General features: G+C 35.7%; 4 protein-coding genes and 1 long non-coding RNA gene across 7 annotated transcripts in view; 4 read left to right on the plus strand and 1 right to left on the minus strand.

Moving 5' to 3' along the window:
* Positions 1-25,698: 25,698 nt before the first annotated feature.
* On the plus strand, positions 25,699-27,358 carry LOC141695114 (uncharacterized). Of its 2 annotated transcripts, XM_074499372.1 has the most exons (4): positions 25,738-25,792; positions 26,132-26,233; positions 26,343-26,618; positions 27,065-27,358. In XM_074499372.1, the coding sequence occupies exons 3-4, from the start codon at positions 26,375-26,377 to the stop codon at positions 27,100-27,102; spliced, it is 282 nt and encodes a 93-aa protein (XP_074355473.1). In that variant the 5' UTR covers positions 25,738-25,792; positions 26,132-26,233; positions 26,343-26,374; the 3' UTR covers positions 27,103-27,358. The 2 variants fall into 2 exon arrangements, with proteins under 2 accessions (XP_074355472.1, XP_074355473.1); XM_074499371.1 differs by lacking the exon at positions 26,132-26,233 and having other exon boundaries at positions 25,699-25,792.
* Positions 27,359-27,814: 456 nt separating this feature from the next.
* Positions 27,815-30,945, minus strand: LOC141696767 (phosphoglycerate mutase-like protein AT74H). The gene is made up of 2 exons (XM_074500894.1): positions 30,484-30,945; positions 27,815-28,971 (listed from the first exon to the last, which is right to left on the minus strand). Exons 1-2 carry the CDS (start codon positions 30,932-30,934, stop codon positions 28,022-28,024), a joined length of 1,401 nt encoding a protein of 466 aa, XP_074356995.1. The 5' UTR covers positions 30,935-30,945; the 3' UTR covers positions 27,815-28,021.
* Positions 28,186-33,203, plus strand: LOC141696768 (uncharacterized). Its single transcript, XR_012564486.1, has 3 exons — positions 28,186-28,278; positions 32,545-32,625; positions 32,886-33,203. It is a non-coding gene; the product is annotated as an uncharacterized LOC141696768 (long non-coding RNA).
* A 5,498-nt stretch (positions 33,204-38,701) lies between these two features.
* Positions 38,702-49,863, plus strand: LOC141696766 (piezo-type mechanosensitive ion channel homolog). 2 transcript variants are annotated; one of them, XR_012564485.1, is made up of 11 exons: positions 38,702-39,011; positions 39,225-39,398; positions 39,559-39,792; positions 40,235-41,788; positions 42,025-44,483; positions 45,446-45,841; positions 46,411-46,569; positions 46,937-47,440; positions 47,573-47,714; positions 47,835-47,979; positions 49,358-49,863. XR_012564485.1 is itself a non-coding variant. In XM_074500892.1 (5 exons), exons 1-5 carry the CDS (start codon positions 38,855-38,857, stop codon positions 43,677-43,679), a joined length of 3,774 nt encoding a protein of 1,257 aa, XP_074356993.1. In that variant the 5' UTR covers positions 38,702-38,854; the 3' UTR covers positions 43,680-44,571. The 2 variants fall into 2 exon arrangements, 1 of the variants encoding a protein (XP_074356993.1); XM_074500892.1 differs by lacking the exons at positions 45,446-45,841; positions 46,411-46,569; positions 46,937-47,440; ... (1 more) ...; positions 47,835-47,979; positions 49,358-49,863 and having other exon boundaries at positions 42,025-44,571.
* Positions 49,864-71,789: 21,926 nt separating this feature from the next.
* Positions 71,790-72,089, plus strand: part of LOC141697890 (uncharacterized) — a 1,648-nt gene continuing 1,348 nt past the window's right edge. The window contains exon 1 of the mRNA XM_074502450.1: positions 71,790-72,089. This exon is cut by the window's right edge and continues 859 nt beyond it. Coding sequence (XP_074358551.1) covers positions 72,052-72,089 — 38 coding nt within the window. The 5' untranslated portion in view covers positions 71,790-72,051.

Consider the following 72,089-nt stretch of genomic DNA (forward strand, 5'->3'; position numbering starts at 1 on the left):
GGAGATCGATATTGTCTTCCCTCAAGGATCTCATAAGGCGACATCTCGATAATGACAAATGATCTATTGTCGTAAGAAAAATCAATCCGTGTTAAGTGATCATTCCAATTTCTTTCAAGTCTATTGCACAGACTCTCATTATAGCTTTTAGCATTAGAGCTTTTACTTCTCAATACCCATTCTGTAATAACCCCAATTTTTGAGAAATTTTGAAACCCTTATGAATAGTGTTTTTGCTGAATGAGAAAACTTTTCATGCCACACTATGTAGGGGTTCTGATATGGATATTCTGAGATTTTATTAGTACTTTATATGGGATATAAGTGTATGTAAAGATCGTCAGAATCCAATTCCGAACACTTTGATTTTTCCCGGAAATCCACTAGATACGGAAAGAATTGAGAAAAAGGTAACAGGATAAAAAGGATTTAAATTAAAGGATTATAAGAGAGGATCATAAAAAGGAATATAATGTATTGAGAAAGGTTAAGGGAACCTAAGTAATAAGATCCCGGGTATGATCCTTCAAACGATAAATGAAAACGAAAGTTAAGCGAACCGTATAACAGATCAGCGGTCATTAGGCAAACAATTAGGAAGTTAAGCAAAGGGATTAGAGGAAGTGATGTCACCCAACCAATGAGAAGAGGACAAGGAAGGGAGGATGACATAGCAATGTGATGTAAGCATGACATAGGGAAGGAGGAGGTGTGGTTGGTTTATAACCACACAAATATAAGGTTATTAAGGTAATTAACCAAAAACAAAACAAAAAAACAACCAAGCTAAGCCAAACAAATCAAAAAACACAAAATCATTTCATTCTCATCATCTTGCTCTCGGCTTTTCATCTTTTTCAAGGGCAAGAATTTCAAAAATCAAGTTCCAAGCATTGTTAAATCACAAGGTAATTATCTAAGCTTCCTTGTACATAGATATGGATATGCTATAAGTTTAAGCTCCTAATTCCTTCACAATCTCTTCCAATAAATCAAGAAAGAAGATGGTGAATAGTAACCTTCAAGAAATAACTTTAGTTTTCTTGAATTTTTATGAAAGATTAAGGTTATACAAGCAAGGATCAAGGTTCTTTTAGGCATTCAAAGCTCTTGGGTTGTGTTAGGAAGCTTCAAGGAGGTATAAACAACTTTCACCTTTAACTTATAGTTTGAACTTTGAGTTTTGATGAGTTTATGGATGGATTAATGTATATATAGAAATATCCATGTATGTATAGCAAGATCCATGTATGTTAGATAGTTTGGTTGGATTTGTGGTGATTTTGGATATGAATCTTGGTTAATGGTTAATGAATCTTAAGTTATGCTTAGTAGATCATGTTTGTGGTTGAATAAGTTGGAAAACCTTGAGATTATGGACTGACTTTGCCTTGATATAAGTTGTGTTTGAGGTATTGATGATGGTTGGGTGGTTTGTAGTGAATTGGTAAAGAATTGGAGTGGTATAAATATTGGTAATCGCGTAAACATAGCCGTCGTAACGTCCGATTTTCTTTAGACTGTTTTGTGCATAACATGAGGACCCGAGGACCCCCTGCTAGATTGTTACCACTGCCATGTTTAGGTAGCTCATGTTACGAGCTTCGTTTTGATATGTAGTTCGTTCGATTCCGATGCACGGTTTAGGAGAAACGACCGTTTCAAGTAACGGCGTTTCGCGAACGAAACTTTTTCCCTCGCCTTACTTTGAAACATAGGTTAAAGACCAAAAAGGGTTAATTAATGTATGAAACATTTATGGTAAGTGTGTTAGGCAGTTGGTAAGACACTCGCGAAGGAATCGCTTTAAAACTCGTAAAGGTTAAATTATTAAAAATGGTGGAGCCGCGGGTACCAGAGTGACTTAAGCAAATCAGTGAGCGCAAAACAAGCGTTAGAGTCTAAGTTAGTTAAAGTATAGATTTACAAGTGATTTTGGTTTAATTCCAACTTACTTGTTGTTTATAGGTTATCAGACTCGTCCCGAGCCTTTCTCACCCCCAAGTCGCTCAGGCAAGTTTTCTACCCGTTATACTGTTGTTGTGATGAATATATGTATATGCATTATCTTGCGATAGATGCATGTTGGTTAATTAGCAAATGTTGCGATATATTGAAGCATGCTGATATGGTATATATATGCATGCCTGTTTCGTATTCTTGATTTATATATCTGTTGGTTCAAATGCTTATTCGTTGCATAATACCTATGCTAGAGATAAGCGGTATTTGCGTATACCCTTAGTATAGGGACCCAAAGGTGGAAATATTTTCTAAAACCGGGAGTCGAGGATCCCGAGTAGATTTTGTATATGTGGATATATATATATATATATACTTATATATATATATATGGTCATAGTTTTCAAAACTATTAATCGAATAAGGGTTATTCGATTACTTTAACTTTATTTTATTATTGAATATTATTTCGAATATTATTCGAGGACTTATGACTCCTTTTATTTTATTATTTGAATATTATTTGAATATTCATTCGAGGACTTATGACTCAGTTTATATTATTTAATGAATATTATTTGAATATTCATTTGAGGATCTATGACTCCGATTATTTGCTGAGATATATTCTGTATTTTATTAAAGAATAATGTTTCGATAATCAAACTTATTTTCGATTATTCAAATGAAGATAATACTTTCATATAAGTATATCTTTGGTTATTTAATACTCGTTTCAAGTATAAATTTTAATACTTCTACTTCAATTATTTTTATAAAGATTATTCTTTATGGGAATATTATTTAATTAATAATATTCAGTCATTTTCTAAATATTCTGGGGACTGATTTACTTCATTAAATCAGCTTTACTCCAAACACTCTATAAAGTGTTTTCGAGTCTTCAAAATGATTTTTAAAAGTTAGAGCGGATCCCAAAACTCATTTTTATATTTAAGATCTTCCTTTTTAAGGGGATTTAAATACTCGCTTAAAACCTGAGGGATCCGGCTCTGTGGTGTATTTTATATTCGCAACAAGGTTGCAGTTTTGGTAAATGAATTGATTACTTACCCAACGTTCGGGAAGTAAGTCCATCTATTGAGTCGGCATAAGCAACATGGGCTCAGTGGGCGTCCATGATAGTGTAAGTGGCTCAGTGGGAGTCCATCAAATGCATAAGTGGCTGAGTGGCAGTCTAGCATAGGTCCTAATGCGGCCAGGGTGATGACCAGTGGGGAATTCGTCCATCTACTAGTAGAAAAGGTTACTAATGGGTATCTTTGCCTGATCAGCAAGATATCTGGTTTATGCCAAAATTCTTTTCCTTTCCAAAATTCATTGGATGTTTCAAACTCTGTTCATACTTTACATAACAGAGGTTCCAGGAAATGTTTAAGAGATATATATATGTGGATATATATATATCGGGACTAAATAAAGTATCTCGTAACTTTATTCCATTCAATAATATTTCAAAGATTGAATCTATTCAAATCTTGTCTTGTAATCTCATCTATGTGATGAACTTTTGAAACTGATTATAACTTGAATGGTGGTAGTTCAAGTAGTATTGGGAAAGATATAAGTATATTGGGGTATTTGGTAACCTCATCTTTTAAACTTATATCTAATTAATAATTGTCTTATGAATGACAAAGATTTTCAGAAAAACGTTGAGACAAGGTTAGATATATGAGATCACCTTGCAACGATATTTTTTTATACGGTTATACACTGGGACTTTGTGTATATTATGCATGGAAGAGGACTTCCAATATTTTGAAAAGTATATATGTATATATACTGAATATTTTGTGACTTCATCGCATTAAGATATCAAACTTGGTTCATTTCTTTTGACCAAGACTTTCATGAGTATTATGAGTAGGCTCATATACTATTAATCATTATACATATTATTTTGGTGGGCTTGCTGCTCACCCTTGCTTTCTTCTTTCATCACACAACAACAGATAGAAAAGATGAACAGAACCAAGCTCCCGATTCGAGAGCGATTAGGAGACGTTGCGCAGTTTTCTAGAAGCATTGATGCCGCCGTAGCTGAGGTAGGAACTACCAATAGGCTAGGCTTTCAACTTTTGATGTACCAGATTTATTTATATTTATGAATTGTAATAATGGCAAAGAAATGTAAATTTATTCAGAAAACCTTTTAAGGTGTATTGGCAGATAATTGTGGAATAAAATGACTTGTGGTTATTTTTGGATGTTCATCTCTGAGACTATAACGTGTGGTGTGTGTGTTTATTGTGGGGTCACAGTACAGAGTAGTTGAGTAATTATTAAGATTGGGTGTTATTAAGGGAAATGGAACTCGTGACGACCCGGATCCCCGACCCCGGATCTGGGGGTGTTACAGAAATGGTATCAGAGCTAAGCGTTATAAACCTCAGAGATGATGGGACGTTAAGATAATAAGTTCACTAAGATAATAAGAACTCTTGCCAAGTTCATAGTCGGGCTACCTAACGTAGTACTGACAGTTAAAACCCTTATGGGAACCCTTATAAATATCATGATAGGAGCGTAGTTCGTTATCGTATATGGTAGCGGGACTCCGAACCCTGAGGTTGAGGAGAAACAACGCGATGATGTTTTATTACTCATTGGAGATCAGATTGTGGATCCGATAGAGTGTCCTAATGTAGGACCGGATGATGTTAATATTGAGGATTTAGCGGTTGAGGATGTTGTCCTAGAAGGGATAGTTGTTGAGGAGGATCCCATGGAGGATCCTGACAAGAATGAATAAAGGACCACTGATGAATTGATGACCATGGTTAGGTCGACTACCAGAGGTAGGATTGGTCGATCACTACCGGAGGTTCGTTCAAGTTTGTAAAGATAGTTGCCCCCTTTAACGCGGCTTACTCGTAAGACTGAGAAGTTTGAATGGACAGAGAAATGCGAGAACAGCTTTTAAGAACTGAAGCAAAGGTTGGTGACGGCCCCTATGTTGGCATTGCCGGATGGAAAAAGAGATTTTGTGAAGTATAGTGACGCTTCGCATAAGGAATTAGGGTGCTTCTTAGCACAGCAAGATAATCGCGTATGCGTCAAGACAATTAAGGTAATATGAAATTCGATATCCCCGCCCATGAGCTTAGGCTCGTGGCAATAGTTTTACCCTAAAGATTGGAGGCACTACTTGTATGGAGAGAAGTGCGAGAATTACCTAAGCCATAAGTGCTCTAGTACATTTTCACGTAGAAAGAGCTCAACATATGCCAGAGGAGGCAGTTAGAGCTAATCAAGAATAATGATTGGGAGATTCTTTATCATTCGGGGAAAGCCAATATGGTGGCTGATGCCCTTAGTAAAAAGGAGAGACTCAAGATGATAATGTCTTTTGGAGAGTTTATAAGAGATTTTGAGAAAATGGAAATAGAAGTGAAGGTAACCGGAGCCGGTACCAAAAAGCTGTTTGAGATTGCAATACAGCCCGAATTATTGGAAAAGATCATATTGTGCCAGAAAAAGTTATGAATGAAGGCAGAGAGCCAACAATTAGATAAAAGATTAATACTGAGAAAGACGATAAGGGAATAATGAGGTATTCCTATAGAATTTGGGTTCCGAAAGTTCAAGAGCTTAAGGATGAGAACTTAGATGAGAGCCATAGTTTGAGGAATAAGATTTAGAGCAAACCCTGAACGTGATAGTCAGGGAGGTCGCCATCAAGATAGAAGGAACCCATGACATAATGGAGTGGAAAATGAGGATTTTAAATTAAAAGATTACCCCAATTATGGGGAGTAGGATGAAACATTTCATACTAAGGAAACAGAAAGTCGAGTAAGGAAAGGAGACCCGAGACGGTACTCCTATACGGCAATTCATGGACCTATCTAAAAAGAACTTAGACTATTATCCCCAACCACCACCCTGAGGAGACAGTGCGGTGAGAAATTCTTTCAGGACCTTTAAGTCGCTAAGCTCTCAGAGTTCCATGGAACAAGCTGACCCAGCCGAGGCAAGAGCCTGGCTAAAGGAAATATAGGAATCATTTGAGATTCTAAATGATTGACGAATCTCAAAAGGACTGTTTTTGTCACTTACCCTCCTAGGAGAGAGGCCACCCGCCGGTGAAAGGCCAAGGAAGGCACGGAGCAAGAGATTATAATAAACTGATTAAAGTTCAGTCAATTGTTTTTAGAAAATACTTCCCAAAGTTATGAAGATAGTGTAAAAGCTTTAGAGCCAGAACAAAGGCAGACGAGTATGATGAATTATGAATCTAAGTTGTAAAAGTTGTCAAGATTCGTTCTGAGGACACGAATCCAGAATGACGGGATGTTTGAAATCAATACTTATGTTGTGTTGGTTCATGAAATAAGGATAAGAGAAAGGAAAATAAAAAGAAACTGAAGTGGAAAGGAATATAAAGGCAATAGAGTTTGAGGAATGATAAGGGAGTTGGGTATGAGGAAACCCTAAAGACTCATAGCAATAGAAATAGAAAAGTATGTAATCGTCAGGATGATGATGATCCACCATGAGTTAAAATTGATGGTTGAAGGCATAAGAGATACATATATTTTATCCCCTGTAAGTTGGGAAGATTCGAGGAAACCTTGAGATAATTCGAAGGATAAATAACGAGACGCGGATAGACTGAGGACACAAGAAAGTAAGAAATTAAGAAAATTGGATGAAGGAAGTGACCTTCAAGAATGTGAAGTGTAAGACTGGTGGCTTGTTACCCAGAAAGGGAGACGCCAGGTATGGGAGGTATCCCAACATTGAGGTGACTGTTGAGATAAACAACAAAAGTAAATAAGGAATTATTAAGAAGAAGTTCACGTTGAACACGACCAATATCTTCCAGAACATCCTTGTTATCGTTACCAAATTAGGCAAGACAAGCGGATAACCGTTTTTATCTTTTGGAGGCCATATGGATTGACCTCAATTTGAATAAGGATGCTATTATGAAGTTAGGTATAGACTATCGAAGTGGGGAATGATGAATAAGATAATCTATCTAGGATATATGACTTGATTTATCCATGGAAGGATGCAGGTACCTTTTAAAGGTGGAATTAAGGATAGAACATTGGTAACTTAAAATGAATCCTAGGGGACTGCATAAAGGTTGGCATGTCACCCTTAATAGGGACAGTATGAGTTTTGACAGTATGATTGGGAAAGGGTTAAGGTAACAACAACCTTTAAGGATCAGTGGAGAAATTTTTCAGAAGTATATAGACAATGGTTCTACTATTAGTAAATGGTATTGTGATATGCCCTGTATCTAGGGAATACAGGAGGAACGATTGAAGGATAACCTTAGAGGTTTTATAAGGAAAAAGGTAATATTCAAAATTTTCAAGAATAGAAATGTGGATAAAGGAAATATGACGTAATTATAATGATGCCAAGTGGGGCACGTGTTGAACCACGAGAAAGTATGAATCGAACCAGTAAAGGTCGAAATTGTTCAGGGCAATTAGGGCCCAGGATAAAAGATGTTCTAAGTATGATTAAGAGTCAGTCATGACAGTGATTAACCTCTAAAGACTGAGGCAATAACTTATGGAAAAATGGTGATATTTTTTTTACTACTCATCAGATTTTAAGGAATACATCTTCACAAAAGCAGTGATTGAAATAAGGTAGAAAATTTATTTGGAGGTGGTTAAAATGACATTGACTATAAGGAAATTTTACTATCAGGAAAGGCCAAAGAGGTGGCCGACACTTTAAAGGTAAGTGGATAATTATAGGCGCGTGTGCCAAAAGAATACAGTGATGATGGTTAAAAATGTGAAGGTTGAATTATGGTTGGAGAGATTGACATTCCTTCTGATGACTGTGCAAATACCCAACCCTAATAGTAGTTGGTAAAGGTTTAATTCGTGTAATCGCCATGAGCAGGCTATCTATCTTAGAAGGTCCTATCTTGAGATAAGCCAGGACCATGTTTCAAAAAGGACTAGACGAACCTTTGAGTAAGTCTTCTATTTAAGGCATATGATTTATAATGGTATTAACCTGCTATCGTTGCTTTGAGCGAAACTCTTCTGCAAATTTTATCTGCTTCATGTCATGTATGTATGTCAGAATCAGGAGTGTACTCCATGAATCATGAATGGTGATTATGTTACCTCCTTAGAAGGATTAGATACGAGATGTATGGACTCCGTATGGGTAGCTATTAAGACTTCATGGAAAATGAATGACTACCGTAGGTCAGTGGTGGACCATAGTAAGGCAGCAATGATTCTGCGAGTAATGAGCTGATTACAACCGTGAGAGTTGTATTGGAATGGGTGTTGAGATTGAGTACCACTAATCGGGTCGTGGTAGTGTATAAGTTATCATTGATAGACTAATTAAGTAGAGTATCTACCTAGTGAATAATCATTCTTTCTTATCAATAGAGAGTCGTATTATTATACGAGGAAGGTTGCGGTGCAAGCATAGAATTCTAGTAACGATGATGTATAGAATGAGAACCCAGATTCGATTTTCGATGTCGAGGGAGTTTCAAAGGTGATTGTGTATAAGCTCGAGGAAGAGCATGGGTCCATAGAATGATGGACGGAATAGCAAAAAATATTTAAGCATGCAAAATGCGATGCGATAATACTTGATGTTGATATAAATACATATGTTTTGTTCTCCTATGACAAACCTCTATAGTTCAGAGGTAGGTTCTAAGCCAGATATTTTGTGGCAGTATATTTTTTTTTTCATATATACAATTCTCTTCAATTCGTTCTTTTCTCTTCTTTTCATTTCATGTAAGCTGAGAAGAACAACCCTTCCAGAAGGGGAGGTATTGCCGAATGACTATCTATCTTTGTGATAGAAGCCTAGTAGGATACCACATGTTGTTTAATTGCTTGTCAAGTACTAAAGGCTGGCCACCTTCTGTACTAACTATGCGATATAACAAGTGTTCATGATCATAGTGATCTCTCAACAAATTCCTTTAATTCTATATGATTGATCAAATTTTGGAAAATAGAAACAACTGAAAAAGGAGTAATAAAGTGGTGGTAGTATGCGGAATGGGAACACATTCGTGATACTAAGGTTGACGTGGTTATTAAAAGGTTATAGAACGCTAACGAGCAAAAGTATAACCAGTATAATATTAGGAACGGGAAGTAGTAGCGATTACGAACTGGATAAGAATGGGTATTGAGAAGCAGAAGCTCTAATGCTAAAAGCAATAATGAGAGTCTGTGCAATAGACTTGAAAGAATTTGGAATGATCACTTAATTCGGATTGAGTTATCTTATGACAATAGATCATATGTCATTATCGAGATGTCGCCTTATGAGATCCTTGAGGGAAGACAATGTCGATCTCCCTTATGTTAGGATGAAGTTGTAGAGCGCAAGATGCTCGGACCCGCAGTAGTCCAAAGGACCAAGGATATGATAGATCTAATCAGAGGACGGCTGGTAGTAGCCCAAGATGGACATGATAAGTATGTTGATTTGACACGAAAGGATAAAGAGTACGAAATAGGGGACCTAGTAATGTTATAGGTATCCCTTGGAAAGGATTGATGAGATTCGGAAAGAAAGGAAAGCTAAGTCTACAATTTGTTGGACCCTTGGATATATTAAGACGTTTGGGAAGTTAGCATATGAGCTAGCCCTAACCCCGAACATGTAGCAGGTCGTAACGTGTTTCACGTATTAATGTTAAGGAAGTGTAATTCAGATGCCAGACAAATAGGGGCATATGAGCGCATAGACATGCAACCAGACGTAACCTATATGGAGCAACCAGGAAGGGTTATAGAGTGAAAAGGAACGAGTGTTTAGGAGAAGGGTTATCAAACTAGTAAGAGTTTGATGGTAGAACCACAATGTGGGAAAATTGACTCGAGAGTTAGAAAGTGCAATGCTAAGAAAGTATCCCCATTTGTTTTCTATCTGATTCCGGGACGGAATCCTTTTAAGGAGGGGAGACTGTAATAACCCCAATTTTTGAGAAATTTTGAAACCCTTATGAATAGTGTTTTTGCTGAATGAGAAAACTTTTCATGCCACACTATGTAGGGGTTCTGATATGGATATTCTGAGATTTTATTAGTACTTTATATGGGATATAAGTGTATGTAAAGATCGTCAGAATTCAATTCCGAACACTTTGATTTTTCCCGGAAATCCACTAGATACGGAAAGAATTGAGAAAAAGGTAACAGGATAAAAAGGATTTAAATTAAAGGATTATAAGAGAGGATCATAAAAAGGAATATAATGTATTGAGAAAGGTTAAGGGAACCTAAGTAATAAGATCCCGGGTATGATCCTTCAAACGATAAATGAAAACGAAAGTTAAGCGAACCGTATAACAGATCAGCGGTCATTAGGCAAACAATTAGGAAGTTAAGCAAAGGGATTAGAGGAAGTGATGTCACCCAACCAATGAGAAGAGGACAAGGAAGGGAGGATGACATAGCAATGTGATGTAAGCATGACATAGGGAAGGAGGAGGTGTGGTTGGTTTATAACCACACAAATATAAGGTTATTAAGGTAATTAACCAAAAACAAAACAAAAAAACAACCAAGCTAAGCCAAACAAATCAAAAAACACAAAATCATTTCATTCTCATCATCTTGCTCTCGGCTTTTCATCTTTTTCAAGGGCAAGAATTTCAAAAATCAAGTTCCAAGCATTGTTAAATCACAAGGTAATTATCTAAGCTTCCTTGTACATAGATATGGATATGCTATAAGTTTAAGCTCCTAATTCCTTCACAATCTCTTCCAATAAATCAAGGAAGAAGATGGTGAATAGTAACCTTCAAGAAATAACTTTAGTTTTCTTGAATTTTTATGAAAGATTAAGGTTATACAAGCAAGGATAAAGGTTCTTTTAGGCATTCAAAGCTCTTGGGTTGTGTTAGGAAGCTTCAAGGAGGTATAAACAACTTTCACCTTTAACTTATAGTTTGAACTTTGAGTTTTGATGAGTTTATGGATGGATTAGTGTATATATAGAAATATCCATGTATGTATAGCAAGATCCATGTATGTTAGATAGTTTGGTTGGATTTGTGGTGATTTTGGATATGAATCTTGGTTAATGGTTAATGAATCTTAAGTTATGCTTAGTAGATCATGTTTGTGGTTGAATAAGTTGGAAAACCTTGAGATTATGGACTGAATTTGCCTTGATATAAGTTGTGTTTGAGGTATTGATGATGGTTGGGTGGTTTGTAGTGAATTGGTAAAGAATTGGAGTGGTATAAATATTGGTAATCGCGTAAACATAGCCGTCGTAACGTCCGATTTTCTTTAGACTGTTTTGTGCATAACATGAGGACCCGAGGACCCCCTGCTAGATTGTGACCACTGCCATGTTTAGGTAGCTCATGTTACGAGCTTCGTTTTGATATGTAGTTCGTTCGATTCCGATGCACGGTTTAGGAGAAACGACCGTTTCAAGTAACGGCGTTTCGCGAACGAAACTTTTTCCCTCGCCTTACTTTGAAACATAGGTTAAAGACCAAAAAGGGTTAATTAATGTATGAAACATTTATGGTAAGTGTGTTAGGCAGTTGGTAAGACACTCGCGAAGGAATCGCTTTAAAACTCGTAAAGGTTAAATTATTAAAAATGGTGGAGCCGCGGGTACCAGAGTGACTTAAGCAAATCAGTGAGCGCAAAACAAGCGTTAGAGTCTAAGTTAGTTAAAGTATAGATTTACAAGTGATTTTGGTTTAATTCCAACTTACTTGTTGTTTATAGGTTATCAGACTCGTCCTGAGCCTTTCTCACCCCCAAGTCGCTCAGGCAAGTTTTCTACCCGTTATACTGTTGTTGTGATGAATATATGTATATGCATTATCTTGCGATAGATGCATGTTGGTTAATTAGCAAATGTTGCGATATATTGAAGCATGCTGATATGGTATATATATGCATGCCTGTTTCGTATTATTGATTTATATATCTGTTGGTTCAAATGCTTATTCGTTGCATAATACCTATGCTAGAGATAAGCGGTATTTGCGTATACCCTTAGTATAGGGACCCAAAGGTGGAAATATTTTCTAAAACCGGGAGTCGAGGATCCCGAGTAGATTTTGTATATGTGGATATATATATATATATATACTTATATATATATATGGTCATAGTTTTCAAAACTATTAATCGAATAAGGGTTATTCGATTACTTTAACTTTATTTTATTATTGAATATTATTTCGAATATTATTCGAGGACTTATGACTCCTTTTATTTTATTATTTGAATATTATTTCAATATTCATTCGAGGACTTATGACTCAGTTTATATTATTTAATGAATATTATTTGAATATTCATTTGAGGATCTATGACTCCGATTATTTGCTGAGATATATTCTGTATTTTATTAAAGAATAATGTTTCGATAATCAAACTTATTTTCGATTATTCAAATGAAGATAATACTTTCATATAAGTATATCTTTGGTTATTTAATACTCGTTTCAAGTATAAATTTTAATACTTCTACTTTAATTATTTTTATAAAGATTATTCTTTATGGGAATATTATTTAATTAATAATATTCAGTCATTTTCTAAATATTCTGGGGACTGATTTACTTCATTAAATCAGCTTTACTCCAAACACTCTATAAAGTGTTTTCGAGTCTTCAAAATGATTTTTAAAAGTTAGAGCGGATCCCAAAACTCATTTTTATATTTAAGATCTTCCTTTTTAAGGGGATTTAAATACTCGCTTAAAACCTGAGGGATCCGGCCCTGTGGTGTATTTTATATTCGCAACAAGGTTGCAGTTTTGGTAAATGAATTGATTACTTACCCAACGTTCGGGAAGTAAGTCCATCTATTGAGTCGGCATAAGCAACATGGGCTCAGTGGGCGTCCATGATAGTGTAAGTGGCTCAGTGGGAGTCCATCAAATGCATAAGTGGCTGAGTGGCAGTCCAGCATAGGTCCTAATGCGGCCAGGGTGATGACCAGTGGGGAATTCGTCCATCTACTAGTAGAAAAGGTTACTAATGGGTATCTTTGCCTGATCAGCAAGATATCTGGTTTATGCCAAAATTCTTTTCCTTTCCAAAATTCATTGGATGTTTCAAACTCTGTTCATACTTTACATAACAGAGGTTCCAGGAAATGTTTAAGAGATATATATATGTGGATATATATATATATCGGGACTAAATAAAGTATCTCGTAACTTTATTCCATTCAATAATATTTCAAAGATTGAATCTATTCAAATCTTGTCTTGTAATCTCATCTATGTGATGAACTTTTGAAACTGATTATAACTTGAATGGTGGTAGTTCAAGTAGTATTGGGAAAGATATAAGTATATTGGGGTATTTGGTAACCTCATCTTTTAAACTTATATCTAATTAATAATTGTCTTATGAATGACAAAGATTTTCAGAAAAACGTTGAGACAAGGTTAGATATATGAGATCACCTTGCAACGATATTTTTTTATACGGTTATACACTGGGACTTTGTGTATATTATGCATGGAAGAGGACTTCCAATATTTTGAAAAGTATATATGTATATATACTGAATATTTTGCGACTTCATCGCATTAAGATATCAAACTTGGTTCATTTCTTTTGACCAAGACTTTCATGAGTATTATGAGTAGGCTCATATACTATTAATCATTATACATATTATTTTGGTGGGCTTGCTGCTCACCCTTGCTTTCTTCTTTCATCACACAACAACAGATAGAAAAGATGAACAGAACCAAGCTCCCGATTCGCGAGCGATTAGGAGACGTTCCGCAGTTTTCTAGAAGCATTGATGCCGCCGTAGCTGAGGTAGGAACTACCAATAGGCTAGGCTTTCAACTTTTGATGTACCAGATTTATTTATATTTATGAATTGTAATAATGGCAAAGAAATGTAAATCTATTCAGAAAACCTTTTAAGGTGTATTGGCAGATAATTATGGAATAAAATGACTTGTGGTTATTTTTGGATGTTCATCTGTGAGACTATAACGTGTGGTGTGTGTGTTTATTGTGGGGTCACAGTACAGAGTAGTTGAGTAATTATTAAGATTGGGTGTTATTAAGGGAAATGGAACTCGTGACGACCCGGATCCCCGACCCCGGATCTGGGGGTGTTACACATTCTTTTCGAGTTCATAATCGCTACTACCTTCCGTTCCTAATATTATACTGGTTATACTTTTGCTCGTTAGCATTCTATAACCTTTTAATAACCTCGTCAACCTTAGTATCACGAATGTGCTTCCATTCCGCATACCACCACAACTTTACTACTCCTTTTTCAGCTGCTTCTATCTTTGAAAGCTTAGTCCTTCATATAGAAGTAAAAGAATTTATTGAGAGATCACTATGATCATGAACACTTGTTATATCGCATAGTTAGTACAGAAGGTGGCCAGCCTTTAGTACTTGACAAGCAATTAAATAATAGATGGTATCCTACTAGGCTTCTATCACACAGATAGATAGTCATTCATTTTCCATGAAGTCTTAATAGCTAACCATACGGAGTCCATACATGTCGTATCAAATCCTTCTAAGGAGTTAACATAGCCACCAATCACAATTCATGAAGAACACTCCAAACTCTGACGTACTTTCATGACATGAAGCAGATAAAATTGCAGAAGAGTTTCAATCAAAGCAACGATAGCAGGTTAATACCATTCTTAATCATATGCCTTAAATAGAAGACTTAACTCAAAGGTTCGTCTAGTCCTTTTGGAAACATGGTCCTGGCTTATCCCAAGATAGGACCTCCTAAGATAGATAGCTCGTTCATGGCGATTACACGAATTAAACCTTTACCAACTACTATTACGGTTGGGTATTGCACAGTCATCAGAAGGAATGTCAATCTTCCAAACCATAATTCAACCTTCACATTTTTAACCATCATCACTGTATTCTTTTGGCACACGCGCCTATAATTATCCACTTACCTTTAAAGTGTCGGCCACCTCTTTGGCCTTTCCTGATAGTAAAATTTCCTTACAGTCAATGTCATTTTAACCACCTCCAAATATATTTTCTACCTTATTTCCGATCACTGCTTGAGTGAAGATGTTTTCCTTAAAATCAGATGGGAAAAAAAATATCACCATTTTTCCATAAGTTATTGCCTCAGTCTTTAGAGGCTAATCACTGTCAAGACTGACTCTCAATCATACTTAGAACATTTTTTATCTTAAGTCCTAATTGCCCTGAACAATTTCGACCATTACTGGTTCGATCCATACTTTCTCGTGGTTTAACACGTGCCCCAATTGGCATCATTATAATTACGTCATATTTCCTTTATCAACATTTTTATTCTTGAGAATTTTGAATATTACCTTTCTCCTTGTAAAACCTCTAAGGTTATCCTTCAATCGTTCCTCCTGTATTCCCTAGATACAGGGCATATCACAATACCATATACTAATACTAGAATCATTGTCTATAAAATTTTGAAAAAAATTTCTCCACTGATCCTTTAAAGGTTGTTGTTACCTTAATCCTTTCCAATTCATACTGTCAAAACTCACACTGTCCCTATTAAGGGTGAAATTCCAACCTTTATGCATTCCCCTAGGATTCATTTTAAGTTACCAATGTTCTATCCTTAATTCCACCTTTAAAAGGTACCTGCATCCTTCCATGGATAAATCAAGTCATATTTCCTTGATAGATTATCTTATTCATCATTCCCCACCTCGATAGTCTATACCTAACTTCATAATAGCATCCTTATTCAAATTGAGGTCAATCCATATGGCCTCCAAAAGATAACAATGGTCATCCGCTTTTCTTTCCTGATTTGGTAACGATAACAAGGATGTTCTGGAAGATATTGGTCGTGTTCAACGTGAACCTCTTCTTAATAATTCCTTATTTACTTTTGTTGTTTATCTCAACAGTCATCTCAATGTTGGGATATCTCTCATACCTGGCGTCTCCCTTCCTGGGTATCAAGCCACCGGTCTTACACTTCACATTCTTGAAGGTCACTTCCTTCATCCAATTTTCCTAATTTCTTACTTCCTTGTCTCCTCAGTCTATCCGCGTCTCAATATTTATCCTTCGAACTATCTCAAGGTTTCTTCGAATCCTCCCAACTTACAGGGGATAATATATATGTATCTCTTATGCCCTCAACCATCAATTTTAACTTATGGTGAATCACCCTCTTCCTGACGAATGCATACTTTTCTATTTCTATTGCTACGAGTCGTTAGGGTTTCCTCATACCCAACTCCCTTATCATACCTCAAACTCTATTGCCGTTATATTCCTTTCCACTTCAATTTCTTTTTATTTTCCTTTCTCTTATCATTATTTCATGAACCAACACAACATAAGCATTGATTTCAAACATCCCGTCATTCTGGATTCGTGCCCTTAGAACGAATCTTGACAACTTTTACAACTTAAATTCACAATTCATCATACTCGTCTGCCTTTGTTCTGGCTCTAAAGCTCTTACACTCTCTCCATAACCTTGGGAATTACTTTCCCGAAAACAATTGGCTGAACTTTAATCAGTTTATCATAACCTCTGGCTCCGTGCCTTTCTTGGTCTTTCACCAGCGGGTGGCCTCTCTCTTAGGAGGGTAAGTGACAAAAACAGTCCTTTGTGGTTCGTCAATCATTTAGAATCTCAAATGATTCCTCTATTTCCTTTAGCCAGGCTCTTGCCTCGGCTGGGTCAGCTTGTTCCATGGAACTCTGAGAGCTTAGCGACTTAAAGGTCCTGGAAGAATTTCTCACCGCACTATCTCCTCAGGGTGGTGGTTGGGGATAATAGTCTAAGTTCTTTTTAGACAGGTCCATGAATTGCCGTATAGGAGTACCGTCTCGGGTCTCCTTTCCTTACTCGACTTTCTGTTTCCTTAGTATGAAATGTTTCATCCTACTCCCCATAATTGGGGTCATCTTTTAATTTAAAATCCTCATTTTCCACTCCATTATGTCATGGGTTCCTTTTATCTTGATGGCGACCTCCCTGACTATCACGTTCAGGGTTTGCTCTAAATCTTATTCCTCAAACTATGGCTCTCATCTAAGTTCTCATCCTTACGCTCTTGAACTTTTGGAACCCAAATTCTGTAGGAATACCTCATTATTCCCTTATCATTTTTCTCGGTATTAATCTTTTATCTAATTGTTGGCTCTCTGCCTTCATTCATCACTTTTTCTGGCACAATATGTTCTTTTCCGATAATTCGGTCTGTATTGCAATCTCAAACAGCTTTTCGGTACCGGCTTCGGTTACCTTCACTACTATTTCCAAAATCTCTTATAAACTCTCCCAAAGACATTATCATCTTGAGTCTCTCCTTTTTACTAAGGGCATCAGCCACCACATTGGCTTTCCCCGAATGATAAAGAATCTCCAAATCATTATTCTTGATTAGCTCTAACTGCCTCCTCTGGCATATGTTGAGCTCTTTCTACGTGAAAATGTACTAGAGCACTTATGGCTTAGGTAATTCTCGCACTTCTCTCCATACAAGTAGTGCCTCCAATCTTTAGGGTAAAACTATTGCCACGAGCCTAAGCTCATGGGCGGGGATATCGAATTTCATATTACCTTAATTGTCTTGACGCAGACGCGATTATCTTGCTGTGCTAAGAAGCACCCTAATTCCTTATGCGAAGCGTCACTTACAAATCACAAAATCTCCTTTTCCATCCGGCAATGCCAGCATAGGGAACGTCACCAACCTTTACTTCGGTTCTTAAAAGTTGTTCTCGCATTTCTCTGTCCATTCGAACTTCTCAGTCTTACGAGTAAGCCGCGTTAAAGGAGCTACTATCTTTACAAACTTGAACGAACCTCCGGGAGTGACCGACCAATCCTACCTCTGGTAGTTTCCCTAACCATGGTTATCAATTCCTCAATGGTCCTTTATTCATTCTTGTCAGGATCCTCCTTGGGATCCTCCTCAACCACTATCCCTTTTAGGACAACCTCCTCAACCGCTACATCCTCAATATCAACATCATCCGGTCCTGCGTTAGGACGCTCTATCGGATCAATAATCTGATTTCCAATGAGTAATAAAACATCATCGCGTTGTTGCTCCTCAACCTCAGGGTTCGGAGTTCCGCTACCATATACGATAACGAACTACACTCCTATCACGATATTTATAAGGGTTCCCATAAGGGTTTTAACTGTCAGTACTACGTTAGGTAGCCCGACTATGAACTTGGCAAGAGTTCTTATTATCTTAGTGAACTTATTATCTTAACGTCCCATCATCTCTGAGGTTTATAACGCTTAGCTCTGATACCATTTCTGTAACACCCCCAAATCCAGGGTCGGGGATCCGGGTTGTCACGAGTTCCATTTCCCTTAATAACACCCAATCTTAATAATTAATCAACTACTCTGTACTGTGACCCCACAATAAACACACACACCACACGTTATAGTCTCAGAGATGAACATCCAAAAATAATCACAAGTCATTTTATTCCACAATTATCTGCCAATACACCTTAAAAGGTTTTCTGAATAAATTTACATTTTCTTTGCCATTATTACAATTCATAAGTATACATAAATCTGGTACATCAAAAGTTGAAGCCTAGTCTATTGGTAGTTCCCACCTTAACTACAGCGACTTCAATGCCTATAGGAAGCTGCAGAACGTTTCCTATCCGCTCGCGAATTGGGAGCTTGGTCCTGTTCATCTTGTCTATCTGATGTTGTGTCATGAAAGAAGAAAGCAAGGGTGAGCAGCAAGCCCACCAAAATAATATGTATAATAATTAATAGTATATGAGCCTTCTCATAGTACTCATGAAAGTCTTGGTCAAAAGAAATGAACCAAGTTTGATATCTTAATGCGATGAAGTCGCAAAATATTCAGTATATATACATATATACTTTTCAAAATCTTGGAAGTCCTCTTCCATGCATAATACACACAGAGTTCCAGTGTATAACTGTATAAAAATACCGTTGCAAGGTGATCTCATATATCTAACCTTGTCTCAACGTTTTTATGAAAATCTTTGTCATGCATAAGATAATCATTTACTAGATATAAGTTTAAAAAAAATGAAGTTACAAGATACTCCACTATACTTTATATCCAAATACTACTTGAACTACCACCGTTCAAGTTATAATCAGTTTCAAAGTTCATCACCCAGATGAGACTACAAGATAAGACTTGAATAGATTCAATCTTTGAAATATCATTATAAATAACGAAGTTACGAGATACTTCATTAAGTCCTGATATATATATCCATATATATATATATATATCTCATACATTTCCTGAAAATCTCTGTCATGTAAAGTATGAACAGAGTTATAATATCCAATGAATTTTGGAAAGGAAAAGAATTTTGGCATAAACCAGATATCTTGCTGATCAGGCAAAGATACCAATAAGTAACCTTTTCTACTAGTAGATGGATGAATCCCCCACCGGTCATCGCTGGACCGCCACCCGGCCTCTTACGCGTTGATGGACTGCCACCCAGCCACTTACACTTTGATAGACCGTACCCCGGCATGTCGCTTATGCCGACTCAATTAGATGGGCTTACTTCCCGAACATTGGGCAAGTAATCAATTCATTTATCAAAACAGCAACCTTGTTGCTAATATAAAACACACCATAGAGCCGGATCCCTCAGGTTTTGAACGAGTATTTAAATCCCCTTTAAAAGGAAGATCTTAAATATAAAAATGAGTTTTGGGATCCGCTCTAACTTTTAAAAATCATTTTGAAGACTCGAAAACACTTTAAAGAGTGTTTGGAGTAATGCTGATTTAATGAAGTAAATCAGTCCCAATATATTTAGAAAATGTCTGAATATTATTATTTAAATAATATTCCCATAAAGAATAATCTTTATAAAAATAATTGAAGTAGAAGTATTAAAACTTATACTTGAAACGAGTATTAAATAACCAAAGATACACTTATATGAAAGTATTATCTTTATTTGAATAATCGAAAATAAGTTTGATTATTGACACCTTATTCTTTAATAAAATAAAGAATATATTTCAGTAATAAGCGGAGTCATAATACCTCGAATGAATATTATAAATAATATTCATAAAATAAGGGAGTCATACATCCTCGATTGAATACCCAAGTAATATTCAATAATAATATAAAGGAGTCATAAGCCCTCGAATAATATTCGAAATAATATTCAATAATAAAATAAAGGAGTCATACATCCTCGATTGAATATCCAAGTAATATTCAATAATAATATAAAGGAGTCATAAGCCCTCGAATAATATTCGAAATAATATTCAATAATAAAATAAAGTTAAAGTTATCGAATAAACCTTATTCGATTAATAGTTTGGAAAACTATAACCATATATATATATAAATATATATATATGTATATATCCATATCCATATATACAAAATCTACTCGGGATCCTCGACTCCCGGTTTTAGAAAATATTTTCACCTTTGGGTCCCTATACTAAGGGTATATGCAAGTTACCGCTATCCTCTAGCATAGGTATTATCAACTGAACCAACAGATATATAACTCAAGAATATGAGACAGGCATGCATATATATATCATATCAGCATGCTTCAATATATCGCAACATTTGCTAATTAACCAACATGCATCTATCGCAAGATAATGCATATACATATATTCATCACAACAACAGTATAACGGGTAGAAAACTTGCCTGAGCGACTTGGGGTGATAAAAGGCTCGGGACGAGTCTGGTAACCTATAAAGAACAAGTAAGTTGGAATTAAACCAAAGTCACTTGTAAATCTATACTCTAACCAACTCAGACTCTAATGCTTGTTTTGCGCTCACTGATTCGCTTAAGTCACTCGGGTACCCTCGGTTCCACCATTTTTTATAATTTAACCTTTACGAGTTTTAAAGCGATTCCTTCGCGAGTGTCTTACCAACTGCCTAACACACTTACCATAAATGTTTCATACATTAATTAACCCTTTTTGGTCTTTAACCTATGTTTCAAAGTAAGGCAAGGGGAAAAGTTTCGTTCGCGAAACGCCGTTACTTGAAACGGTCGTTTCTCCTAAACCTTGCATCGGAATCGAACGAACTACATATCAAAACGAAGCTCGTAACATGAGCTATCTAGACATGGCAATGGTCATAATCTAGCAGGGGGTTCTCGGGTCCTAATGTTATGCACAAAAACAGTCTAAAGAAAATCGGACGTTACGACGGCTATGTTTACGCGTTTTCCCAATTTTAAACCATTCAAAACCAACCACAAATCAACCCCAAATCAATCATACAACCAATATCCCTCCAAACCACATCATAACAGCCCCAACAAATCCACATTAACCATTTATACTTATTCCCCACATGAACTAAAAGCTTTACTTAGGTTCTTTAACTAATTACCAAGATTTACAACTCCAACAATGCAACAAAACCAACTAATCTCTACAAACTCAACCAAACTTCAACCAATCAAGCATCATGCTTCACATATGCTATATCAAACACATTCAATCCTAATTACTCAAAATTAAAGCTAGGGTTTGTAGTTTATACCTTCCTTGGAGAGTGGAGAATCAAGAGAATGGCTTGGAATCACCCTTAAAGTCCTTATCCAAGCTTAATCTAAACAAAACTTCAAGAACACAAATTTTATTTCTTGAAAAACACTATTCACCATCTTCTTTCATGATTTATAGAAAATGATTGGCTTGGAATTAGAAGCTTAAACTTATAGGAAGTATGTAACTATCCATGGGGAAGCTTAGATAATTACCTTGCTAAATAGTAAGTGGTGGAGCTTGGATCTTCATTTTTTAAGAAAAGGGCCGAGAGCATGAAGAAGAAGAAGAGAGATTTTTGTGTTTTGCCTTGTTTTGCTTTTGGTTGGTTGATTTTTGTTGTTTGATTTAGTCAATTACCTTGTTGCCCTTGAATTTGTGTGGTTCTCATTCAACCACACCTCCTTCCTTCCCATGTCATGCCTACATCACTTTGTGATGTCATCACCCCTCCTTTGTCCTCTTTCTATTGGTTGGATGACATCATCCCCACTAATCCCTTTGATTAGCTTTTAATTGTTTGCCTAATGACCGCTGATCTGTTATACGGTTCGCTTAACTTTCGTTTTCGTTTATCGTTTGAGGGATCATACCCGGGATCTTATTACTTAGGTTCCCTTAACCTATCTCAATACATTATATTCCTTTTTATGATCCTCTCTTATAATCCTTTAATTTAAATCCTTTTTATCTTGTTACCTTTTTCTCAATTCTTTCCGTATCTAGTGGATTTCCGGGAAAAATCAAAGTGTTCGGAAATTGGATTCTGACGATCTTTACATACACTTATATACCACATAGAGTACTAATAATATCCCAGAAGATCAATAACAGAACCCCTACATAGTGTGGCATGAAAAGTTTTCTCATTCAGCAAAAACACTATTCATAAGGGTTTCAAAAATTTTCCAAAAATTGGGGTTATTACAGGCTTGGCATCAGGCTTCACATTAAGACAATGCTTAACTGTCTTCGAATCTATCCCTGGAATGTCTTCAGGACACCATGTGAAGACGTCATGGTATTGTCTTACTACTTCGATAACCTTCTCTTTGAGGTCTGGTTCCATATTTTTCCCTATATGAACCATCTTTTCTGAACATCCAGCGTAGAGCTCGACCTCTTCTACTTTGGCCGCAGGCATGATAATTGGAAAGATAGGTTGACCCCAAACTTCTCCAGTTCAATATTCAGCAACTGTTTGTTTCCACTTGGTTCAGCCTTCGAACGCTTTCTTTTCCCATTTAAGTCATTCTCCTCATACTCCTTGTCTTTGTCGAGGTCCTAAAGCATGATAATCCTCGCCATTTTATGGTCCCCTCTCATCTCCCCAACCCCCTTTTCCATGGGGAACTTCAACTTGAGATGGGGTATGAAATCCACGTCTTGGAAAACGGATAAGAAGGGTTGGCCAAGGAGTGCATTATACTGTCTTTCAACCCTCATAATATAGAACTTGACATGTTTTTCACCAGTATAGGGCATTTTACTGATAAGAACCGGTAAAGTGATCGTACCTTCACATGGGATATGATATCCGCCGAAGGCTTCCAGCGGTGCCTCATGGCACGGTTCCATTTGCTGTCCCGCTAGATTCATCTTAGTGTATGTCCAATGGAACAAGATATTAGTCGAACTTCCTATATCCACCATCATTTTCCACATCTTATTTTCTCCGATTATGGGATTGATTACCAACGGGTCCTCATTAGGGCACATGACATCCTCATAGTCCTCTTCGGTGAAGGAGAGGGGCATGGCCTGCATGGCAGGGCTGAACTAATACAGGTTGTAAACTTGGAGGGCATACATCTTTCTGGCGTTCATGCTATCAAGACCGAGGGCACTGCCTCCTAAAATGGTCTTCACCTCTCCCCGATATCTTTCTTCAGTCCCCCAATTTCTTGCATCGTTCTGTTCCAGCTTGTCACTCAGATCTCTTACAAACTCATTCAATTCTCCAGTCCTAATCATCTTCCTAATTAGCTTCTTCAGGTGGAAGCATTCATCAGTATTATGCCTTTATCCTGATGGTGGTCACAGTACTTGTCCGCATTCTTTCTGTGATCAGCCATTTTCATTTTGGCGGGGCGGACGAAGTCTGGCTTGCCTTTAATCTCGTGGAGAATCTTGGAGATTGGCACTTTAAGAGGTGTAAATACGGTCAAATCTATATCTCTTCGCCTCTCCAGACCCCGATCGGTCTATTTTTACCATCATTCATACGATCGTCCCTTCGGACACGGTTGGACCCTCGGGAGTACTCATAGCGACCGGACTGCCTGCTTCGGTCATCTCTTCGGGGCTCTCTATACCCTTCCAGAATTTCCATTTTCTTCCGGATGTTCTCACCCTTCACATATATGTCATTAAGGGATTCGGGGGGATAATCATAAAGAGAAGATATGAGTTTTTTTACCTTTGATTGGGTTCAGTCCAATGCTTAGATATCCCATAGCCTTCGTCTTGTTTAGATTGGTGACCATACCTGCTTCATCCTTAAACCTGGCTAGGTATTCACCCAAGGATTCATTCATCCTCTGCCTATAATGGATGAGAGTCTCTGTGTCTTTCTCTCTTCAGCACATGTGTGAATAGTGCCTTATGAATTTTCCCTTCAGCTGCTCATAGGAGTGGATCGAACGTGGTCGAAGCAATTTGTACCATATCGAAACCTCTCCTTTTAAGTACGTCTTAAACATCTTACACAACACCGTTTGGCTGTAACCCGTGCTAGTCATCAACAATTTGTATTTGTCACAATGGTCTTCGGGATCCCTCCTCCCATTGAACTCAGTCATTTTCAAAAATTGTTTCTCTTATCCTGGAAGAGTCTGATATGCCTCTATCTCTTCGGTCACAATCGGTTCACGCTTAAATTTCCAGTCCCCAAATCTGGCCTGAACAGCCTAGTGTCGGACACATCACCTTCTTCTTTCTGGTCAGAGTCCGAAGTCAAAATGAATTTCGTCCTCCTCCTCCTGTGGTGTGAGTCAGAGTCCGTGAACTCATCTTCCTCAACATGGACTCGTTTCTCTTTTGAAGAACTCTTAGCCCCTTCGATTTCTTCGAGTGACGCTTTAATCACTCTCTCCTCCAGTTCCAACTTATCCCTTCGTAGCTTTATGGCCTTGAGTTTCAGCGCACCAGCCTCCCGTTTTTTAGCCCTTGCTTGTTCAGCCTCATCAGCCTATTTCAATTTTCCCTTTTCTTTGGCGATATTTTCTGCTCTCAGCTTTCTCGGTATCGCCTGTTCTTCAGGAGTTGGGATTATTTCGGCTTCCTCATCGAAATCAGCTCCCAGATTCCTAGGGGTAATCACAGATTATATTGTAGGATTAGTTTTCGGGTCGGTGAACCTCGGGGGCCCCTAGTCATTGTTGCTTTTAGCATTGTCTCATATCTCAGAACTTAATCTTGTATTCCCACATATGGTGCCAAATGTTATGACCAATTTTCTGCCGACCTGGTCTTCGTTATGATGAATACACTTCGGCATGTAAAGAGAAGAATGCGAGGGACAATCCCTCCAATTCACCTCCGGTGTGAGAATAGTTAACTGGTCTTTGTTTGAATAATTCGAAATACAAGATAGTAATGTGATCTGAGAGTGTGAGTGTTGATGAATGAATTTCATCGTGAATATGACATGTACCAAGTTAACGGCCCATTTCCGGAGTTTTTGGTCCGTTCCACTTAGAGGGGAAGTGGACTTTATGGCTAGAGGACTGCATCTTCGCCACTACTGGACCATCCCTCGTCTTTGTTATTGGACTAACATCCATCGGCCCACGTAATATGTCTTCGGCCCAAACATGTAACACAGGCCTAATAATAGTGGGTCTCTAACAAGTTCAACCCCTCGTAGAAATATGAATATTTTTTTTTATCTCCTTGTAATTATTTTTTTCTTAAAGTCTTAACAATTTTTAAAGGAAGAAAATAAATTTTAATTTGAAAATAAATTTTATATTTAAAATTGTAAATAAGTCTAACAACATCTTATATATTATATTACTACCTCCGTCTCAAAATACAAGTCACATTGACTTTTTTTTAAGGTATATAAGTCATAACTCCGCATATATTTTTTAATTGTATTTCTTGAATTAAATTTAATTTATAAACTAAATTAAGGAAAAAAAATTGAAAAATGATTTGAGAAAGTATCGGTGTTTTTATATAAAAAGAAGGAATAAAGAGGGAAAGGGGAAGAAACAGCTTGGGGGAAGAAAAGAAGCAGCACTTTAAAGATTTCACCATTTTGGAGGGTCTAAAGAAACGGCCTTGGTATGCTCTCTCTCTCTCACAATCCCTCATTTCTTTTTCAATTTCTTTAAACATGGGCTCTCAAATATTTGTTCTTTATAATCCCTTATTATGGAATTATCTTTGTTTATATTCATACATACATACATACATTAATAAAGTTACTAACTTTATGTTGCATAACCCTCTTTTACTTTAATCTCTAGTCTTTATTGTTACCAAAATTAGGTTTTTCCTTGATAATTTGGTAAAGTTCTTTGCTTTGTGTAGAAATGTTAAATTTGTTAAATATATGTACAGATAGTTATGGGTTAACTACAAATTATGTTTATTACAATCTACAACTCATCATATATACAGTTGCAGCTTCGAATCAGGGGTAGTATAAATCATTACTCATAATACCACGAAACCCCCAAATCAACAGTCTCGGCTCGTACAAATCGCTTGGTTGTAAGCTAAGTTAGTTCTTATTTGAAGTTACTAAATTAACCATATGTGTTTATATATACAGACATGAAATGAGATTGAGTGTGTGAAGTTTAATTCCTTTGTTTTTTAATTTGAACAGAATTGAGGTATAACCGATATTTTTATTTTGATATGGAAACTAAAGACCCTTTAAAGGCGAATGACTGGAAAAACATTGGTAAGTCTGTGGCTGATGACCCTACTTCTGAATCGCTTGTGAAGAAAAGGCGTCCCAAGAAAGTCAGGAATATACCGGAATACTATTTTCTTCCACGAAAAACACTTCCTTCTGCTATTGCTTTTTATGGTTCATGGATTCTTGGAGGTGTTGGAGCTGGGATGTTGGCAGAGATTTGGATAAACAAGAAAGTCAAAGGTATACAAACTGACTTGTTTAGTTGCTCATCAGGAAAACCTTTTCGTATTGTCATTTGTGTCAAGTATGTAGCGCTCCGACATGTGTTTGTTACAATGGTTGCATGAACATTTTGCTTATCTCCTTGTCTAATTTAAATATGTTAAAGGGTCAATCTCTTTCTATATGTTGCCAAATTAAGTTATTTTAAGGTACCAAATATTGTAAGTGCTGTATTGAACTATTGATGGTGTGAGGCATGCAAGCACGGGTAGACATGTAAAAGATTGCAAATTAAGTCAAAGGTAAGTTTAAGATATACAGCTATTCAAGGCGAGGAATTCCAAGTGTTTCTGATCCCATATATCATTATATTTCATAATAAATGCTGCTGTAATTTTATGTGTCGCATATGCAGCTTCACTACTCTCAAAATTTAAACTTATGTATATTTATTGATGTTACAGAGGACGGAGGAGGTGTCATTTGGGAGTTTGGCAAATAGATGTTGTATGTTTATCATAAAAGAACCTCTTAAGAAGTTTTCTCTTGGGCTGGAGCTTCCTGGCTTCTTGATGGATGGATTACAATATAACCAGTTTGTATTCGACATTTTAGTCATATGTGCCCTAGTCCCGGGAAAAAATATCAGCCCAGTTGGTTATGTGGGTATGTCTAGGTTTTTTTTGTTTTTTTTTTGTAATGACACTGGAAATGGAGGAATGCAGTTCTATTCTAAAGACTGTTCTTAGAATTTTGAATTTGTCAAGCATTTGTGAAGCATTTTGAATTTTACTGATCCGGCGTGTGAAGCTGGAAAGGGCTTTTGTCAAGCATTCTATAAGTTTGCTTCTAATGCCTTTTCACTATAACTGTCCTTTTGCCCCTGGAAAGGAGTCATTGTTATCTGAATCTTCCTTTCTCTATTTCCATCAAGTGTTGCTAAGACACTACAGAACTTTTGGCTTCAAACAACGGAATTTTTGTTGAAATGGAAATAAATTAGGTTGGATAATGGGCATGTACTATTATTCATGGTTTCTCTAAGCCTTAGTTCTTGTAATCTGATTTCAAGATAATTTTTGATATATTTTTTCAAGAAATTCTACCAGCATTTTAGTTAATAACCAGAACACTGTCTGTATATCTAATTAGTACTCTGTACATGCAACATTTCCATGACACCAGAAAAAGAGGGGATCAAAAGTACAAGTATATAATTTCCAAATGACAGATCATGTAGAATATCACAAAAGAATTTTGGAAGCCTTGAGTTGATCCACAAAAGATACTGTGAGCAAGTAATACCTAAATAATGTACATTAAATCGAAGAATATGTCACCTAATGCCAACTATCTCTAACTTTTCAGGCGGTTAACTTGCACAACTATGCAGTCTGACAAACCTACTCAAAGAATGATAACTATTCGTTTGTGTTGTATTTTACTTGACAATTTGTTCTGTTTTCTAGTTCCTCAACGTTTTCATCTGCTCTGTTTTCTAATTGCTCGCCTGGTCCGTTTTCTAGTTCCTCAAATTTCTGTTCCGTATCCTTTTCTAAGTCTTGTTCATCTTCTCTGTTTTCCAGATCTTCCTCGTCTGGTGTGTTTTCTAATCCCTCATCTGGTCCGTTTTCTAGGACTTCCTCGCCCGTTCTGTTCTTTATGTCTTTCTCATCAGGTATGTTTTCTACTTTTTCGAGCATTTCCTCTTCCCGTTTTTTTTGTAGGTCTTCATCATCTGCTTTGTTTTCTTGATCTTCCTCGTCTGGTGTGTTTTTGAATTCCTCATCTGGTCCATTTTCTAGAACTTCCTCACCTGATTTGTATTCTATGTTTTCCTCGTCTGCTCTGTTTCCTACTTCCTCATCAGGTCTGTTTTCTGCGTTTTCCTCATTCGCCTTGTTTTTTAAATCATCGTTGTCAGTCTTGTTTTCTACTTCCTTGTCCCGTCCGTTTACTACTTCCCTCTTTAGTCTTTCTTCTTCAATTTTCGCCCTTGAATTCCATCCACTTTGGTCGAAAAAAGAATTTAAGTACCAGGAACTTTTATAATTTAAAGTATCCCGACAAGCATGAGCGCGGAATTGTTGATTAGCTATCATTTCAGGGGAAAATCCCCATTCCACCATTTCTTCTTCAGTGTGATGAATAGCAAGGCTGTAATCTCCACCACGCCCTAATTGCATAACCCGAAATTCAGCATTTCCTGGATTGTTTAGGTACTCGAATTGCTCAACTGTCCATTTAAACCACCTCATAAGAAAAACTCGTGAAGCTAGCCCATGCGATACAATTATAAGGTTCAATTCCTCAGAGGGGTTATGGTGAAGCCTGTTCATGTCTATATCCCTCCAAAGAGATTCAAGGAAACCTGCACATGCATTAAATCCTTTTATGTATGCAGATTTCAACCAAGACAAACAAAAAACTGTTGGGAAGAAATGGAGGAGCCAGATATCTTTTATAGAATATTCAGCAGCCTACATAATTCTTAGACCTCAGATCTGATCCCACACATTCAAGAATCGAGACTCATGCTCAAACATTAGCTTTAACTATATCTACTAAACTAGTTATTTTGTTATATTAAAAAAACTTCCGGAGCACTCTATCACAATCAAAAACTCTTTAAATTCCTGACAACCATGAAAGATGTAATAATATGACCATAATAGTGAGGCTCACTCCACTCTTGATGCTTAAAGATGGATCTGACCTTATATGATACAATATCTAATCAAGCATGGGACTGGAGTGCACACAACTAAATAGAAAACATCCAGCTAAGTTATAGAAGTAACAACAAAATTAAAGAATGTGTGCAATCTTTCCTTCAAAAATAATTTACTACAATATTCAGCTTTAAGGATTATAACTACATTCTTTACTGACAAAAAAGAACCATGGCTAAGTTACAACAGTTAGCTAATTTATCTATCCAGAAGAGTTTTTATCTTGAGTTCTTTGGTTGTAAGTACAGAACTCAGTGACGGATGTTTTTACAAGGGAAAGTGATTAGTTCAACTAGTTATCTCGTCGTCAAAAAGTCCAACATGTACTAATGCCTATCAGATGCCTTTAATTATAGAGGGAGAGGTGTAAGGAAATAAAAAGTTCAAGTATTAAACCATTTAAATATGCTAAACACATCTGTGTCGTAGTTTTACTTTAGTTACTGAATTGAATCATTTTACTCTATATTTTCATGTTAACTAAGTTCAAACTATAATCATAAAACACGAGTGAAACACATTGGACAGCGGTTCATGGCAATATTGCCCTCATTTACAGATTATACATTATTTGTGCTCATTTCCCGGCAGCCACCCCTTTCAATCTCACAATAAACTAGGAATATTGGTAATTTCCCTTGTCTTTTTCCACAGCTTCACAACTGACTAGTTTTTCTTTGTAAAGGTTTTGGTATATAATTTCTTGATTTCTCTCTATACAACATACAGAATCATCACAGTGGTAATGTAGTACCCAAACTACACAATTCTCTTCTTAGGAAACATCTGATAAAGATTTGCAAATCATATTCACGTTTCCTCAAGGTCTTACAGCTAGAACGGAGGGAACTAACATGCTAAGTAAACATGGTTGGGAACTATAACAAGGAAAAAGCACAACATGAATGATCATTAAAATCGCCTCAAAGGTTCACATATGTCTCCTAGTTACTCTGGTGATCTAGGAGTAAATTAGTAAGAATAGTATTGATGTAGTAATGTTATACATGTATGTAACTTAAGAACAAACACATGCATAACAGTTTCCAGTAACAGGTATATGAACAAAAATCAAATACTCAACTTTGAAGAGAAATAGTTGAATAATAGAATCACAATAACTGAGCTTCAAAATAAAAGAATTATCTTACCTGAAACGCGATCAAAAACATCAGCAGCAGATTCACCCTCAGGAAACCTATAAAAAAACCTCCCATACCTCATCCTAGTCTGTTTAATTGCTTTCATCCTCTCCGATTCCTGGAAATTCCCAAAATCCTGTTCTCTGATCCTTACTTCTTCTCTACCTCCAATCACACTTTTTCTACAAAAAGACTTTCCAATCTCTCTCAGTGTAGCCCGTGTTCGTTCATAAGGTGACACATAAAAGTACACTTTCCAGTTAAATTGTCGATCATCGTTAGAAATAACTCGCCTGATCTTTTCTCCAGCGTTTTTCGACTGTTGAATGCCTAATGGTGTTAATGGGATTTTGTAGTCTGGTGTAATTGCGTAAGCTGTTCCGTCTCGATTCCCTTGGCTTTCACCGTGACGGACTAGTATTATACGTTTTGGCATACATTTCTCATTATGACTTGTCATTCTATATACATGTAATTTGTAAAAATTCGTGTGCACATATATTTCTACAAATGTAGATCCATGATTCTTTCTAGACCTATGTCTTGTTATATGCATACATGCATATGTATTGTGCGTGTATGCATTGATCTTCTTAGATAAGGAGATAAATGTATATCTATATATATATATGATCTATTTAATTAGAGTAATGTGCATGAATTGTGTGTGTGTCTATGAGGGAGAGAGACAGAGGGGGAGGGAGGGAGAGAGAGACAGAGAGGGAGAGAGGGAGAGAGGGAGAGAGAGAGAGAGAGAGAGATCTGTTTGTGTGAGAGTGTGAATGTGTGTGTATGTTGTGTGTTCTGTTTTGATCAAACAACAGACAGATTCATGGGAATGTTCTGTCTTGTCTTCTTGCTCACTCACATTCTTCTGGAATTTCAGATTTACTGTCTGCAACTAATTTAGTTTATGTTTATAAAATCATTTTTAGAATTTTAAATACTTAAAATATTCATTTTATGGATTAAATATTCATTATAAAAAAAATGTCTACTTATTTTCTTTAAATTTGAAAATTATAATATTATTTATGAAATGTGTATCATTAATATTTTGATCGGTGACCATTTTCATAACCCTGTTAAGTGCCTAATCATAAGAGGCATTTGCATGATCTAACCTCTTATTATTTACCAAGATACATACAGTAATACTATATTAAATTCTTAAGCTACTCCATTAATTTTGGATCTTACTGCAAATCTCTTTATTTTATGTCAAGCATTCTTGTTCAAAGTTATCTTTATTCTAATATGCTGACCCAAAATTCAGAATCACCCATAAATTTGTTTCTACGATTTAGGGAATCTTGTTCATCAAATAAATTGAATTGTATATAACCACCAATCTCTAAGTGTAGAATTATTGCATTGTGAGAACATTATGAATTTTTATCTTAGATTGATTTTCTCATGATATAGCATGCATATACATAATGGGGAGGTTTCTTGGTGGAATATTGTTGCCTCTACTTCTTTTGACAGGTATAAACCTAGCAATTTCGTGTGTTTATGTTCTGTCAAATTGGTGTTTGATTATGCAACTTTCCACTGTTAAGAATAGATTAACATTAGCCTTCGGAAATTTTAAATTATTAAGTGATTTTAAAATGAGCACGATTGGATAGCCCAAGTAGTTTAGGGCTTATCCTCTGTTGTACCCGGTCCTAGGTTCGATCCTGGCCCCTAGAATTCCCTAGAACAGATACTCAATTGTAAGGTTATAAACCAAATTAGTAAAAAAAGTGCTTTAAAATAGTTATGTTGTTTTATGCATCTTTTTGTTTAGTAATTGTACATCATATACCTACTGAGCATTCACTTTGGAACTGAGATGATAAATGAGTGTCAAGTAGCGTATGATCATCAATAACTGGCATCATAAACTTAATTGTGTATGATCATTACTAACTGGCATCATAAACTTAATTGTGTATTGTTGCTTTTCAAACTTAGCATAATAATGCAATATTTGTTGACCTGAGTTTGATCTGCGCTGTCTTGTTATGTAGTGGTAATTGTATACATTTTCGTTGCCTCATCCTTCTGGCACATTTTGCATTGCAGCTTCTCTTCTATATTGGAGTTTGATATCTATGGTTAATTTGCCGGCATTTCTACTCATTTCGTTCAATGCGCCAACTATAGGTAGGTATCTTCTGTAATTTACCGCTTTACACTATGTACAGGAACTGGTGCCGGTGTTAAAATTCCTTGTATATTTGTAATGTCATTCAACACATGTTTATGGTGTGAAAGTAGGGAACTTTGCTCCATATGCGTGCACGATTAATTTAAGGCTTTAAAATTTTTCTCCATTTAAGTAGATTGCTCCTCAATGTAATTAAAGACATCTAATGTAATTGTGCCTGACTACATCTAACATCATTTTGGCTGGCGTCCAACAGGTTCTTGTCGCTGGAGGTGGAACCTGGTTTCCTATTCTGTTATCGCATATTCAGTGCTCATTATTTTTACACAGGCCATATTTAATGTCATCATATCTGCTAATGGGGAAGAATGGAAAATTTATGGTGCTTCATGGCCAAGATTGCTCGGTTTTATAAGTTCAAGTATCACAGATGAATTCAGGATGTCTCTATGTCATGTTTATTCTCTGGTCATACAACTTTTTGGAGCTCTAATTGCTATATCAGATATATATTGGAGTAAATTTAAGCCTGCGCTCTCAAGATACCCCACTTTGCAACATGTACTGGTTTCCTTCGAAGAAAATGGTAACTTCGAAAATGGTTTTAAATTTTCCACTAATATATATTTCTTTTACTTTTGGATGCACCCTTAGAGTCGGTTGAACCTGACTGGTCACAAACATAAGCTCAATTTTAAGGTGTATTGCTTAGATAAGAGAACTAAAATGTAGTCACAAATGCTAGACAAGTACAAGTAAAATTTGAACCAATTATAAAAAATTTAAATATGCTCAAGTTATTTGTTTAGGGTTTTTTTTATCTGATTTGTGTTGAATAATCAATTAATTCTAACACGAAGCACTCTGGGGTATTAAATTTCTTTACAGTCGGATATAAAACCAATCTCGTATATCTGACATGAGTGGTTTGAACCATGGAATAGGACTTGAATACAAGTTGAATATGTACCACCTGTGATTCAAAATTATATTTCCAGTTAACAGAATTACAAAAAAATATAACCATGAATATGTTGTTGTCAAGAGTTTTTTTAAATTAACAGTAGTATGTCATTGAGATGTAGTTCAAAAAAATAGATATTAGAAAAAATATATTTTTATGTTAAAATATAAGAAGTTGAGGTATAAAAGTGTGGACGAAATCATTAATAAAAGATGTGGCTCATTCGAATTCTACAAATGTGATTCATAAACGAGCTGGAATCCCTATACTCAAATTTGTTTGCCAAAATATTTAGAAATGTTTTATTATCCAGAACTGATTCATAATTCGAAACTAATATTTTTATAGTCGATTCCAAACCACTTTAAATAGTATAGTTCCTTTTTCAGCCCTGGTAGACAGATTGGGTGAAGTATTACGAGTTAAAGACCCAATACTTTTATAGAACATACACTTTCACTTCAGTTTTCATATATGTATTTATGCGAGGTTCCGGAAATTTCATGTAACTCTGAAAATCATTTTCATAAGTCATATGTCATTTGTACACCATTAAGTGATGCTTAGCTAACAAGATGAGACTTATTAGTTTTAAAACTCAAATAGTGCTTTGAGTTTTGTCCTTTTGCAGTGTCTCTTACCCGAGAACTTACATGGTTTTTAGAAACAAATTCTAGGGCGTAACTTTAACGTTGCAATTCTCCTTAGAAACTGCTATTTTTATTAGATACACTGCGAAAGTAAATTGACTATTGATCATTTTAATATGAAGGTTCTCATCTCAGGGCTGTATCTTGCATGTTAGTGCCGGTTGTACAGCTAGTTGCTGGAATCACTCATCCGTCATGGGTTTCCCTACCTTTTTTCATTTGCAGCTGCATTGGGCTTGTAGATTGGTCGTTAACTGGAAACTTTTTAGGCTTTCTCCGGTTAGTATACACGTTCTGCTTGACCATTTCTGACTCTTATTTTGGTTTACACTAGTAGTCATCTCTCTACTGATTTACATTTACGGTAATGGGTTTGAAGGTGGTGGAGATATCTTTTGTTTTATGCAGGCTTCAATATAGTTATCTTGTACACTTATCAGCTACCCATTGAGTTATCTTCAAAGTTGCAGTGGATTGCTAATTTCATTGGACTCTACAAGATATCTTCCAAGTCAGATTGGTCACATTTGTGCTCTGGTATTTCACTGCTTTTATTTTACTTCATGGTAAGATAACTAAAATAATTTTCCACTTTAACCTTTACAAATATCTGGGTGAATCAATACTCCTTATAATACATGGTAGATATTTTTTCTATTTGTGATGTTTCATGTTTGTTTAATCGACTGTCTCATTGCACTGTTATAGTGGTGTATGATATAATACAACTCCGGTTCCATATATGATTATCTTTGGTGCTAAGATGATCATTAAAAGCCGAAGATAAAATGTCCAACATCTTTTTGAGGTCAAGAAAATTATTAGGATCTAAGGTTATGTAAAAGGATATTAAATCCTCCATGCCGACTTCAGGCCGTAGGTTAGAAATTTGACTATCTAGAATCACTTATTATAGTCTCACATATTTCATCTGTAACAATTGATTGTCAACGGTTCCAACCATTATCTTTCCAGATAAAAGTATGTGTCACACGGCTTCATGTTCAGGATAATAGTTAATAGTCTGTGAGTTCATACTCAATGTAAATTGAGAATTTATTACTAGTATTGCTAGAATGGTTGATGTGGCATTTAGTTTTTTAATGATTTATCTAGGTCCAAGTGGTTTGAGGAATGACTGGTGATGGAGGCTAGAGTGTTTTGCAAATTCAGTTGTAAAGCTGAAAATATGTATACACCTTCAGTTTATCATATTGTCTATATAAAACTTTTAATGTGCCTGTATATCAGGGCCTATATTTGATTATTGGACATTAATAATTCCTTGATATGGACCTATGAGATTGCCTTCTTACCTTTTTCTGGCCTTTCACACTCTTAAAAAATACTGATTCCATCTGTAATATGTTACTCAATATGGGGATCATTTCTAATAGTTAGATTTTTTTTTCTATTCTGGATAGATATCTGCAACTAAATTACTGTGTGCCTTTTAATATTGTCATGCTTGGAGTTATTGATTTGTAGGCACAAGTAGCATAATTGTCACTCTTTCAGCTTTGCAGCATCAGGTGTGATCTACTGGAGATGGATGTCATTCTCTCCATGAATGGGAGTAGCATTACTGAGCAGCTTATTCCGAAAAAGCATTTTCTTATCCATGAGTATAGGTATCTAATGTCATCTGCATCTATCTGTGACATTTTTATAAGTGTTTCCGGCTTTTACCAGTTATAAATGTAAGACAAAATGGGGAGGGCTAGAGGGGAAATATTAAATGAGAAGGGAGGCGGAGGATGTTATTAATAGCGACGTAACAGTATATTATGTTGAGAAATCTTCAACTTCAAGCATGTATTTCGGAGTCCTAGGTTTTATTAAGAAAAGGTCTCAACCTTTAGTATCAATGACTGGTCGACCATGCCAGATCATGACTTTATAGAGACAGAAAATATAAATAGTTGTTCTAGATGAAATATTTATTATCAGTTCACCACCTCTGATATGCTTAGGTATCTACTACAGTGTATGCCTTCTGAATAATCAGTAGTTTGATGCAATATAGTTCTCAATTGAACACATTACAAATATTGAACAAACTTTAAGCCGGATGACGTGACCTAACATTTGTGGTGATGAGGAGCCGTTATAAACCTGAGACGGTTTGAAGAGGGGTATGTAGAGTAATGTAAAGAGGTTGTCAGCAAGATTCTGAGGCGGGGAGGATAAGAAATGTAGAGGATTTTTAATATAGTGTACACATTTCTCTTAAAACAAATTAAAGTATTAAACTGCAGTTGCTTGATCTAGTCAGCTACTAATATCCATACACGTTTAATTATTATTATGTACTATATACAGATCCGGTGCAAGGCACACCAACGTTTTACTACGAAAAGCAGTGTTCCGGACATTTACTATCAACTGCTTTACTTATGGATATCCGGTGGGTGCTTAAACAGTACATATTGTACTGTATTTCGAAAGTACATGCTTAAGTGTATTTTTTTTCTCTGATTTGCTTCAGGAAACAGAACTTAACTGATTTATGCTGATATCCTGTGGACTAGATTTTGGATGATAAGCCTAAGATTTTCTTGGTGTTGTATTAATATTTCGTGGAAGGAAGTGCCTTTTTTGCTGTACTATAGATAAAGGTTTTAAGCAGTCAAAGCTTTTAATTCATTAGATAGTACTCTGGTTCTGGTAGGAGATTTTTTTTTTAAAGCTTCCTTGAATAGCTTGAACTGTGCTTAGTCCCCTAAATGCTTATTTTAGTTCTTTATCTCATAAATTTGATAAGTATCTTAGATATGCACCGTGCACTATTGGCATTTTATAAATGTCCTCAACCCAGAGTTTTTTTCGTCTTATATTCTCAAGTATATATATATACTGGCAGCCATTTTCCACTACTAGACACTCAGCTTCATGTCTGTTTGCAATTAAACCTAGTTCTCGTTTCCTACTATTCATTTTAAGAGTTCGAATTGCTTACATAGTGTGTGGCTCTCATTTCTTTTTTAATGCATATTAAACATAGATTAAAATGTAGGGAAATTATGGCTCATAAAGTTTGTCTCCTCTGTTCATGGAGTACACTTATCCATTTTCTAATTTTGTTTTTGTAACTACATTTCATAAATTCTTGTTTTGAATGTGACAGATCTCCTTGTTTGCTCTTTCATTCTGGAGCATCCAGTATGCCAGCATATGTTCATTTGGATTACTTGCTTATCTTGGCTACTTTTTGTATAGCTGCCCGTCTTTACTTTCCTTGCACCGGCTAAATGTCTTTCTTCTAGTCTTTGTTCTGCTGTGGGCTACCAGTACGTACATCTTCAATCTGGCATTCACAATTTTAGGTCAAAAAATACTTGAGGTACTTTTTTTATTGCTTATTGTTGGATAGATTCGGTCTTATTGACTTGTTGAATGAGCAGTCGAGGACCCTGTTATAAAATTAAATACCTTTACTACAGGACATAGAAGTATGGGAAACTATAGGATTATGGCGTTACCCTGTTCCAGGATCTTTACTTCTTACACAATTTTGTCTAGGAATTCTCGTAGGCATGAGTATTCTTGTTAACAGCTCTGTTTTCCTGTACTTGTCTGATAAGGATGAGCAGCCGGAGAATGGATACTGTTCGATTAGAGGTCAGTAACATTCTTTATTCAAATTTATTGTTCTAAATCTGCTACAACGCCACTAGATAAATTCAATTAACCATTACATACTAATTTTAATACTTTTTGTGGAACTAGTAAACAAACAGATGTAAAATATTGGTTTTAAGGTACTGGAGAGTGTGCATTTATTTTGAGTCACCAACGGTACCATCTGCCCTCTCAATTTCGTTGTTCTAGACTACTTACGTCAAAAGTGCTTCAACTGAAGTACTAAAACGTTACTTTACTTGTGCATGAGATTGTGTTCAGGGTGATGACCCTTTCTATCACAATTTTAATTAAAATGACCCAAAATCTCACAATCTAAAAAATGGCCTGTTTTATCACATAAAAAGAATCTTTAAATTGCGTTTTTGAAAATGGCATTTTAATAATGCATTACCCTTGTATTTAGTGAATAAAACTTTTACTTTTCTTTAAAAACGCAAGTAGAGTATGCGTTAGGTTTGGGGAAAAAAATAAAAAAAATGAAAACGCAAGTACAAATTGCGTTTATACCACAAAATTGAATTATTCCAGCAAAGTCCAAGGTCCAGCCCAGTAACAGAATCACTGTTTTGAATTTTTTTTAGAAACGTGACTTAATCTTGCGTTTATAAGTGATGGTAAGGGCCATTTTTTCATATTTTGATATACTGGGCATTTTACCTTCTAATTGTGATTAAAAGGGCCTTTACACGTTTTTAAAGATCTGAACATGAAATACCATGTATACTTTAATGCAAATATGAAATCTACTGGTTCCAAACAAATGCCTAAATATGAGATATCTTTTGTTTCTTTCAGCACTTCTAGGTTTCCCGCAATCATTGTGGCACAGACCTTGATTAATTTTTGTTTTAATAAAATAAAACAACCATGCCAAATATTCACAATGTTCATCGCTTTCTCCTCTCTGCAGTTTAGAGTCTGTAAATAGCTTAGTTTGCTGTGGTCTAAATATTTCTTATATTACTGATGAAACGAAATTGTTCTCCTTATTCAGAGAAAGAAGAGACAGCAGTATTGATTGTTGCTATTGTAGCATGGATGTTGCGCAAGGGATCTCGTGCTATAGTGCTTGTGCTGATTTTTTCAATTGCATCCAGGCATGGTTTTGTCCACGCTCTATATAGTAAGTTGACTTAGAGGTCAGAATGTATGTATTCATGTTACTTTTGATCAGATCTTAAGTTGTACTCTATCAATTTCCACCAAAGTGTAATATTGCTAACCTTTGTTGATTAAAGGTTTTTTAAAACCAGCACACTGTTAATATAGTCAAGAAAAGAACCGAAACATCAAACTTGTTTCTTCTAATGGGTCTAATTTCTCCTCTATGTTTCAGTGATATATTTTATGCTTTATTTGTTGAGCCACACTATCGGTAGAAAGACTCGTCAATCCTTGATCGTTTTCTGCGAAGTTCACTTTTCTCTACTGTACATCCTTGACATGAATCTGATCTCTAAAGTTGTTGAACAAAGAACCGGGGTGGCTGTTGAAATTTTATCACAGTTAGGTAATCATTTGATAAGTGAATACCTTTCATGTATACATAGTTACTTATAATATACTCTCCCAAAATGATTTTTGATCACTTAAAGTGATTTCTTATTTAATTCTTAACAATTCTCATGAGTTTGTACTTCTATATCTGAATTTTTTCAATAATGTTGTAGGTCTTCTGCAGCATACTAGCTTTGTGGAATTTTTGAAAATTGCTGCCCTGGCGTGCTTTTGTTCCATTTGTAATAATGGGTTCGACATGTTCTTATCGTATTCAGCAGTTGTACAAGATAGTCCTTTCCCTCCAATAGGGTGGAATATATTGAAAGCTGGTTTGAAGAGATCATTTCTTTCATCTGTCTATTTTTCAACATTTCAAGAGTGCGGATGCCATAATTCTTCTCATGGTATGATTGCATAATGCCTAAATTTGACTATGCAAACAGCAGAGCAATTAGTTTTTCATGAATCTCAAGTTCTTACTTAACAACTACTAATCAGTCTTTATCAATATGCTATAGTTAGTGGTACTTGTCAACTCTAGGAACATTATGCTTTATATAAATTGTGTATATTTGTCTAGTAAAAATTTCATAATTTTATTATCAAGAACAGAAATTAACACCAAAATGACATGCACCAAATTATTATGTTTTTACAAGTAAAATACTATTAATGCTTTTTAGTGTTTGATCTTATTTTCACATCAGGTCTACAAATATGAATTTGGTTTAAAGTTGGTGAAAATGACATACTATGTTAACTATGATAACTTCTTTTTCCTGCATTTGACTGGTATACATGAGCATAACCAATTTTGGTAACTAGAAGTGTATACGCCATTTTCAGATAGTGAGATAGCATTGTATATAAACGACATTGGACTGAAGATTCACTCTGCGTATCGATCATGCGGAACCTACATCGTTTGTCTGACTGTGCTTCTTACGATTTATCTTGTAACACCTAATTATGCATCATTCGGTTACCTATTCTTTCTTTTACTATGGATGAACGGAAGACAACTTGTTGGAAAGACAATAAGGCATCTATGGTTTCCATTAAAATTGTATGCAGTTGCAGTGTTTGCTCTCATTTATTGCCTCAGTGTCTTCCCCAGCTTCAAGAAATGGTTTTCTGGGAAGATAAATCTTTATCAAGCCTTTGGTTATGATCCGAATGCTTCACTGTTGAGAAATGTCTGGGAGCCTCTGGCTATTCTAATTGTCATCCAATTATACAGTTTTGAAAGGAGCCTTGACAATTCTTACACTATGGATGATTTTACAGCAACACATTTTGGAACCGTATCGATTTTCAAACGCCTTTTAATATGGCATAGTGAGAAAATACTGCTTCTCGCCTTGTTTTATGCGTCGTTGTCCCATATAAGTGCATTTGGTTTTGTGTATCTTCTTGGGATGGTCATTTCCTCAGCTATTCCAAAATCTTCTCGAGTAGCATCAAAATTCTTTTTAGTTTATTCCGGGTTTGTTTTGATGGTTCTTTATCTGTTCCAGATGTGGGGTGAAGATGCTGAGATGTTTCCTGGTCAAAGGAACTCTTATCTGTCTTCTATTTTGGGCTTGCAGATGTTTAAACCTGGATTTTTTGGCTTGGAATCTGGGATGAGAGGGGAAGTTCTGGTTATCATGGCATGTGTACTTCAGTATAATGTTTTTCATTGGTTGGATATTTTGTCTCACAGCCATGTACATAAAGAATATTGTGAAGAACAGCTCACTTCATCTCGAACAACAAATAGAATACCGGATAGAGTTCCTTCTGGTCCAGGTACTTGTAATGTTTCTGTAGATGTTAGTCCACTCCTGGAAAAGGAACAAGAATCAACAAGAAATTCCTTGCATTATATAAGTGATGATATGTTTCAAGTTTCGGAGCCTGTAGATCTTCAAACTGAAAGCATGGAAAGAAAGAGTTACACCAGAACTTATTCCTATAATAATAGTCGTGACAACTCTAAAGAAAATCATAAATGGAATAGAAGATGGGTTGTCTTAATGCGAAAGGAGAGGCAAGAAATGCAGAAAGACAAGCTAAAGCTATATATGAAATATATGTTGGAGAATATTTTCAGTATTTTTGGCCTGGAAATTAACATGATTGCATTAGTTCTTGCTAGTTTTGCCGTTTTGAATGTCATATCATTGCTATATATTGGTTCTCTTGCTGTCTTTGTGCTTATACCTAGGCATGTCATCCGGAAATTGTGGCCTATATTCGTTCTGTCTTTCTCATTGGTTCTTACCCTTGAATACTTGTCCATCTGGCTAAATATAACATCATGGAAACAGCAGCACCCTAGTGAGGAAAATATGGCATGTCATGACTGCTGGAAAAACTCTGATCTACTCTTCGACTACTGCAGAAAGTGTTGGTTAGGTAGCTTTTCTTCAGCTGTATGGCCGCACATGTTTCTCAATTTCAATTCTATATTTAATAGCATGCTTAGGTGAATTGGTGTTGCATATTTTTCATAGCATTAATTACTACTAATATGAGTGTACTAAACAACATTGGACGATTGCCCTTCTCATTTCCTCAAAAAATTTATATAGTCCTTTTGTCTGATATGATAACAAAATTTTTAACATTCTGATTTTGTTGTGTACATGCAGGAACTATAGTTGATGACCCACGTATGCTCATCAGCTATTTTATGGTTTTCATGCTAGCATGTTTCAAGTTCCGTGCTGATAACTTGTCTGGTCCGTCAGTGTTGCACATGTATCAGAAAATGAAACAAACATCTCTGTTAGGTGATCTCTCGTTTGATACAAAAAGCATGTGGACTCTGTTTGATTATCTGAGACTTTATGGTTATTGTCACTTGCTGGATCTTGTTCTTGCTTTAATTATGATCACAGGAACTCTCGAATATGACATTCTACACCTTGGCTACCTAGCCTTTGCCTTAGCATTCTTTCGAATGAGGCTCGAAATATTGAAAAAGAAGAATAAGATCTTCAAGTTCTTGCGAATGTATAATTTTGCTGTGATTGTATTTTCACTCGCCTATCAATCACCATTCGTAGGAGATTCCAATGAGGAGAAATGTGAAACAATTAATTACATATATGAAGTGATTGGGTTCTATAAGTACGATTATGGGTTTCGAATCACATCAAGATCTGCTTTAGTGGAGATTATCATATTTATGTTGGTGTCTTTGCAGTCATACATGTTTGCATCCCAAGAATTTGATTATGTGGCAAAATATCTTCATGCTGAGCAACTTGATGGCTTTGTGCGTGAACAGGAGAAAAGAGCCTCTTGGAAGATAGCACAGCTGCATCACATACGCAAATCTGAAGAACAGAAGCGTCTTCGTAATTCACAAGTGGAGAAGATGAAATCAGAAATGTTTAGCCTTCAAATGCAGCTTCACAACATGAGCATGCATACAAACAGTGGTGATACCCTATCTAAAAGCGAGGATACTGGGAAGAAGAGTTTGCTTAGCTTGTATAAGAAAACTAAGATCTCTAACAAGGAGGAAAATGATTGTAAGATGTGTAATGAAGACTCTTTGCAAGATAAATCTTTAGCAAGTGTGAAAAGAAGTCCTTTCGAAGAGGATTCTCCAGAACAATCATTGGGTTCTCCTCAGGAAAGCAATGAACTCAAGGATAGATCCTCTAGTATAGAATTATGGGATCTAGAAAAACCATATGAGGGACATTTTCAAGGAAAGAAAAACCGATTAGCCTCAGCTGCAAATCTTTTTGGCCATGGTGTTTCTCATGTAAAATCTTTAGGCAATAAAGCAGTTTCCAATCTCGTGAACTATTTAAATATAAAGTATGAGGAACCAGATATACTTGATTGCTCATCAGAGAATGATATCTATTATGAATTAGAAAATCAATATACAGGAGATGAACCATCTGAGCAAACACTTTCTGTTCAATCTTCCAGTGAAAAAAATATAACCCAGAATGTAACGCATGTTCAAAAACCAAGAATATCAGTCATATTCTACTATATGTTGGCCAAAATTCGATCAAATAATGACATTGTCTGCTACTGTTTGTTTGTGTTGATGTTCTTGTGGAACTTCAGTTTGCTTTCTACGGTGTACCTTGCCGCTCTATATCTGTTTGCCCTGTGTGTGAACACTGGACCTGGCTACATATTCTGGGTAATGATGTTAGTTTACAGTGAAGTATGTATTTTACTTCAGTATCTTTATCAAATCATTATTCAGCATTGTGGTTTCCGCATTCATTTTAGCTTCCTTAAGGAACTTGGATTTCCTGATCACGAAATCTAGTCATCATTTGTTATCAGTATATGGCCACTTTTTCTACTTTACATATTTACACTCCTTCAGTCTTCAATATCTGCAAGAGATGGTGGATGGGGTTCAGTTACAGAATTCAGTTCTCAGAAGAAAAGAGTTTCACCCTGGGAAGAGTCCTCGGAAAATATATCTTGGCGGGAGAGACAATATACACGACTTCAGGGTAAGATGCAATTTGTAATTAAAAGCATGTCCAGGTATTGGAATTCAGTAACTAAAGGAGCTGAAGCCCCACCATACTTTGTTGAGCTCTCAATGGAGGTTAACTTGTGGCCAGATGATGGTATACAGCCAGAGAGAATTGAATCAGGTATAAACAGATTACTCGAAGCCTCTTATGATTTGAGATGCAAAGAAAGAGATCAGGATAGTTCCCATTTAGCAAGTAGAGTTCGTATACAAAGCATCGAAACAAGTACGGAAAACCTTAACAACGCATTGGCCGTTTTTGAAGTTGTGTATGCATCCCCATCAGAACCTGTGCCGGAGGAATGGTCCAAATCATTAACTCCAGCAGCTGATGTAGCCAATGAGATTTTAGATGCTCAATGTGCTGGAATGTTAAAAGATGTAGGATTTCCATATCCAGTATTATCTGTTATTGGTGGAGGGAAGCGAGAGATTGATCTGTATGCCTATGTTTTTTGCGCAGAGTTGACTGTTTTTTTCTTGGTTGCGATATTCTATGAATCAGTCATAAAAAACAAAAGCGAGTTTTTTGAAGTCTACCAATTAGAAGATCAGTTTCCCAAAGAATTTGTCTTAATCTTGCTGGTACACCTCTCAACCTTGCATACATTTTTATCTAATGAAAGACGTCTGAATATATTATTCTCTGTTAAGTTCTATCCCTTCAAGAGCAATGCCCACTCTATCAATTGAATATGTATTTCTAATAGAGTACGAACTGTGTGTTGATATGTGATATGCCAGACATGTGTTAATGCTCTCTGACATTCTGACTCTTCACTATTGATCCCAATGGATGATGTTATAAACTGTCCCGTTCTGATAATTTATAAAATGTTAAATACATATGTATGCCTTTTGTTCTGATAAAATGTCAAGCATGTATATGATTTTTCTTTTGCAGGGTTAAGAAAAACAAATAGATTTTTGCAATGTTTATACTATCACTTAATGACATATGCAACAAATAAAATATAGACGACAGCCTCCTTGTGCTTGATTTTTGTCGCTTTAGATTTTGGTAATTGAGTGGCATGGTTATCTGCTACAAGATGTTTAACAGAAAACTGGCCAGTTATCAGCCAAAGTAAATTACATGCACTTAGATTTAATTGTTTGAAATTTTAATATAATATAAGATCCACTTTGGGCCTTGCTCTAATATCTTATGGACTCGTCATTTAGCTTTGTAATCAGAGCCATAAATCGGTGGTAGGGAGTCTCTTCCAAAATGAGCTCTAATACCATGTTAAGTTAGAGGAAGGCCTACCGGATATACTATATTCTAACATAAATGTCGAGTCAGGCATGTTAATTAGAAATAGTCCAACCCAAATGGTCCTCAACTCCGCGTAAAGTCTTACAATGGAAAAATTGTCTTCCATATTACCACTCCAAAATTTATCAGAGAGTGGAGTATGCTCACTGATATTCCGGGTCCATGGAGAGTTCATGTAGCTTAGCTATAGGGTGCAAGCTTGTAAATTGATATAGCAATAAATATGAAGCTGATTTCTGTTTTCTGTTTAAATTTTATTATGACGCAGATACTATTTTCCCTGATTGTACTTGATCGTATAATCTATCTCTGTTCTTTTGCCACGGGAAAAGTCATCTTTTATCTTTTTACCCTGGTGCTTTTTACGTATTCTGCAATGAAATATGCTTGGAACATGGCGCCTTCACACCAGCGTGCAGGACGATTGGCACTCCGCGCTATCTTTCTCACGAAGGCAATATCTCTTGCACTACAGGCTGCACAAATTCGTTATGGAATTCCTCGTGAAAGTACTTTGTATCGACAGTTTTTGACAGCTAGTATCTCACAACTTACTTTTTTGGGTTTTCGAGTGTACCGTGCTTTACCATTCCTATATGAATTGAGATGCGTACTGGACTGGTCTTGTACAAGTACATCTTTGACCATGTATGACTGGTTAAAGGTGAGTCACTTAGATTTTTACATTATTGATATTTAAGCAAAAATTCAGTTACCTCCATTTGGAAGTTGATTTGTTCATTTCTCTGTGTCTCTAATTAGTCCTTTTGGTATATAGCGGCTGGAGCCTTCCTGTTGTAGTAATATTTCTTTGTTTGCAGTAATATTGTGATTTTTTTCATTAATGGTGATTAGCCATTGGCACATACCCATACAATGTTATGTGTGTATATATATTACAACTTCCGAACTCCAAGGTTTTATAGATTCAATTTATGACTGAGGAAAACCACTGAGAATTTAGAAATACTCATGATCAGATGCATTTAATTCTAATTCTCTTCTTCAGATGGATATACATTCCATACCACAAGAAATCAAATCAGTATTGTAAAATTCTTTTTCTGTTCATAGCATTCTTATATTATAGGATTTGTGAATGCTTCAAGCCTGACCGACAGCAGACTGTCATCGTATATGCTTGTGCTATATGTTCAACTACCATATCAAATCTCATCATTGCAGTGTTTTTATGAGTCTAATATATACTTCTCCTCTTTGTATTTTTTATAGTTGGAGGATATATATTCTAGTCTCTTTCTTGTCAAATGCGACGTGGACTTGAACAGGGCTAAACATCGTCAAGGACAAAAGCAACCAAAAATGACTAAATTCTGCAACGGGATATGTGTATTCCTGGTTTTACTATTTGTTATATGGGCACCTATGCTGGTATGACTTTTGGATCTAAATAGTCTGAAAAAATCTCTTAATGTGGTTTTATACAGTGTTGGCTGTTGCTATAATCTGAACGTACTATTTGCCTTTGAGTCCCGAAACTTATTTAATACAAGAAAATACATCTTTTTTTTTCCTTTAAGATTTTTAATGATATTATGATGCGGGTCTCTTACTGCATGAAACTGTAATCTGAAAATTAGTTGTTTTTGTTATTTCATATTAGGCGTATGTTAATTAACATGACGTATGTGTTGTTCTATAGTTACAGGTTTCAAGGTAGTAATTAGTAAATGCAATTCCTTCTATATATATATATATATATATTTAACTATTTTCAATCCTCCATATTGCTTGGCAGATGTACAGCAGTGGCAATCCATCAAACATTGCAAATCCAATCAAAGATGCCAGTGTTCAGATAGATTTACACGCACTAGGTGGAATGCTGAATATTTTCCAAACCACTCTTTGCAAAAAGATTTCCTGGGATAAGGTTGATGCAAATGTTGATCTAGATCCTCATGGTTATCTGTCTGAATACAACAAGCAAGATATCCAGTTAATATGTTGCCAAGCTGATGCAAGCACCTCATGGCTTGTTCCTCCTGTTGTTCAAAATAAATTTTCTAAATCTCTTCAGAGGAGTATGAAATTTGTATTTTCTTGGCAATTTACAAGGAATAGGCCAAAAGGAAAGGAAGTTGTGAAGTATGATTTGCATATTCATGAACATGATCTACCAAGAGCAGCGGAAGTAATAGGAGTACTAAATGGTAGTGTTAGTAATATAAGGATAAGGAATGTATACCCAAAATATTTCCGAGTCACCGGATCCGGTGATGTTCGGCTTCTTGAACAAGAGGTAAGTGATAGATATTGTTCAATATTACATTACTCCTGATGTCATTGGATATTGCATATATATATATATATAGATATATTTGGTAGTTGCCAATTTAGGTTTGGTTAAACCACTAAGACAAAGCACGTGCAGGTAAATATGTTTAGTGGTGATCTTTCCATGCATCATGGAAATCCGAAGTGGTGGTCCTTCCACGATGTAGACGCTTCAGTTATAACTGGTTGTGGAGAGTTGGCCGGACCAATGGCCATTATTGTCTCAGAGGAAACACCACGTAAGTCTGTCTGTATCTTGATTTTGTAGGAATTTTGCGGTTTCATTTGAAAACATAAAAGAATATGTGAATATATCATAATTTCCCTTTACATATTCAATTATTGTAAACACTTTGTAGAGGGCATTATCGGAGAAACGCTCAGCAAATTCAGCATCTGGAGTCTTTACATTACATTTGTCTTGGCAGTAGGTCGCTTCATCAGACTGCAGTGTTCAGATCTAAGAATGAGAATTCCTTATGAAAATCTTCCTTCATGTGACAGGTAAACAAACTTAACATTTCTGTTCTACTTGCTTTCAGTTTATGCATTGTGTACGGTACCAGTTCAATACTCTAGAAAATATATAGGCGGGAAATAGGTTATTCTTCAAAACAAGGATATAATAAAATCTTAAAATAAGTAATTTATGATTTAAAATGCACAACTAATTTATAAATGATAAGTACATAAAAACTTATAAGTTATATAAGTTTTTGGATAATTTACTTAGAAGTCAGATTTTTTTTTTACTTAATGAACTAAAATAAATAATTTTCAAATACAATTCTCTTAATTCGTGAATTTTAAATTTAAATAACATTTACAAACATAAATTTTAAAATAAAAATTAATAAAAAAGTGAAAAATCAAAATAAGTTGACAAAAGTACGTCGTTACTAACATTTAACTTATCAGCTTATAAGTTCTAAATTTAACTTATAAGTTGGGTCGACAAACACTAGTCTATAAGTACTTACAGACTTATAAGTCAATAAATTACTTATTTTTTAGCAGCCAAACGGGCCCATAATCAGGGGCGGATGCAGCTTGAGGCTGGTGGGGGCACCGGACCCCACTAGACTTTATAATTTTTTAATACATTTATAGATATTAATCTAAGGATTATAACCTAGTTAAGCAACACCACCTCTTGACTCTTGCAGCATAAGCAAAACAGGTTATTGATTTTCCGCTGGTGATGGAGAATCAATTGTACAAACATTTGTTTGCTACTCTGTTTAGCACTGTCCGGATGTTCATCAACAATGATTTCATGGTGTGTTTATAGTTTAGCAATCTTTTATGCCAAAACATGACTTAGCAACAAGATAGATAGAATTCCAAGTAAAAGGTATGAAATCTGCAGATTCCTAATGTTTTAATTTGAAATTTTTTTGGCCCCCACCACAGTTTATGGCTGGCTCCGCCACTGCCCATAATCCTTAAACACCTGGCACAGTTGCAGCAGTTAGCGGCTGGGATAGAGACCTTTTAAGAAAATTTATTTTTTCACATTTTGAAGTTTGAGTCTCAGACGTCTTATATTGTAACATTGAGCCAAAATACATCGAAACTAATGTCTGCACTAATTTAGGTTATACTTGCATGCTTAACTCCTTGTTGCCATATATACTAATTTTAAAGATTTAATGATTTAAAAATGTGACCAGAAATGTGTTATGTGATGAATATAGGACATATAGTATGTACTTACTAATATTAATTTATATTATCTTAAAATGTCAACAGAAAGTCTTAAACGACCAGTCAGAAACTAGGTTCGAAATACAAATATAGAGTATACAATGTATTATTAATTGTAGAGATGGGATAGGAACCCAATACCACGGTCGAGTTTATCATACTTATGTTGATGCAGATTGCTAGCTATTTGTGAAAAAATCTATGCAGCAAGAGCAGAGGGTGAGCTTGAAGTTGAAGAGATCTTGTACTGGACACTGGTAGAAATTTACCGGTCCCCTCACAAGCTGATCGAGTACACGAGACTAGAATAATCATCACCTTTGAAAACCTCACGCCTAATGAAGAGGAATTGCTTGAATAATGTCAAGTTCACTCTATTCTGCCCAAAAAACTATATTTGTATGCTTTCTCTGGACTTGGCTCAGATTTCTATGGACTTAAAGTTCTTGCAAGCTACAGAACAATTTCAAATTATTTGCAGTCATTTTTAACCCGGTGTAACATTTGTTGCAAAACTTAGCCGGATTGGCTGACGTACGAGTGTTTATGAGTTATGACACCATACGATCTACGTCATTTATCGGGAAATCAACCGGATTGGTAGTTGTACAAATAATTATGACATCATGAGATCCGCATAATTTGTTGTGCAAATCAGCAGAATTGGTAATATTTATTATACCATTTGATCTACGTCATTTGCTATGTAAGTCAGCCGGGTTGATAGCCGTACGAGTATTTATGACAGCATTAGATCCTCTTGTAGCCGTTTTAAATTTGAAATTTTTTCTAGAAACACTAATGAGATGAAACATATGTTTATTATATATGATTCTCGTCTGTTTTCTTTAATTTAGAAAATAAAATTAATTTTTTTTTGACAAAAATTGAAACTTCATTAAATTATTGAATAATCCGACTGAATTGTCTCCAACAAAAATGATGGAGGAGACGTGAAATCTAAGAAACCATTAAGCGTACAAGGAATTTTGGCAATTTGATGTGCCACCCTGTTAGCTTGCTTTATAACAAAATCTACCAACACCTGATTGCTACTATTGATCAAAGCCTTACAGTGTTGAATCAAGTTACCTAACTCAAGGAGATTGTTGTTCTCTCCTTTTATTGCATTGACACAGCTGAGAATCGGTTTCTACGATCACCTGAGATACTTGAATCTGGTCAATCCAGGAAATAGTTTCGATAACACCTACCATTTCTGTCTCCACCACTGATATATAACCTGCAAATCTCTTTACTCTCCTTGTCAGGAATTGACCTTGGTTGTTTCGAAGCACCATACCAACTGCAAAGTAGTTCTGACCTTCTGTCACTGCAGCGTCAACATTAACTTTGAGAGCACCATGACTTGGAGGCTGTCATTTTATATTCGATCTAGGAGAAGGTGACAAATGTTCTGTATTTGTTTGATACTTCTTATTCGCCTGTCTCCAGTCTTCTACTTGTTTCTTACTCCAGTTCATAGCTATTACTAGTGTCATGTTTGTATTTTCAAAAAAAAATTTGTTTCTTGCAAACCATACACCCCACAACACTTCTGCACTCTTTATCAACACCTTTTCTGACTCAGAGTTGAATTTTTCAAGCAGCCATACATCAACATTTTCGACATCCCACATATTATATGATAATCCCATAAACTGCCAACACTCTTTAGCGAATGTACAGTCAAAAAACAGATGCAGAAGATGTTCTATGTCTCCAGTACACATAGAACAACCTATTAGAACTGTAATGCCTCTACTTCTGATTAGGATTCTAACAGAAATATTGTTCCGACAAAATCGCCAAAGGAAGATTCTTAATTTGTGTGGAACTTCCAGAGTCCAAATCCTATTCCAACCCCTTGCTTCTTGCACTCCGGCTATTTGTGCATTGCTTTTGCGACATTGCTGATACCCGGACTTCACCGTGTATTGCCCATTAAACGAATGGGACCAGGCCATCCTGTCTTTAATACACATATTTGATATCCGTGTATTGAATATAGCATTTGCATCCACTTCACTGAAATGCATCATGACTTTTCCTTCATCCCACAACTTTATGTTTTCCTGAAAGAACTCACATACTTTTGCAGTACTGCTTACAGACGTATGGTCCCGATTGACTCGAAAATCCTGAGGACCTCTAAGCCATCTATCAGATTTTATATGTACCGATTGACCGTCGCCCAAAACCCACCTTAAACCATGTTTCATACTTTCTTTTACTTCCCACATTCCTGACCAGGTATAACTCGAGTCACCTGAATGATTAGCATGAAGAAGATGATAATTTGGATAATAGCGTGCCTTGAGAACTCAAGCTACAATAAAATCTGGATTTTCCAACACTGTTTACCTAGCAAAGCCATGTTAAAACCTTGAATATTCCTAAAACCAAGGCCTCCCTTTTTCTTTGACATACTGATTTTATCCCAAGCGCACCATCGAATCCCTTTGTTGTTTGAACCTTTTGATTTCCACCAAAATGCATTCATAAGCCTTTCAATTTATTGACAAAGAGTTTTAGGGACCATAAAGCATGACATTGTGTATGCTGGTATAGTCTGCAGTACATTGCTAATCATGACAGCTTTTCCCGCTCGAGAAAGTAGTTTAGAGCTCCAAGACTGGATCCTTTGATACACCTTGTCCTTCAGGTAATTAAGCACTGTCTTCTTTGAGCGACCTATCAATGATGGCAAACCGAGATACTTGTTATTCCATATTTTATTGCATACTCCCAGGGATTGCATAATCTCTTCTTGTTTGTCTCTACGGACATTTGCACTAAAAGATAGCAGATTTTTGAAAATTGACTGTTTGGCCAGAAAATCTTGCATATGAACTCAAAATATTTTGAATAGCCGTAGTTTCTACAGTTGTGGCTTTGAAGAACAGGAAACTATCATCAGCAAAAAAAAGGTGAGTAATAGATGGAGCAGAACTGCAAACCTTACAACCAGAGATGGAACCTTCTTCTGTTGCTTTCTTGATTGATAGTGAGAGGCCTTCTACATATAACAAAAATAGTTAAGGAGATAACGGGTCACCTTGGCGTAAACCTTGTCTTGGAAATATAGGCCCTATCTCAGATCCTTGGAAAGAGATTGAATATGTTACAGACCTCACACATAACATCATCCATTTTATCCATTTGTCTACAAAACTCATTCTAACCATACTATTACGAAGATACTTCCAATTTACCCTATCATAAGCTTTGGTGATGTCAAGTTTGAGGGCTACTTCTCCATCTGTCCCTCTATGCTTACATTTTATATAATGAAGAATTTCAAATACCACCAACACATTATCTGTTATGTTAGATATATTTGATAATGTCATGACTAATATAATTTATGTCTAGTTTTCAGATCTTACTTAAACAGGACAAATCAATACTTAACTGAAATCAGCACTTATACTGAAGTCAGAACTTAAGTCATCAGTACTTAAGGTTCAGGAGATATTTATCAGAAGATAATATCAGGACTTAAAGGAAATGTTCAGATAAGAAAGGCGGCTGATTGATTGAAGAGAAGATCGAGACAAACATAAGAAGAGATATGCATGAAGAAGGAATTCTATGAAGAATAGAATACTTGGAAGAAAAGAAATCTGATTGATATATTTTAGGAAGCAGAATTATATTCCATATCAATTAGCGATTATCTTGTAACTGTGTAGTATATAAACACAGACATAGGGTTTACACTATAAGTATTATCATTATCGAGAATATTATTCATTTTAACCATATCAGCTCTCGTGATATTTGTTCATCACTGAGAGAGGACAGTTCCATATTGTAACAGAGTTTATTACTTTGAATAAAGTCTGTTTTTCTGTTACTTGTGTTATTAGAATTCGATTTGATTGTGCTATACACTGTATTCAACCCCCTTCTACAGTGTGTGTGACCTAACAAGTGGTATCAGAGCCTATCTGTTAACACACAAACAGTTTAAGATCCAAAAACAATCATGTCTGAAGTAGAAACTCCAACTAAGCCCACCAAAACTGAAGAACCTCCAAAGACACAAATCCATAGTCGATATGAGGCTATTAAAGTTCCTATATTGAAACCGTCTGAATATCCCATATGGAAGGTGAGGATGACTATGTTTCTGGAAGCTACAGATCCAGAATATATTGACAGAATCAAGGAAGGACCTCACAATCCAACAAAACTCGCAGTTGCAGTTGCAGGTGAAGCAGCAAAGTCTGTACCAAAGGAGAAGAATGATTACACTGCTGAAGATATCGCTTCAATTGCTAAGGATGCTAAGGTACGACACTTGCTGCATAGTGTCATTGATAATATAATGTCAAACAGGGTAATTAACTGCAAGACTGCAAAGGAGATATGGGATGCCTTGGAAACAAGATGTCAGGGAACTGATTCGATTAAGAAGAACAGGAAGACAATACTCACTCAAGAGTATGAACACTTTGACTCAAAGCCAAATGAGTCATTGACTGATTTATATGACAGATTTGTCAAACTCTTGAATGATTTGTCACTGGTTGATAAGGAGTATGATCTTGAAGATTCAAACCTTAAATTCCTGTTAGCTCTTCCGGAAAGCTGGGATTTGAAAGCAACAACTATAAGAGACAACTATAATCTTGATGAAACGACTCTTGATGAAATTTATGGGATGCTCAAGACTCATGAACTTGAGATGGAACAAAGAAGCAAGAGGAAAGGAGGAAAGTCAAGGACAGTTGCTCTTAAGGCTGAAGAAGAATCTCCCAAGGCAGCCACCTCAGGGAAAGGCAAGGGTAAAGCACTCTTCACAAAGTCTGATACTGAGTGATCAAGTTCTGATAGTGATGGTGACTCAGAAACTGAAAGCTCTCCTGAGATGGATGCTGATGAAGAGATGATGAAGCTGTGTGCTCTTATGGTGAAAGGAACCACAAAGATTGCATACAGGAAATTCAGGATGGGAAAGAAGTTTTCCAGGAAAGGTGCAAGTTCTGATAAGAAGAATTTCAGAAAATCTGAAGGCAAAGGAGGGAAGTCTGACAGAGGAGATTACACAAATGTCAAATGCTACAACTGTGGTGAGAAAGGCAACATATCTCCTGATTGCAAGAAAGTAAAGAGTGACAAAGGCAAAGTGCCTTCTTCATTCTGCTTGACTTGAAGGCCTAGAAAATAGCTAAGTTCCCCCATCATACTCATTTGATATCTTGACTGCATCAATTTGGCAAACTTTTTGCAAAGTCTGTCATTTATAGAACTAAAGATGATATCATCAACATATATTTGAACCAAAAGTAAGTCATTTCCATGGTTGAGGTAGAACAATATTTTGTCTATAGTTCCTCTGTTAAATCCACTTTCCAGAAGAAACTGAGCTAAAATCTCATACCATGCTCTAGGAGCTTGCTTAAGGCCATAAAGTGCTTTATCAAGCCTGTAGACATGATTTGGATATTTAGAATCTACAAAGCGTGGAGGTTGTTCAACATACACTTCCTCCTCTAATTCTCCATTGAGAAAAGCACTTTTCACATCCATTTGAAAGACAGTAAACTTTTTGTGAGCAGCATAAGCCAAAAATATCCTTATGGCTTCCAATCTAGCAACTGGTGCAAATGTTTCATCATAATCAATTCCCTCCTGTTGAGAATATCCTTTTGCAACCAACCTTGCTTTATTCCTTGCAATTATGCCATCACTATCAGTTTTGTTTGACTTGAAGGCCCAGAAAATAGCTAAGTTCCCCCATCATACTCATTTGATATCTTGACTGTATCAGTTTGGCAAACTTCTTGCAAAGTCTGTCATTTGTAGAACCAAAAATGATATCATCAACATATATCTGTACCAAAAGCAATTCCTTTCCATGGTTGAGGTAGAACAGTGTTTTGTCAATAGTTCCTCTGTTAAATCCACTTTCCAGAAGAAACTGAGCTAAAGTCTCATACCATGCTCTTGGAGCTTGCTTAAGGCCATAAAGTGCTTTATCAAGCCTGTAGATATGATTTGGAAATTTAGGATCTACAAAGCCTGGAGGTTGTTCAACATATACTTCCTCTTCCAATTCTCCATTGAGAAAAGCACTTTTCACATCCATTTAAAAGACAGTAAACTTTTTATGAGCAGCATAAGCCAAAAATATCCTTATGGCTTCCAATCTAGAAACTAGTGCAAATGTTTCATCATAATCAATTCCCTCCTGTTGAGAATATCCTTTTGCAACCAGTCTTGCTTTATTCCTTGTAATTATGCCATCACTATCAGTTTTGTTTCTGAACACCCACTTTGTACCAACAACAGATCTGTTCTTTGGTCTTGGCACTAGAGTCCAGACTTTATTTCTTTCAAATTCATTTAACTCTTCCTGCATTTCTTGCACCCAATCAGCATCTTGAAGAGCTTCTTCCACTTTCTTTGGTTCAGTCTGAGAAAGAAAAGAATTGTAAAGACATTCACTTGAACTTTTTATATCTTAGCTCAACTTCTATTAAAGATAATCCAAGGAATCCCATCATTTGAATAATATAAGGTAAAAATTAAACCTCTCGGACAGAAAAAAATTTATCTACTTATTACGATGAATTATATTTGTTCGATACACTGTTGTCAATATAAATGTTGAGAAAATAATACAATGGAAAAAAATTACATTTTTTTCAATAAATACTATTAAAAAAGGTGTTCTAGTTCTGACACCTGCATCAGGATTTCCAATTATCAAATCAGGTGTATGTGCTTTAGTCCACTTCCTTGCAGATGGAAGGTTTTCTCTAGAACTGGATGCTCCCCCATGATCCATGCCATCTTCATCAACATCTTCTGATGCTCCCCATGAAAGTATTCTCTCCGAATTGGATTCTTCAGAATTTAAATTTTCAGAATTATCAGAACTTAGCTTATCAGAACTTGATGAATCAGAACTTGAAGAGCCAGTTGTATGTTCTGATGCTTCTTGAGATGTGGTTGTATCTTCAGTCTGCTCCCCCTGCACAGGTGCATTCTCCTTTGACGTAGTCACCACAGTTTCAATGACATCAGAGTTTAATCCATCAGAGTTTGTAGTATCAGGATTTAATTCTTCATTTTCGAATCTCAGCTGATCATGATCATTGAAATCTTCAAGTCCAGTAATCTTCTTATCATCAAAAGAGACATTGATAGATTCCATGACCACCCTTGTTCTCAAGTTGTAGACTCTGAAGGCTTTTGTGGAAAGTGGATATCCAACAAAGATTTCTTCATCAGCTTTTAGATCAAATTTGGATAGCTGTTCAGGATGAGTCTTAAGAACAAAACACTTGCATCCAAATACATGAAAATACTTCAGATTTGGCTTCTTTTTCTTCACCATCTCATATGGTGTTTTTCCTTGCTTGTTAATGAGTGTTGCATTCTGAGTAAAACAAGCAGTCTGCACAGCTTCAGCCCAGAAATAGGTTGGAAGCTTTGCTTCATCAAGCATTGTTCGTGCAGCTTCAATGAGAGTTCTATTCTTTCTTTCAACAAATCCATTTTGCTGTGGAGTTCCAGGAGCAGAAAATTCCTGCTTGATTCCATGGTCTTTGCAGAACTCTTCCATTGTAAAATTCTTGAACTCAGTGCCATTATGACTTCTTATTATTTTCACAGAGTCTTTAACCAATTTATCCAGTTGCTTGACATGATCAATCAAGATAGATGCAGTTTCACTTTTTCTGTGCAAGAAATACACCCATGTGTATCTGGTAAACTCATCCACTATGACCATAGCATATTTTGATAAGCAGTCGTGACTCGCTTACATTGAGAAGCCACTGTCCAATGGAATTTCAAAAGATGCATAAAATAAGCACTAAACAGTTGAGGTGGACTCATGCATGAACTCATTCAATAGTAGGCTTCAGAATAATGATAGATTTTAAGTAAAGTTTTTAGTTATGCCTTATTTCTAAGATGTACTGAAGTGAATCAGACTTTACTCTTTGTCTGATAATTAGCTTAATGCACACACTTTCACTCCATTTGAATGATGAAAATTACTGTTGTGATCAATGTTATTTTAGATGAACAGTTTTTGTGTCAGATTGCATACATTCTGAGGACAGGTTCTGATGAAAGTTCTGATGATTAAGTTATGAAGAACCAAAATCAGAATTTGTGTGAAGAATTACAGAGATAGGCATTCACTTTTCGAGTTAAGAAATCATGTTCTGATGACTGTTAAGTTCTGATATAAGTCTAAGTCTTGATATTAAATTCTGATTCTTTACTTGACTTATTTGTGGTTAAAATCTGAAACAGTCTTATTTTAAATCAGAATATGTTCGGGTGAGATATTAACAGTCAATACACTTAGGGTTAGTGGTACACGTCCATGCACAGTAATGTTTACTTGTTTCTTGTGCGCATTAAACCCTGTTTTACACTTCCAATGGCTGTTTTTATTCTCCTCAGTCTAGGGAGACGAGGTAGAATTATTTCTACCTGTCAGCATTAAATTTTCCTTGCGTCTCCTGGCATTCTATTGCCTATATAAACCAACACTTCACTCCAGCCAGCATATCTCTAAATTCCTCACAAACTCACTCTCGTTTTATTCTTAACACAAAAAATGGCTGCGTTTGGCTGGTTTTACAATTATGGCGATGAGACTGTACATGTCTTTATAAATGGAATTCCAACTCCATACCCTATCGCCAACATCCCTCACAATCTCTGGATTCAATTTCCAGAGGTCATTAAACGTGATATGTTGACAGTTCGCAGAGAACTACATCTCCGTCGTCTTCGACAGCATGAGCGAATCATACGACTCGCTGTTCTTTTTGTTGAGAGTAGGAAGAAGAAATAGTTTATGCTCCCTGTTTCTCTTCACCGTCAGCTTTGTCAGTCTTTTTAGCTTAGGACAATAGTTGTTGCTGTTAAGATTTGTAGCTTAGGACAATCTTGTAATTTTGTGCTGTAATTTCAATTTCATGAATGTATTTTCTCATTATATTAATGAAATTTTATATTTTTGCAAGATTTTGTCTCTGAGTTGTTTGAAATTCTGATATAAGTTTAAATCCTGATTTACCCATATTCTGATGACCGTTTTTATATCTGATACAAATCAAGTTCTGATTCTGACGTGGCAATACCTGTTTACTTGATTTTTTTTATGGTCATTCTCTCACTTAGTGTATTTATACAGAATATTGGTCTCGTAGTAAAAATAATTTTTTTTAAGTGGGAACAGTTTAAATTTTAAATTAACACTGAACTACCTTAATTAATGGGATTACTTGGTAAGTGGAACGGTTTTTCCTTGAAAACTGCATGTGATAAGTAATGATTACTGTTTTCCCGTGCCCATTAATTATTCTTTACTGCTGCATGTCTGACATGTGTCCAACGGTTACTTTTTCTACCGTGTATAAGTAAAAGAGAGAGAAGATTGTAAAATCTTTTATTTACTTTCCCACTTTATCTCTCTTTTCTTTTCTTCTATTCTATCTCATCTCCTGACGTTTTTTTTCATACAGACATTTTGTCAAACACCTTACAGGAAAACTTATTTCTCATTTTTTCTCATGGCACCTAAGGATTTGATTATCGATGGAGTCAAGTTTGTTACCAACAATTATGCTGCAATCTTAAACCATGATGAAGCTCCATCTGATTTGCACTTTGTGCAAGATCTTCTAGCACACAGTGAGATTGGGTATGCATTAACCCAGCCTCAAGTCATTTTCAGTCAACAAGTTCTGACATTCTAGCGAACTGGGCATTTTGATAATGGTGGTGCTACTGGTACTCCAAGCATCATTTTCGAAGTAAATGATGTTGAGCATGTGGTAACTCCTGGAGCAGTTCGTAAAGCTCTACACTTACCAGAAGGCTGTGTTTTCTCAACACCGGAGGAACCCGTTCTACAGCAGCTCATGGCCAATTTGGGGTATGAGAAGAGTTTGGCCAAGCTTGGACAGTTGAAAAGAGCACATATCAGAAAGGAATGGAGCTTTTTCTTCGACTGCATCACTAAAGCATTCGGCAATAAGTGTTCCAACTTTGATACCATTCCTATTATGAGTCAGCACATCGGGTATGCTATTATTCACCAAACTCATTTTGATTATGCAAGTGCTGTGCTAGGCTTTATAGGGGATAAGATGACAGAGGATATGAATGTAATTTACTTTGCTCGATTCTGTCAGCTTATATATACCTTCTGTTGTGCTGATGAACCTCAATTAGCCAGTTCTTTATTTCCACCCTTTAAACTTGCAAAACGGGCGTTTAATGATTTGGTAAATGCTGACCTTAAGAAAAAGGTGGTTAGACCCTTACAGATACCTCAGTCTGTAAAACAGATCTTGGTAAATGCTGATCCTCACACTTACAGATCTGTTTACCCTGATATACAATCCACCGGCACATCCCAGACACCACAACAACCATCAGAACATACCACACATACATCTCAACCTACTAAACCCTCTATCAGAACACATCTCAAACCTTCACAGATAACTCAACCTTCATCATCAGCACATACTGTGAAGCCTTCATCTTCCAAGCCCAAGAGGACAAAGACTGTACCTCAGACACCACAGAAGAGAAGGAGGATTGTTCTGAGAGATGAGTCAGACAGTGAGGAACAGGTTCCTGTATCAGAACCTGTTGTTAAAGAAGTTGAGAAGGTCCCTTCTCAGAAGGATACTGGAATTGGGGGATCTAAGCTTCTCAAAAGGCTTAGAAGAATGTCTTATGTTGAAACTCCCAAGGAATCTTCTTCTTCAAAGAGATACAAGAAACAGAGAGCTCACAGGCCAGTTTCAGATGATGAGGAAGCAGCAGCTAAGGAAGGAGATCAGAAATCTCTGATCTCACAAGAGCCAAAATTTGCTGAAGCTACTGCTACAGATAAAGCATCTACACCACCTATGTCTCCTGTACATGAACCAGTATCTACTGCAGACCCAGGCACAAGTGCTGAAATTGATATTCATAACGTGGTTGTGCCTGCGGTTCTCTACTTAGAAGCTCCAACAGCTCCAATTAATCCATCAACAACACCAATTACTGATGCTAATGAAACTCTAGAATTGTCTACAACACCTTCTCTGCATCTAGACATTGAAGATCAGACTATAGGTGAGCATCAAAATATGGTTGTTGATCAGAACTTGGAAGCAGATCAGCACTTAGAGGATGATGTTGAAGCCTCAATTGCTTCTCAAACTGTTCTTTTGTCAGAAGATGCTGACTCTGTAAGTTCTGATGCTACAAATGCTAATTCTACTGGTGATGCTGCTATAAATGAAGATGTTATTGCAGCTGGTCCATCAGGACATGCACCTCAACAAACTGTTCACAAAAGTGAGATAGTCAAGAAGTTTGTTACAGGGGAAGCACCAGTACCTTGGAGTGAAACTCCTAGAGGACAGGAGTGGACTAAGGAGTGGAACACATTTACCTTTGTTCCATCTGAAAAAATTCTTGTTGAGCACTTGGAAAAAGCTGATGAGATGCTAATTAATGATGATTTCAAGACACAGCTAAGAGTTACTGCACTTACTACAAGGCACCTTCAAGGTCAACAGTCTGTTACTCAAGACAAGTTGAACAGGGTTCAAGAACTCTTAATGCAGCAAGATACACTTGTCAAGATGGACAAGAAAAAGTTTTTCAAACCTACCTTTGACAGAGTTGCTTACATTGAGAAGACCCAAGAGAAGCAACAATCTCAGATTGATGAAATTTTGAAAAATCAAGCTTCTCAGCAATCTCAACTCGATGAAATCCAATCCTCAGTGGAATTGCTTGTCTCTCTTCTCTTACCTGCTGATGCCAAAAAGGGGGAGAATGTACTTAATGAAAGGAATATGTCCTAAGTCCAATCATGTATTAGGATTTAGGAATAACTTTTTATGTAATCTGTTTTGATTTCATTGATATTAATAGAAGACTTATTTTGTTTTTATTACGGGCTCTATCTATTTAAGTGTTTAAATAAGATATACCATAGTTTAGAGTATAACTTTTTATGGATTATGATGAGATCATAATAGTGAGACCTAAAAAGATGATAACTCTAAACTTAAATAGTTCCTGATCATAGGATTACTAACTGGTAATTAATAATCCGCAAAGATCGGTACATACTATGCTTGCTTCATTATGAAGGATGTCTGTTCTTATAGAAATTTGTGTGGTGACACTATAGCTAGTATGTAGGTGCTTATTATAGAATAAGTTCACTGAACATGACTCGCACAGCTGAACAACTGATGGAGTTTACTCACGTGTCAACAGTTGTTCACATAGTGATAGTTGTACAAGTATCCTTAGACTTGAGGTCATCATAGTCATCTTGTGTACACTGAACTATGCTTTGGTTTAGTTCTTAGTCTCCAGGGACAATTATTAGGGCTCTACTGGGTATAGAAATTTGTACACGAAGATAGTGTATGATCAATAAAGGATCTACCCCTTCCAGTGAAGGAAGCGAATGTTCAAGGCTGATCCACTTATGCTAGTTCAGGAATCTCTGGCCAGAGTAAATGAAATTAGAAAGGAGTTTCTAATTTGCATAGAACTACGCATAGTAAATGGTAAGCAAGTGATTGAATTAGATAGGCTTGACACGAGATCCATGCCTTGTATTTAATCGGGACATTGTAGGGTAGAAGGAGTTTATTGTACGGTAACTATTCACTGAATAGGTTCTTGGTATTCTAAGCAGTGAATTCATATTATCCGGATAGTCGCGATATGCTGAGAAGTATCCCTCACGATGTAGAATAAATGTGATTAATTAATTAATCATATTTAATAAATTAGAGAATTTATATAAATAATGATAAAATAGTTTTATTATTATTTATTTCTACTACCGGCTTAATATTGAACCTACAGGGTCACACCATAAAAAGAGAATGATTTAATGGTGGAGGAATTAATTAATAATGGCTAATAATTATTTATTTGTGAAATAAATAATCAATTGGCAAATTTAATAATTGATTAAATGAGATTTAATTGATTATAAATTAATTAAGAAAAGTTCTTAATATTATTAATTAAAGGATTTAATTTTTGGAAATTAAATCAAGAGAGAGAATTATTTCTAAAGTGTTTAGAAAAAGGATTAATAATTAAAAGGTGTTTTAATTATTAATGAGAATAATAAATGGGATAATAATAATATTATTTATGAGAAAATTTCAGCTGAAAATTTTGCCTATAAATACACTATTATAGACCCTATTTTTATTCTAACCCGCGAACCCCAAAAACCCAAAAAGTTTGGAAAACCCAATTCTCTCCACCTCCTTCCTCCTCCTTAACATCGTTTTCTTGGTGGATACCGGTGGAGTGCTTCACACTTGAGGAGCAACTGCTAAGGATCTCTGATCGTTGTTTCCGAATTATTTTAAAGGTTAGATTCGATCCCTCGAATTTTTATTCACGATTTATATGCTTTTATTTGGATTTTGTATGTGTAAAAGTGTTTTACCATGCCCCCGCTGCGTTTAAAATCCAACACTTAAGTCCAAATGCAAAACTGTTAAGACACTGAAGAGGAAGGATGATGAAAAAGATGACCAGGGAAACTCTGGAATGGGTGGAGGTCATAGTCAAGGTAGAGGTCTCTCATCAAGAAGAGCTGAAGCTACAAGTCATAGAACAAGTTCTGATACTGAAAAAAGAATTACTTCTGATACTAGTAAAAGAATAAGTTCTGATGAACTTTTGGATCTTGATGAAGAAATTTCAAGACAGATATTTCTGAAAGAAAATCCAGGAATGGACTTTGAGAGTCTATTGGAAGAAGAAGCTAGACTTAAGTCAGAAAAAGTTAACTCTAAATCTGAAGCTTCTGTTGTTAAAAAGAAACTTCCAAAGGTCAAAGGCATTGTGATAAAAGAAAGGACAAATATTGAGGCAACCAAGGCCAAATCACAAATGCAGATAGATCCAAGTTCAAAGGGCAAAGAAAAAGTTGGTGAACCTATAAAGGTTTATGTGCCTCCTGTGGATGAAGAAATTACTGTTGAAGATGCTGATTTTACTCTGACTTCAAGAAAGATTTCTAAGACAACCTCTGACATGGCTCAAGTTGTTCAGAGTCAAGATATAGTTAGTTCTGATATTACAAAGAAGCAAGTAACCTCTGACATAGCTCAAGTTGACTTGATATCAGAAGATAAATCAAAGGAAACCTCTGACATTGCTCATGTTAAATCCTCAAAGTTACTCATACCAGAATTTACCAAAGCCAAACAGACTCAACCTTTGAAGACTGCTGCAAGTGGTTTTTAAGCGAGAGTGGTTACTGGAAAGGAAGCAAGAGATAAATCTGGATTGGGTAGTGCTGATGAAAGAAGAGTACAGAACACAACCAATGATCCAACTTCCTTAAGTGAACCAGGTGTTGGAGCAAATCCTGAAAGATTGAATCAACTAGAATCTGTACAGATGGTTTAACATACCTACTTCAAAGAACACATCTTGTTATACTTCATGACAGATGGTAGGGTTTACCATATAAGGGAAAATGCTATTCCACTAAAGTATTTTGAAGAACTGGAACATGTTTTATTTTTACTTCAAGTGAATGACAGAATAACAGAAAGTGCTGCAACCTATTTGAAGAATCAAATTTAGAGACAGAAAAGGCTTTATTCTGTAAAGTCTGACAGCACATATCTTTCAAAGTACATAGATCACAAGGGTGATATTGTTGAGATGAAGCCTAACTCTGCTAAGATTATAACTACCTTTCTGGGTTATAAGGCTGTAGAATTCAATCTTGAGTCTGACAAGGCGTATTTGATCAGACTGGATCAGGACATAAGGAAAGCTAGAATAAATGATCTCAGGGCTGCCATCTTCCAAACTGGTGAAGATTCTGCAGAGCTTAAAGATGCTAAAAGGAGGATGATTGATGAACTCAGATATGCTGAGAGATGTTTGTTAAAGAACTATCTCAGAACAACTCCTGACATCAGAGAGATCAGAAAGTGAAGCCAAGTCAAGATCTACAACTCCTCAAATTCTTATATGAATACAGACTGAAGTTGTTATCAGAAGTTAAAGTTTGTAAAGCTTTAAGGACTGTAAGTTGTAGTTATCTAGTCAATTTCTCATGCATTTGTACTTAATATTTTTGACATCATCAAATATCTGTTAAACTTGTATATTATGCTAATTTACAAGTTGGGGGAGATTGTTAGATATATTTGATAATGTCATGACTAATATGATTTATGTTTAGTTTTCAGATCTTACTTAAACAGGACAAATCAGTACTTAACTGAAATCAACACTTATACTGAAGTCATAACTTAAGTCATCAGTACTTAAGGTTCGGGAGATATTTATCAGAAGATAATATCAGGACTTAAAGGAAACGTTCAGATAAGAAAGGCGACTGATTGATTGAAGAGAAGATCGAGACAAACATAAGAAGAGATATGCATGAAGAAGAAATTCTATGAAAAATAGAATACTTGGAAGAAAAGATATCCGATTGATATATTTTAGGAAGCAGAATTATATTCCATATCAATTAGCGATTATCTTGTAACTGTGTAGTATATAAACACAGACATAGGGTTTACACTATAAGTGTTATCATTATCGAGAATATTATTCATTGTAACCCTAGAAGCTCTCGTGATATTTGTTCATCACTGAGAGAGGACAGTTCCATATTGTAACAGAGTTTATTACTTTGAATAAAGTCTGTTTTTCTGTTACTTGTGTTATTAGAATTCGATTTGATTGTGTTATACACTGTATTCAACCCCCTTCTACAGTGTGTGTGACCTATCATGTTATATTGCGTTGAGGGACGAAAGCGGACTGTTATTCAGAGATTAACTGAGGAAGCACTCTTTTCAATCTATTAGCTAGAGCTTTTGCTAACATCTTATACAGGACGTGACATAGAGCAATAAGACGTAAGTCCTTGACTTCCTCAACATTTTCTTTCTTAGGGATTAAGATAATAGAAGTGTCATTAACAGATGCTGCAAACTTACAGTCCTTTAACCAGCTAACACAGCATTGAAAGACCTCATGACCAAATAGACTCCAGAATTGCTGGAAGAATCCGGGGTTCAGCTCATCAGGCCCACTTGCTTTGTCCAGATGCATGCTCTTGACAGCTTCTGTGAATTCAATGAAAGTGAGGTTGGCAGTTAACATGTTATTTTGCTCAAGAGTGATCGTACTCCCACCTTCCAACTCTTGGATGTTCTCAGTTGCCTCCATATCAGCAAACACTCCAGTATAATAGTCTTTGAGAAGCTGACACAAATCTTCATGATTAGAAACCATAGAACCATTCTCAGACCTTAACGCAGAAATGTGATTGGTTTTCTTTTTATTTGACGTTGCAACATGGAAGTACTTCGAATTTGTATCACCCTCTACAAGCTAAAAGGCTTTTGCCCTTTGTTTCCAGAATAACTCCTCATGCTGCAAGACCTCATTTAACTTTTCTTTTGCTTCGAAGTACAGTTGCACCCCATCATCATCCTCTTTATCTTTAAGAGCTTCAATTGTAGCCTTGTGATGATTGTTTTCTCCCTGAATTTATGGAATAATGTGCGACCCCATTTTGCCATGTACGCAGAGACTTCTAACAGCTTTGGTAACAGGTGCAGGGAAGGAATTTGATTCCAGAATTGAACTATATCATTATGAAACTCCTTTTCTTTCATCCATATATTCTCGAACCTGAAACATAATTGTTTTTTAATGATAGAAGTGTTGAACAATTCTAATTTAATGGGATCATGATCTGAAATCACTGTGTGAGAAACAGTTAGAGTGCACAGAGGGAACAAGTCCCACCATGATTCTGTCGCAAACGCTCTATCCGACCTTTCTCTGATCCAGTTCGATGATCCCTTGCTTTTCTCCCAAGTATATTTACCTCCTCTTAAGTCAAGTTCAGTCAATGCCCAACCCTCAATGGCACTTTTAAACCCATTCATCAACCTTTGAGGGTGAGGATGTCACCCCTTTTTATCAATGATGTAAAGAAGATCGTTGAAATCACCAAAAATACACCATGGAAGAGTAGATATAGTAGCTAAAGAACGAAGAAAATCCCAAGACTCCTGTCTTCTTTCACGTTCTGGGAACCCATAAAATCAAGTTAGATGCCACAAGCCTCTAATACCTTCATTGACTTGCATATCAATATGATTCTGGGATGAATTCAGAATCGTGCATTTCAAGGTTTTCCTCCAAAAAACAGCTAACCTACCCCCCATTCATTGTCTATCTACTGAGAAGAAATCTACATAACCTAGTTTAGAAGCGAGAGCTTCAATTTTATTGCTTTCTGCGAGAGTTTCAGATAAAAATAACAACTCGGGCTTAAGAGATTTTATCATCTCTTTAAGGACTCGAACTGTGCGAGGCTTGCCCAGGCCTCGACAGTTCGACCAAATGAGATTCATTTCGACTGGCTGGCTTGCCTTGCAATCTCAGCCATTACAAGTTTTATAGGTGTTGCTAAATCCATATTTGAAATACCAGCTCCATCATTGTTGGTTTGTTTTTCGGGCCTAACATTAGCATAGCCCATTTCAGTGTCACCTTGGCCTAATCCTCCAGATTCTTCTCTCCTCCTTTAAAGCTCCTCTATCTGGAGAGTATCACTTTCCTCATCAATCACTCCGTATAGAATATCTGAACTAGTAGTAAATCCCTTGAGATTTGCTGGTGGTAACAAATTTGACTTATGAGTAACAGATTTTGCTCCTTTCACAATCGCATCCCTATAAACGCTCATCTGATTTATTTCCTCATTAGTATTTGAAAATTCCCTCCTAAAATTATGCTGACTGTTACTGTTTACATAAATCTGCGTTTCTCACGTGTCATCTCCTTCTTCCCTAAGCCATTTACTTTGTGGTTTCCCTGCCACCCTCCGCGGTGGAGCTCTCAACCAGTTCCCCCACTCTTTCTCTTCACCATTTTCAGCTTTTACTAGACTCCTGCAGAAACAGTCTGTGTGAGTGACCATTCCACAGTTGAAACAGAATTCTCCAAGCCTTTCATACTTGCAAGTGACAACAAAATTCGAACCATCCTTTTTCATTATTTTCTTCCTGCGTTTAATTGGTTTTCGTATATCCAACCAAATACGAACCCTCGTATATTCCCTCCAGATTGCAGAGTTATTATTTGTATCATACTCCAGAAATTCTCCAAAAAAATTCCCAAGTTATTTTCCAACAGTTTCCATCATGAATCCCATTGGGAGATTATCGATTTGTATCCCTATATTTAGAAACCAGAGCTTGACATCTGTTGGGTTCTCTCCTGGAGCTACTTGTTCTATAACAAACATCACGTTATCAAACATCCAAGGACCCCCTTTCAATACCCATTGTACATCCTCCATTATGTAAAACTAGAAAAGAAACATACCCTGATTCATCTCTTTAATGCTAATCCCCAATCCATAGCTGACTTCCATACATCTGCAATTTTTGTTTTCCCGGACATTGACATTTTTTTCTGTCAATAAGCTTCCTACTAAGCATGACTCATACCTATTTACCTCCTCTTCAATGGCACCTTCAAGCATAAAACTTTCATTTTCCTCGTCCTCAATCCGTAGACCTGCCATACGTTGATGCATATCCATATCTTCATTCATGACTTTAAAACAAAAAAAAACTCCCATAAATGTCATATAGGGATGGAGAGAAATCCCATTAGTGTTGCGTTTTTACCTGGGTTGATCCAGAAAATAAAATTAGTTAAAACTCCACTTGATAAGTAAGCAAAAATTACATCCTGTATTTTCCGACTTGATTAACTTTTTGGTGTCATTTACAAATTTTAAATTAAGGATACGAGCTCATATGCATAAATTGCCAAATTATAAAAGTTAAATTCACAGTGTCAATACCATGATGATAAAAAAGGTATGAAGTTAAAAAGACTCTATACTTTTAACTTATTTTTTTATATAAAATTAACAATAATTTTAAGGGAGTATAAATAATAAAATATTCAAACGGTCAAAATTGAGCATTTTAAAAAAAAATTATTATACTATTAATTTTATTAAAATAATATTCTTTTTCATTTTTTTCTAAATAAATGTATACACAATAGGAGTAAGCAATGAAATATTATTTATTTTCATGATATTAATTATATAATATATAATCCGATCACAGAATATTATTTGATGTTCTCATGCGGTAAACAAATTTAATTTAATATAAAAAGTTATTTTGGGGATGTTGGGATTTTGTCGTTATTATCATATCTTGTCGTCGATATTGTAATAATATTAAATATAAAAATAGTAATTTTTCCAATTTATTAATATTCTTTTATTATAAGTAAAAATAATAATTTAAATATAATTCACTCTTTAATTTCAAGTAATTTTGTTTTTGGTATCCAAATCTTGTCTTGCCTTTTAAATTAGTAACTTATAGTTAAAGTTTGGTTGTATATTTCTAAATATTTTAAATTTTTACTTATTTTAATTATTTATACTGTTGTAACTCTCATATTAAAATTACCACCCTAATTTATATTTAAAAAAATATTTAAAATACATCATTTTTGAGGTTCACCTGCCTAAAATAACAATTAGCGGAGTGTCTGCCCACATTGACAACTGCCAACGGAATACGTATTCCGGAAATGCGTATTCATATTTTAAATTTTTAATAAAAAATGTGTATACATAACATGTATATAATCTTTAAATTTTTAACTCTATGCACATGACTAACATGACAAAAATAAATATGTATTGTAGACGTGCGTGTTCATTGTTAAAATTTAAAAAATTGAATACATTTTTTTGTGAAATTTTGGAAGACAACCCCACCAATCAATATTTTAAATATCTGCCTTCCAAATTTTCAGTATTTTGGGTTTTCACCATTTATAATTTTACATTTTTTTTTGTTTTTATGGTGGGTGTGTCCTTGCAAGTACTTGTATATTAAGCTTTGCAAAAACTCATAATGTCGGTCTTATAAACATCTGTTGTCTAGCATACCCGTCAACTAGAGGTGGCCATTCGTGCGGGTCGTGCGTGCCGGGCCGGGTTTGTAGCGGGCTAGGACCAAAAAATATCAACACTGAACCGGCACTAGAAGGCGAACGAATCGGGCCGGGCTGGTTTGAGCTGTCAGAAGATAACCCGGACTCAGCACTGAGTTTGTGTGTGTCAGGCGGTTCACGGGCTAGCACGCGGGCTGGTTCCCGGGCCGGCACGGGCTGGCACGCGGTTCAGTGTTGCATAATTTGAGTGGAGTTGTGTCATGTTGTGTCAGACTCTGTATGTTTAAAATGGTGCTATTGTATTTTAATTTTCAATGCTAATATTCGAATTGTATTCTAATTTAAATTCATGTATTGAAATTGTATAATAAATATTTTTTATTATATAAAATTCGAAATTTAATGTTTATTAAAAAATAATTAATAAAATGTAACATTATTTTCTATTATGTCACATAATTTATTCGAAATATTATAATTGTAATCAGTTAATTTTATTATTTTAACTTTTTGGTTAAAAAGAGGACGGTACCTCTTATAAATTTTATTAATTTAAAAAAATTACAAATGATATGAGAGGACTCCTCTCTAAAAAACGGAGTAAACCACATCAAACATTAAAAAATTACAAATCAAATAATATTACAATTTTAAATAAAATTACATTTGGGTAATTTTGCATCCAGTTTGTGTATGGTCTTCCATTTTTTACTTGGCATTTTATATTGCATGAATCATGTTTGCACATGTTTTTGTAGTACCTGATTTTCCGGCTTATAGGCACTAACCCGCGGGCCTGTGCGGTCTGCATAGTGCGTGCGGCTCATGTGCGGGCTCGTGCGGGTTAGTGCCAGTCCCGGTTTTTTAGAACTAAATTTGTATTCGGTTCGCTTCATTTGGCGGGTTGTGCGGGTTTGAACCGGTCCGAATCGGACCGAATATTTTACGGTTTCTGTACGAGCCGGTCCCGAATGAGCGGTTCAAACCCGCCCATTTGGCCGGCTCTACCGTCAACCCTCTAGTTTCTCCCCAAACTTCTTCTACATCTGGTGTCTCACTTCTCCCCAAACTTCTTCTACATTTGGTGTCTCGATAACCACATCCTGTATACTATGAATTTCATGGTTTCTTCATGGTTTCTGTGTATTTTTTACCAAAAAGTATGTTATGATAAACAATAAAGAAATCATCTAAATAGTATGAAAATATATATGTAGCCTACAATCCATATCAATAAATAGATATATTAATTTTACTTTAATAACATTTTTTAATATTTTAAATTTTATGTATTAGTTCATCCACCTTGAATAATCTAACACCAATGAATCTGGATATTAATGTTTGTTTGTTTATTTTTTTTGTTTTTATTATACCTTGGCCAAAATAATTTATTTTCTATATAATAGCATTTTCGCAAACTTTAAGATGAGAATGTGTTAATAAAATATATTTCTTAAAATTTCAAACAAGCATATATATGTAGGTACCGTTTTAGCTATTCAAGTTAAATTTTTTTGATATACCATTAAATATCCAATGTTGAACACTTACTTATATTTAATCATAAGTCAGAAAACAATTGAATTTGTATACACATGCACTCTCACTGACTAAACACGTGTCCGTGGACTTATCTGCATGTAGATAAAGAGTTACTTACCTAGTTGGACACGTAATGTAACGTATGCTACTTATGCTGACTGTGGCTTACAAGTCATTATTTATTTACAAGTCATTATTTATTTTTGTTACATATATTCCCCAGCATTCTAAGCAAGTTGGTTCCATGATTTAATTTAAAAATAAATGTTAAATTTAAATATATAATCCACATTAACAAAACAACTAAGAAATATAGTATAAATGAATTAGTTATTCACTTATACAAACTCCCTCCATCTCATTTTAGTTGTAACTCAGTTATAAAATTTGACCAAAATTTATTAATATTTTATAATTGAACAAAATAAAAAAAAATTCTATCACCGGAAAGTAGATTTGATATACTTTAATATATAATTTTTAGTTTTTTGAAATAATATAAGAATAATATTTAATTTTTGGTCAAAAATTGGTAAATTTCACTTTTATAAAAACAAATGTGACAAATAAATTAAGGGAGTAGTTAATTTTTTTTCATAATCGACACAAATAAATTGATAAATTACCATATTGCCCATAATATTATAACTTGTTCCAAAATAAATATAACTTCAAAAACAATTGTCAGTAACTAATTATTGATATTAAATTAATAAAGAAACAATAATGTAAATGCCAAAAGGGTTGGACAAATATTGTAAAACGGCTTGTATTTAATAATATTTTTTAAAATATATTTAATTTATTAGGTTATAAGTCTTGTTAAAAAAAATTAATAATTAGACCTCATAACATGATCAAGACATTAAATGTAATTATAATTTTCAAATTAAATAAAGCTACAAGTACTCTCTGGGAGTGATATACTATACAGGAGCTTAAAAAGAAGGATGAGGATGAGGGACTTGGAGAGGTTGGAGTTGAAAACATCCAAGTATATGTACAAGTTTGAGTGAAATCCAAACAGTTGTTGCATGGAATGCATACGTGTGACTCTGTAGCCAATTTTTGTGATCATCGTCCAGCTCACACACCATACTCTGGCACACCCTTCCACCATTACCTCTCTTCTCTCTCCTAAGCCACCCTCTTTCTCTCTCTGCATATTACTAACCACTCCATTTTAATACTCTCCTCTCTGCTCCCTTGCATATAAATACACCCCCCAATTCTCTTCCCATATGTACATGCATATTTTGAGGCATATCCCATAAATCTCTCTCTCTCTCTCTATGTAACATGGATCTCTCTCCCTCACACTTGTTTTGTTTTATTAC

This window comes from Apium graveolens, chromosome 11, assembly GCF_009905375.1.
Source record: "Apium graveolens cultivar Ventura chromosome 11, ASM990537v1, whole genome shotgun sequence".
In the NCBI taxonomy this organism is placed as follows: domain Eukaryota; kingdom Viridiplantae; phylum Streptophyta; class Magnoliopsida; order Apiales; family Apiaceae; genus Apium; species Apium graveolens.

Coding starts and splice junctions, on each gene's coding strand:
- LOC141695114 (XM_074499371.1), top strand. CDS start 26,375: ATGGAAACTAAAGACCCTTTAAAGGCGAATGACTGGAAAAACATTGGT. Junction 26,619..27,064: donor GATAAACAAGAAAGTCAAAG/GTATACAAACTG, acceptor TTGATGTTACAG/AGGACGGAGGAGGTGTCATT.
- LOC141696767 (XM_074500894.1), bottom strand. CDS start 30,934: ATGACAAGTCATAATGAGAAATGTATGCCAAAACGTATAATACTAGTC. Junction 28,972..30,483: donor TGTTTTTGATCGCGTTTCAG/GTAAGATAATTC, acceptor ATGCATGTGCAG/GTTTCCTTGAATCTCTTTGG.
- LOC141696766 (XM_074500892.1), top strand. CDS start 38,855: ATGAAACGAAATTGTTCTCCTTATTCAGAGAAAGAAGAGACAGCAGTA. Junction 39,012..39,224: donor TTTTGTCCACGCTCTATATA/GTAAGTTGACTT, acceptor TCTATGTTTCAG/TGATATATTTTATGCTTTAT. Junction 39,793..40,234: donor ATGCCATAATTCTTCTCATG/GTATGATTGCAT, acceptor CGCCATTTTCAG/ATAGTGAGATAGCATTGTAT.